The 72,089-nt window shown below is 35.0% G+C and overlaps 2 protein-coding genes across 2 annotated transcripts; both read left to right on the top strand.

Annotated features, from left to right (window-relative positions):
• Window positions 1-10,138: 10,138 nt before the first annotated feature.
• Window positions 10,139-33,141, top strand: LOC120171911 (probable acyl-activating enzyme 17, peroxisomal). The gene is made up of 14 exons (XM_039179517.1): window positions 10,139-10,522; window positions 11,151-11,280; window positions 11,394-11,659; window positions 12,522-12,726; window positions 23,496-23,536; window positions 23,642-23,767; window positions 29,518-29,591; window positions 30,334-30,554; window positions 30,744-30,838; window positions 31,024-31,240; window positions 31,356-31,481; window positions 31,869-31,967; window positions 32,673-32,885; window positions 32,954-33,141. The coding sequence occupies exons 1-14, from the start codon at window positions 10,269-10,271 to the stop codon at window positions 33,053-33,055; spliced, it is 2,169 nt and encodes a 722-aa protein (XP_039035448.1). The 5' UTR covers window positions 10,139-10,268; the 3' UTR covers window positions 33,056-33,141.
• A 1,691-nt stretch (window positions 33,142-34,832) lies between these two features.
• LOC120171801 (inner membrane protein PPF-1, chloroplastic-like) lies at window positions 34,833-36,274 on the top strand. Its single transcript, XM_039179449.1, has 7 exons — window positions 34,833-34,888; window positions 34,972-35,032; window positions 35,130-35,157; window positions 35,286-35,359; window positions 35,465-35,569; window positions 35,973-36,080; window positions 36,173-36,274. Exons 1-7 carry the CDS (start codon window positions 34,833-34,835, stop codon window positions 36,272-36,274), a joined length of 534 nt encoding a protein of 177 aa, XP_039035380.1.
• The last annotated feature ends 35,815 nt before the right edge of the window (window positions 36,275-72,089 follow it).

Below are 72,089 nucleotides of genomic sequence, written 5' to 3' on the forward strand. Positions count from 1 at the left end.
TTGAATTGGTAAAAGAATTTGAAGATGTCACTTTCAATTATCTCCCTCGAGAAGATAATAAAATGGCAGATGCTTTGGCCACACTTGCTACAATGTTCCAAGCAAATAGAAGAGCTGACATGATGCCAATTAAAATGCAAATGTATAACACCCCGGCACACTATTATGATATCGAAGAAGAGGTAGATGGTTGTCCATGGTATTATGACATTTTCCAATACATCAAGCATCAAACTTACCCACTACATGCGTCTGAGATCGATAAAAAGATAATAAGGAGAATGGCTATCGGGTATGTATTAGAGGGGGAAGTTCTGTACAGAAAGGGTAGTGATCAAATTTTGATGAGATGTGTAGATGCCCAAGAAGCAAGAAGTATACTTGAAGAGGTGCATAAAGGGATATGTGGAACGCATGCAAATAGGCTTTCTATGGCTAGGAAAATCATGAGATATGGATACTATTGGGCCACTATGCATTCCGACTATGTTGATTATGCAAGAAAATGTCACAAATGTCAAATCTATGGAGATAAGATTCATACATCTCCGTCATCTTTGCATGTGATGACTGCACCATGGTTGTTTTCTATGTGGGGCATGGATGTTATTGGGGCAATTACACCAAAGGATTCGAATGGACATCGTTTCATATTTGTCGCAATTGATTACTTTACTAAGTGGGTTGAGGCTACCTCGTATGCAAGTATCACGAGATCTACAGTTTGTAAATTCATAAAGAGAAAGATAATTTGCCAGTATGAGTTACCAGAAAGAATTGTCACAGATAATGCCACCAATTTGAATAATAAGATGATAGTAGAACTTTGTACTCAGTTCAAGATAAAACATTCTAATTTAGTGACCTACCGTCCAAAGATGAATGGAGCAGTGGAAGCAGCAAATAAAAATATTAAAAGGATCATCATAAAGACCACTGATACTTATAGAGATTGGCATGACAAATTACCTTTTGCCTTGTATGCATATCAAACTACAATGCGAACTTCGACAGGGGTAACGCCTTTCTCTTTAGTCTACGGGGTGGAGGCATTTTTGCCAGTGGAAGTAGAAATCCCATCATTTCGAATTTTGAAAGAGGTGAAGTTAGATGAAGCTGAATGGGTTCAAGCTCGGTTTGACCAGTTGAATCTCATTGAAGAAAAGAGATTAAAAGCTATTTGCCATGGTCAGATGTATCAGAAAAGGATGATGAGAGCTCATGATAAGAAATTTCATCCAAGAGAGTTTCGAGAGGGTGATCTAGTGCTAAAAAAGATCCTGCCAATTCATAAAGATTTCTGAGGGAAATGGATGCCTAATTGGGAAGGTCTATATGTTGTCAATAAGGCCTTCTCTGGGGGAGCATTGATCTTGGCAGAGATGGATGGAGAAAAATTGAGAAATCCAGTAAACTCATATTCTGTCAAGAAATACTTTGCTTGAAGGAAAAAGAAAAAAAAGATGAAAAATGAAAAAATGAAAAAAAATGAAAAAATGAAGAGAGAAAAAGGAGGGTTTGAGATGAAAATCCGCAAAGGACATCTTGAAACCAAATGAAGACTTTGAGTTGAAAACCTAAAAAGGCGGCTCAAAGGCATTTTAAGATTAGGCATCAGGCAGCTAAATCCTCTCGAGGATCTGATATTTTGAGAGAAGCTTCACATCTATAGACATTTTGGCAATCCTTAAAGTCTTCCAGACAGAAGCCCAACTCAATAGTTATATCAAGTGGATTGATTCAGGAACATTCGTGCTAATGATCCATAAGGACATTTGACTTATGGTTTTAAATTTCCATTATTTATGTGATTGCAATAACTTTGTAAATTCATTTCCTTGTCAGTGAATTCGAAGTTTGTTATTTCAAGTCCCAATTTTATTCATTCTTCTTATAAGTAGATTTACATGGCATTAAAAAAATAAAAGATATTTGGTATTACTATGAATTAATACTTCCATAGCAGAGATTCTAACTCTAATGATTGAAAAGATTAGGGTAAGACATGGCCAAAGAAAATGCATATGAGCTGAGAAAAAAAGCATATGGAAAACACTGATATTTTGGTATGATGAGCAGCTCAAAAGGAAGTAGAAAAGGATTTAGATGTGAACAAGAGAAATGAGAATTTGCATAAAATAGCCCAAGCAAAGTGTGGAGTGCAAACGAAAGGACAAATGACGCATTTAAAATGAAGATTTGCAGGATCACAAAGCTCATAATATTAAAATGACATCATGCATACATCAGTAGGCATCTATAAATAGGAGCATGCTCATTCATTCATATTTATTGAAATGCTTTGAATATTTTGACAGAAATTCAGAGAGAATCAATAACAATTAAGATTCACCGCATAATGAGGTGAACCAACATTTCCAATGGAGAGTTCATAATGAGAAGAACTCATCCGACAGAGGGAGAAAAAGTTCATAATGAGAAGAGCTTGTTCGACCTGTCACTCGATTCACGGCATTTCGAGTCAGTGACACCTTGCTTGAGGGATTGACATTTCCAAAGGAGGGTTCATAATGAGAAGAGCTCATCCGAAAGAGGGAGAAGAAGTTCATAATGAGAAGAGCTTGTTCGACCTATCACTCAATTCATAGTATTTCGAATCAGTGACACCCCGTTGGATGGACTAACATTTCCAGAAGAGTTTATAATGAGAATAACTCATCTTAAAGGAGAAAGTTCATAATGAGAAGAACATGTTCCTTTCAAGTCCATCACAGAAGGAGATAGATCAGTGTTTCCAATGGAGAGTTCATAATGAGAAGAACTCATTCGACAGAGGGAGAAGAAGTTCATAATGAGAAGAACTTGTTTAACCGTACATCAGTGTTTCCAATGGAAAGTTCATAATGAGAAGAACTCATCCAACGAAAGAAGAAGTTCATAATGAGAAGAACTTGTTCAACCTTGCATCAGTATTTCTAGTGAAGAGTTCATAATGAGAAGAACTCATCCACAAGAGAGAAGAAGTTCATAATGAGAAGAACTTGTTCAATCAAATAATGAAGGAAGACTAGACAAAAACTGGTTGTCTTTTTCATCTTTGCCCTATTCTTGTTAACACAAGAATGTGCAAAGAGGGGCAGCTGTAGACACCCATTTTTTATCCGGGCTTTATAAACATTATATTTATTATTATAATTATTTTGATTGTTATTAGTATTAATAATAATATTACATTATTGTGCAGGTTAAGCCCAATTACAAATCAAATACAAAACCAACACAGCAAACTGGATCAAGACCCAATAGTCCAATACAAGATCCAATAATTATAAGACTTGGACCCAGACTGGCCCATTATAGATTAGGGTTTTGAAACCCTAAAACTACAACATCCAGCCACCGCTGCCCTTGCAGTCGTTGGATCTACATTAGATCCAATGATCCTCAGCTAGTACATATTAGAGTTTTACCCTATAGTCATCCAGTGCCGCCGCCTGTGACCATTTCATGCCACCGTATGTTCCAGCCGGCCGCCGAACTTCCAGCTTCCACCTAGCCATCAAGTTTCGTCATTTCATATGTCAACATGCAACCAAAATAATAAAATCAGACCAAATAAATGTTGAATCCACTGAGCATATTATTTTATCAAGAGTTGATATCTACTCTACCACTAATCGAAAAAATCAGTGGAAATCGCACCAACAAAATCACTATAAATACATGCAGAGATTTGAGACAAAGGGAAGAAAAAACAAAAACAAGAAGCAAAGGAGAGAGGACTTACAGTGGAGGTTCAAAGACATCGGGAAGCTTTAAAGCCGGCCTTGGAAGCTCGAAAATTGTCGTGTTCTTCATTTCTTTCGAAGGTAATCCCTTATATCTACGGTTTTGGGTTAAGTTTTAGACTAAGGGGAGGCTAGATTCGTGATAAGGGTAAGGAAAGGAAATTTTTGGTGTCTTTTAAACTCCCTCCGATCGCCGGCGCCGCCGTGTGCCGCTGCAACTCCGCCATTCCCCGATGAGGGATTTGAGAGAGTTCTGTGAACTTTGTTTTATGAAATGAGAGCAAATGAGGGAAATGGGAAAACAAAACATGTTTTTGGGCTTAAATAATAAAAGCGAAACGACGTCGTTTTATCAAGGGTAAAGCTGTAATTTCGCAGATGGGATAATGACTTATAGGTCCCTGTTAGTTTGTAACATACCATTTTAAACATTCATTGAAGTTTTTTTTTTATATATTTTGATCACTTATATTTCAATATTTATATCTTAATCCTATTTTTATATGTTACGTATTTTTGTAAATATTTGACATTGGTCATTATATGTTTAATTATTATATTATATTCACTGATTTATATTGTCATAATATTTTCGGTCATGTTCAATTTAACCATTAAATTTTTAAATATCCTATTTCAATTATGCTATTGTTATTGGTTTTAGGTTTATTTATTTATAGAATTTTCATATTATTTGTTTTAATTTGACCATATTATATTATATTTTTTTTCTCAACATAATTGGTATATTTTTAATTGTTTAGAGTTTATTCTATAATTTTAGATAATTTATATTTTAATCTTAATTATATAGTTTTATTATATTTTAGAGTTAAATTGTGTTATTTTCATATTATGAAGCATATAAGTTATTAGATCGATTAAACACTTAATTTTTTTTATTTTTTTATTATTTAATTTATTTTTCTTATTATTTTATTTTATTTATGGTGCATTTCCTAATTTGAATTTATAAAAATTATATTTGACTCATTTAAATCTTGTTTTTGTTTGAAGAAGAATGAATACAAGAACCCATAGTTTTGTTAGGTGGGAAACCGTGGGATTTTAGAATTGGGAACATATCATGTGTTATGTGGATTCAATTAGTTTTGAACTCTTGGATTCTAGTACCTACATATCATACTGTTATAATTCAATGTTTCTTGGCCCCCAATGTCATGCTTGAATATTTAATGCTAAAGACTTTAGGATACAAGCATATTCGGCTTGGTATGTATTTTTTTTTAAACATCGTCCTCTATATTTTTAAAATGTTTATTTTTTTAGTCCTTTATTTGATATTTAAAAAGGATATTTTACATTTTTAGTATATAATTTTAAATAATTTATATCTTAATTATATAGTTTTAGAGTTTAGAATTGTATTATTTTCATATTATAAATTATGTAAATTATTAGTTTGATTATACATTTAATTTTTTTTAGATTTGTATTAATTAATTCATTCTACTTATTATTTTATTTCATTTTTAAAGTTTAAAATATTAATATTATAAATATTTTAATATTCAATATATTTTTATGTAAAAAATGATAGTTAATTTATATTTAATTTTATTTTTTTTTAAAAATCAATGAAGGTGAAATTTTCTTTTGCAAATAAGAAATAGATAAAATAGCTTTCTCGATAAAGGATTGTTAATATTGAGATTTCTTTTTAAATTAAAGAATTTTCTCTAATTAATTAATTAATTTGAAGCAAATTAATATTCAATAAACGGATCATATTGTAACTTGATATTTGATTTAGAATTTAACACCATTCACGAGAACGTGTAAGCGAAACAGTACTAATTTTGGGCGCTGTGGGGGTGCTAATCCTTCCCCACGCGTAACCGACTCCTGAACCCGCTTTAATCGAATTTCTGGTAACGCAGACTAATTTTGTCTTTAAAAAATGATTTTCATAAAATTGTTTTTTAAAAGACGTTTTTAGGTATTCGACCTATCTAACCCAAAGGTTGATGGTGACTCTATCCAAATTTAATTCCAAATCACCAGATTTTCAAATCAAAAGTCATAACTGTTTTTAAAACAACTAAACGATTGTCCTGCGAAAAAACGGTTACGGCAAAGGTAACTAGATGTTCTATTCCGATATTTTAAAATAAATAACTACTCTACTAGACAACCTAAAAAATTGAATATGCTTAAATTAAATCAAGAATAAATGGAAAAAGAAATATTCATTTATTTAAACTTGTCGAGACAATTCGTCTAATTTTTATTAGGGATTTGGTCCTTTTTAAATAATTGAATATCCCTTATCTTTTCTAATTAATTTTGTAATTTGGATTAATTAGCCTTTTTATCTTTGATCAAATCAAATTATTTAATCTCTAATTATGGGAATAAATTATTATATTCTTTTTATTTCAGTTGAAAAGAAAAATATTTGTCCTAAAGTATTTTAGGGATTATTTTCTATTCGATTAAAAATATTGGAATATTTTCTATTTCTTCTTAGAATTTTCCGATAAATAAAAATTGTATGGTTGAATTTGGAATAATAGAATCGTAACTTAAATTTATATTTGAATTCTTAGATTTCTACTATTAGAGACAATTTATAATCGATGGGTACCAATTTTGAGTGTTGTGGGGTGCTTATCATTCCCCACGCGTAATCGACCCAAACCTTTTTTATTTTATTTTATTAAAAAAATAAATTTCTGGTTACACTTAAACTTGTTTATCTTTTAAAATAATATTTTCTTAAAAACTCTTTTAAAATACAATTTTTAGGCATTCGATCTACCTAACCCAAGAGATCGATAGCAACTCTAAAACATTTCTTCACAAAATCAAATTTTTCACAAATAAGTAGAGACTCGTTCTGAGCTTAAGGGACGATTACGACATAAAGAAATAATAAATAAATTTGTTTGTGAACACAAATGAACTAAGCACACATTTATTCGTGTTCGTTCGTTTATTAAACGAACATAATTTTTATTTAATAAAAAAGCACAACGAATGTTAAATGAACGCTTCGAACAATTCATCAAATATTCTATTCATTTACACCTTTATTTTAGTCATATTATGCATTAATATATCAATAATTAATATTATGCATACATTTGTATAGCTTTACTTATATATTTTAATTTTAAATTATAACATCGTAATTTAAAATTTTGGCTCCGCCCTTGCTAGTACTGCTTATTTAGCTCGATTTATTGCCACATTCTCATGTATTCGAAAAAAAAATAAAACTACATAATATTTTTTGTAAAAATTAATAGAATGTGATAAAAACGAGAATAATCGATAACCTTAAAGATAAAATATTTTTTATAATTTAATAGTGAAAATAAAATACTCTAATAAATAGATTACGTAGTTTATTTTAAATTTAAGTTTTATATTTGATTTCAAGGCTCTTTTTTCATATTTCAAATTGGATTTTTATTTGTATAAACAAATTGAATTTTAAATCAATCAAGTTAGATAGGTTTTTTTGTTGTTGAAGAAAGTCTTTAAACTAACTTAGGGACTGTTTGTTTACTTTAGAATGATTAAGCGCTGAATGATTCAAATACTGAATGATTCAGAGGCTCTGTATGAATTAGCTCTGAATGTGACATGCTATTTGATAATGACTCTGAATCATTCAGAATGTACTTATGTGCTGAATCATTCAACATTGTTTTGTTGAAACAGTCAGCACTGAATCATTAAAAGGTGAGAAACAAACAGCGTGAATGCTGAACGGTTCAGCATTCAGCGCTGAATAGTTCCATTCAAAACCAAACAAACAGCCCCACAAGTGAAAGTCTTAGGCTTGAACCATCCTCATGGAAGCTTGGCAGGGCTGCCCCTGGAGGCTCCGATGAAACTTTTGTTTCAAAATCATCCATTTGCACCATCTTTACCAAAGCATCAACAACTTTTTTCGCTTCTCGTCGAATTTGCGAGAATGATACCATTCAATTTCTAAAACCAACCCTCTTATATGATGATGGACGGACGGTGATGCCACCCGTCCTACTTCTCGAGTACAGTTGAAAAGCCTCTGCACTGTCAGTTTCAAGTATTACCTATCTTACACCTATGCGCCAAGCATGCGATAGTCCTTCGAAAGTCCCCAAATTCAACTTCGATCACCGAGCAGATCCCCACTGCTTTAGAAAAATCCAGTATTCATTCTCCATTGCTTTGACAAACTTATTATAGTTATGTTATTCACACATAAATAAGCATCACTCTATGGACCTTGAGGCTTGATGGCGGTATGATGTTAAGGTCTATAATCCAAATAAAATAAATTTCAGTTTTATTTTAACTGATTATCCAATAAAACATTGATTTGCATAATGATTATACAATTTAAGATGGAATTACACCTACAGGTACGGGTGTTCATTAGCAGGTTAAAACCAATTAATTAAAAAAATATTTCGATTAATCGGTCAATTTAGACTTAATGATTTTTTCAAAATTCGATAATCGGTTAATTCGATTCGAACTTGATTAATTAACTGATTGTTTTTAAATATTGAATATATTATTTATATATTACTTAATTTCAAGAGTGTTTAAATTTCGATTTTAAACGAATCAACTGACTGAATTAGTGTAATTAACCAATCAAAATAATCAAATTAATTGAAAATATTAACTATTTAATATATAATATATATTATTTAAAATTTCAATTAATTAGGTTAACTGACCGAATTAACCAAACCTTGTTCGTTCGATTAATTTTTTTCTTGAAAAACGTTCAATTAACAATTAAAGGTAAAAACATTTTGGTTAATAGGCTAGTTCGATTCGACCAGTTAACCGAGCCGATCGATTGAACATCCTTACCTTCATGATGGAACGATTTTCAGCTATTTTTATTTCAAGCATAGATTAAAGGTGTGAAGATTGATTACTACCAACTAATCATAATATTTAGGCTTAAATGTACCATTTCCCCTATACTATACTATTTGTACCGAGTTGTTCGCTAAAGTATTTTTTTGGGACTTTTTGTCCCATAAAGTTTAAATCGTTATCTTACTTGCCCTAATTTGTTAATTCCGTTAAAAATATGTGGGTAAATTATATATTTAGTCACTCAACTATTTGTGCAGTTCTATTTTGGTCAATCAACTATTTTTGTTTTCAAAATCATCACTAAACTTAAATTTTTATTTTGTTTTGTCACCCAATTCGATTAGATTTATTTTTTAAATTTACAATATATAAGACTCAACACATAAATTTAATGTATAATAATAAATAATATTATAACATAAATAATAAACAACATATTTAGTTGTTAAAATTTCAATAAAAGAAATAAATGTTAAATTATCTATTTTGTAAATATGGCAAATTTTAAATTTGTATTTTAAATGAAATTTTAAAAAAATAGTGCTATTTATCGATCTCTAAGTCAAAACACTCATCTTCACTAAAGAACGTTCCATAAGGCATGCAAAGGAGGAAGAGTGTACCGATCCCACAAGGGAAAGAAATCAAAGACTCAAACAGCGTACTTCATCTGCTTCGATGATCGATGAGGTAGGAGGGTTGACCATGTTTTGAGCTGGGTCATATCTCTGGGTAAACAGAAATTTACACGTGTTAATTGAACACCAATGCTTTTATATACCTCGGAAAGAACCAAAAATAGATATCAAAGTTTCTGTTTTGAAATAGAAGAGATGTTTACTTTTGTTAGAAGAAATAGTTTTAATTTATTTTACTATTTCTTGGATCGGAAACAACTCATCCAAGCTTGCTGCAATGGCTCCTGCAAGTAGCGTTAAACCTTAAAAGCCAACGCCATGAAAGCAGGTCTTTTCTTTCTTTCTGTGTAATTTTAAAAACATTTAGAATTAGAAGCTAATTTTTAAGAATTTAATTTCTCTTGTTTCATGTTTTAACTTTTATTTATCAGTTGGATGATTGCTACTTGCTCGCTCTTTTCTCAACTTTCAGTGAAGAATTCAAAAAAAAAAATTATACACTGGATTAATGTAAACATAATAAAAAAATTATCTAAAAAATCATATATATGTTTTGATCACCTACCGTTAAAAAAAACAACAATAATGTTAACATGATTTTTTAATTACTTTTCAATCATGTCATTATTTTATGATGATATATCAATATCAACGCTATTTTTTTAAAGATCAGAGACCAATACATAACCAAAATGTAATATTATGTGTGATTTTTTTAAAAATTTAGGTACTAAAACAGATTAAAATTGATAATTTAGAAACTAAACACGTAATTTATCCTAAATTAAAATGATCGGATTAAATCCGTCATTTATTTATAGTTGAGGGATTAGTTGTAGAGTTGGACCAATATTAAAATAATAAAACAACAAAAGCGACAATTGTATACATTACGTAAGAAAAAAACTTTGAAAGCATAAATCTAATCAGCTTTCTTCACTGAAATCTCTCTCTCATCTCTGCTATGTTCCAGTCCAAACAAAACTAAACTTCATAAAAATAAAAAGAAAAGAAAAGAAAACAGAAAATGTTGTACAAATGTTTGGATTCCCTCTCCGTCAAAGATGTGGAAACGTCCGGGATATCGAATGAACTCGCCGAAGAAATTCACCAGAAGGTGTCGGAGATCGTTCGTAGTTACGGATCTAACTCGCCGGAGACTTGGAACCGAATTTCCAAACATGTCCTAACCCCTAATCTCCCTTTCTCTCTTCATCAATTGATGTATTATGGTTGTTACAAAGATTTCGGAGCTGACCCCCCTGCTTGGATTCCCGACCCGTAAGAATTTCCTTTTTTTTCCCATCTTTATAGAATTTATTATTTTACTTTGATCTTCAAGTTTTTTTTTCCTTTGAACTTATTTACAGATAAAGTGAAATTGAATTGACATGAACAAGGTATTTTTTTTTCAAATGTAGCGGTTATTTTGTTCGCTCGCAATCATCAAAATTAAGATTCCATTTTTTTTCTAACAATTTAGCTTAATTTATGCATGCAAACAATGAAAAGGCACAGATTTGATTGAATTAAAAAAACTCAATTACTTTTATTACCGCGAACTAAACTGAATGAGTAACTTGTACTCCGTTCTAATGGCAAAAATTTGAAATCCCTTGAGAAGAAAAAGAAAAGTATATTTTGCAATCGAAAATTGTACTTCTTGGATAGAATGCAGTGAAGAGAAGAATCGGACATTTATCTGTATAGTTAATAGATTTCTTTTTTTCTCTGTTGGCTACCCTAGAATAACTCTAACTAGTTGATGCTCTGATTCAAATAGTATTTTAGCTTGTCACATGGTTGAATCAAAAGGTATGACCCTAATATATGAAGATTTTCAATTGCGGAAGGTTGATGGATTAATACTGGTATTTTGTTTTTATTCTGTCAAATAATGTATGGATAGGGAGAGTGCATCATTAACAAATGTTGGGAGTCTATTGGCGAGGCATGGAAAAGAATTCTTTGGCTCCAAATACAGCGACCCTATTTCTAGTTTCTCTCATCTTCAGGAATTTTCGGTCTCAAACCCTGAGGTATGACTGTTATGATTCCAAGTTCACATTTTTTAAAAACATAATGATATTTGACGATTTTAATTTTGGGGTATTAATAAATAAATATTGTTTCCTATATCTTGATATGCCAGGTTTATTGGAAAGCTGTTCTGGATGAGATGTGCGTAGATTTTTCGGTTCCTCCTGATTGTATCTTACAGAGTCCATCTGAAGACAGCCACATATCAAATCCAGGAGGTAAATGGCTTCCTGGAGCTTTTGTGAACCCTGCGAAGAACTGCTTGGTTGTTAATAGCAAGAGAAATTTGAATGATACAGTAATAAGATGGCTTGATGAGGGAGATGATGATCGGCCTGTGAAAAGCATGATGCTTAAGGAATTGCAGACGGAGGTTTGGTATGTTGCTCTTCATCTCACAGATACTGTGTTTGTTTGTAGTTGCTTCTATTATTTATTATTATGTTTCCTTTGGTTTGCATAATTACAGTTAAGATAGTTTGTATTGGAATTTGGAATCTTCTCTCAAAATCTTAAAAGCACGATTCATCCAGACTAAATGACAGTGAAGTCGGAAGCGTAGAGTTAACTAAATTGTTTTACCGGATCCTTAGTTCCTTACATTCAGTGTTGAAGTTTGGAAAGCATAACATGAGATGTTAGCAAGTCCAAACAGCAATGGTATTGAGTAGTAATGTCTTCTATTAGTTCACAATAAGCCTCAATAAGATTAAACATCAGTAGTATTGTAATTTCTGTATTTTATTCTGTAGTGGCCAATTTGGAAAGTGTTGAAGTTTGGAAAGCATAACATGAGATGCTAGCAAGTCCAAACAGCAATGATATTGAGTAGTAATCTCTTCTATTAGTTCCCAATAAGCCTCAATAAGAGTAAGCATCAGTGGTATTGTAATTTCTGTGTTTTATGCTGTAGTGGCCAATTTTGTTCTTATAGTTGTCATGTAGTTTTGAAGGATTTTTAGCCAAACTGGTGTGCTCATTGTGCACATTACTGCTTCTGATTTTGAACATATATGTTGAAGTATGTCATAAATAGATGACATTTTAAAAATTTATATTATATTTTTGTCGGGTGATTTTACTTACTAGGGTGTGTGCGAATAGTCTTACATGTACTTTAGAATTTTTGAATGTGATTGATGGAGAGTTGTGACTTTGTAATGAAAAGTGTTGTTCTTATTACTTCTACCAACTTTTGATATCAAATTAACCAGCTGTACTTATTTGTTCTAATTTGTAGGTTAGTTGCACATGCACTTGATGCTCTGGGTTTGGACAGAGGATCTGCAATTGCAATTGATATGCCAATGAATGTCTACTCTGTGATTATCTATCTTGCAATTGTTCTATCAGGCTATGTAGTTGTATCCATTGCCGACAGTTTTGCTCCACCTGAAATATCAACAAGGCTTAAAATATCAGAAGCGAAAGCCATTTTTACTCAGGTTGTTTTCCTTTTTTCCTTTCAGCAGATTATGACATGTTTAATTATTGTATTTACAATCTCTTCTGAATATTTGCGACTTGTGTTTTTTCAGCTCATGCTCTTACCGTGCTTACATGACATTTGTTAATTTACATTGGTTCTGTGCAATGTAGGCTTCATATGTGCTTTTTTATTGGGATAGAACATTGTAAAAGTCACTTAGATGAAATTTACATAGAATGTTTCAGATCATAAATAGCATGATGAATAATGCCTCTGTGCTTTACATCATAATCCTTAACTAGATTTAGGGAAATACTTTCAGGCATCTGAAATGTGAGCGACATCCATTGATCTAATTAGACATTGCTTCAACTGTATGTGCTAGCTTCTGCTGCATGGGCATGCATTGCATACGGGTGGCACCTCATTGATGGTTCTTATGTGAATGTGACTAAGAGCTCAAATTCTAGGCATATTCTTAGGAACAATTTTTAATTAAATATCAATTTTTTTATGAGAAAATAACCTCAGTAACCAAAAATGCCTTATATTATACGATTTTAACCAATTTTTTTTGGATTTGTCAAAATGACCAACAAAATCGCAATGCGATCGATAATTCGCAACGCGATCTCCGGTATCGCAAATCAGTTTACAGATTCGCAACGCGATTCCGACTATCGCATTGCGATTTCTCAAATTCGCGTTGCGATTTTCCTAATTCGCGTTGCGATTTTCTTAATTCGCAACACGAATACGTAAATCGCAACGCGAATCTGTAAATCGCAACGAGATTCTGACTATCGCAATACTGAATTTCAAATTCGCAACTCGATTTCTGAATTCGCAGCATGTTTTAATTTCGCAACACAAATGTTTTGAGTATATAACTACGCAGCAGCAGCAACTCATAACCTAAATCCCTAAATCGCAACTCATTCCATCTCCATTTATCACTCTCTCCGGCGACATCCGTTTCTATATCCAACGACATCCTTCCTCATCCGGCAACAGGTTTTAGTTTCGCAGCTCGTTTGTTTAGTAAATTAATTTACAATAATGAAATCATCTAATGTTGATCATGTTTGGATAGATTTGTGTTTTGGAGGGTCATGGGAGAATGTTCATGGTGTTTTACAATATATGCCTTTACCCATGAATCTTCAACTAAAACTGTCATTAAAAAAGTTAACTTATGAAACTCTAATGTTACGTGTTGCAAATAAATTGAATTTAGAGCCCCTAAGTGGATTTAGGCTATCTTATCAGAGAAATGGTAAAGTTTATTTGTTAATCGACAATGAAGATGTTGAACGATTCATTGTTTACATTAGTGTTTCAAGTGATGATGTTACATTGTATGTTGTTGAACCTAGAAGTAGTGAAGTTGGGTCAGTAGCGGGTAGTAATTAACTAAGTTTTTCAACTCCAGTTTATGGTGCTCAAAATTTAATGGTTCCACCACAATTTCATCACCAAGCAAATATTGTTTCACCACATTTCCAATACCAAACACAATCTCAAAACCCACAACCTTTCCTTAATCCAAATCCCAATCAACTTTCAGCACCAAATTCCGGTTTTCGTATTGACCAGTTAGACGATGATGAGCCAACAGAAAAAATTGTGAGTACTAGTCAGTATTCGAAATTTGATCTTGGTCAATACCCGGACTTTGATCTTGGTCAATACCCGAATTTTGATGATGAAACAGCCGTTGCCGAGGAAGATGTTGATAATAATGAGGAGGAAGTTACGACTGTAAATGAACATGTTGAACATCCATTATGTAATTCATATAACACTGAAGAAGAAAAAGAAGAAGAAATCCCCAAAGAAAAGTCCCCGAAGAAAATGCCACGGGAGTATAACTGAAATATGCCAGAATTACTTCAGATACTGGAAGAAGAGTTGGTAAAGATAACAGTTGATTGTTACACAAAAATTATTCGTATCAAGAAAGATGATTGTTTTGATGCAAAGGAAGACTTGAAGATAGCTTTGTATACGAAATGTGTGGAAGATGGCTATCAACTAAAAGTTAACAAATCAAACAAGATTGTTTCGAAACAAGGTGTATGATTGACAAAAACTGTATGTGGCGTATGATTGCAAAGAGGTTAAAAGATTGCGAAATGTTTCAAGTTAGGACTTTTATTGATAAACATACATGTTCAAGGACCCAAGTTTTTCCTCACCATAGACAGGCAAACAAAAAGGTGTTGGGTGGTTTTCTGGTTGAGTTAATGTTTTTGAATGATAGGGTATATCGGGGACATGAAATTATGACTGACATGAATGCTCGGTTCAAGATTAGTATCTCATATTCTCAAGCTTGGAGAGCCAAATGTTATGCCTTGGAATTGTTGAGGGGGGCGCCAGAAGCATCGTTTGCCCAACTGCCGGCTTATTGCCACAATTTAAAGCTGAAAAATCCTGGGTCGGTAACTCATATCAAAACAGATAGAGATGGACGCTTTGAGTTGCTGTTTATCGTCATTGGTGCTGCGGTTAGTAAATCAATATAATTTTATTGACTCATATTTGTTAGTTACATGCATTTCACATTTAAATGATTATATTTCTTGTGTATATGATTTTGTAGATTCGTTCGCTTATTAATTGCATGCGCCCAGTTATTATAGTTGACGGAGCACATTTAAAAGGTCGATACCTTGGAGTAAACTTATTAGCAGTAGCCATGGATGCTAACAATGGGATACTGCCAATAGCTTACGGGGTTGACAAATCTGAAACCTCTGATTCATGGACATGGTTTATGGGGCATCTTAGGGATTGCATAGGTCCTATTAGCAATCTGACAATCATATCCGATAGGGCAAACTCAATTGACAACGCTGTTAGAAGATGTTTCCCAGATGCTTTTCATGGACTTTGTGGTGTTCATTTGTATAGAAATCTAAAATCAAGGTCTGCTGGTATAAAAAATAACAAATGGACATACTGGAAGGCTGTAAAAGCTTATCGGAAAGTGTATTTTAATAAGCATATAAACTGTTTAAGACGTGTTTTGCCTCAGTGTGCTCAAACACTAGATGTCGGGTTTGAAAGATGGTCAAGAGTACATCAACTTGGAGCAAGATATGGTTTCATGACGTCTAATAGTGCAGAATCAATCAACGCTCTAAGTCGTCATTCCCGGAAATTACCCATTACTATGTTAATGGAGTTTTTTCGAGCCTCTATTCAACAGTGGTACTACAAGAAAAGAAACCATGCATGTATTATTTCTTTAAATTCGTAACTTATCATATATTTTACTAAGTATTATTTATTTAAATTTATATGAATTGGAACATCGTGTTACACCATAGACAGAAAAAAAGATAACAAAACGTGTTGTGAAGTCAACGTCATGGAGAGTTGAACCATGTTCAAACACTTTGTTTAAAGTACTGGATAATAACTTAAATGGGCTTGTCGATCGAAATGCAAAGACGTGTAGTTGTATGAAATGATAAACATATGGTTATTCGTGTGGCCATGTTATAAAAGTTTCTCTTCATCTAAACCAAGATGATTCAAGCGCATACGCTATGGATTGCTATACTACAGAAGTATATCGACAGACTTATGGCGAGATTGTCTACCCTATTCCACATTCTTCTGAGTGGGACATACCAGATGACTTACAAACAGTTTTGCCACCAGCCATGGACAGAAGGCTACCTGGCCGACCAAAAAGTCACGATCGTATACCGTCTAAGGGTGAAGAGAAGAGATCGACATGTAGTCGGTGCAAGGAAAGTGGTCATACAAGGTTGACATGTGGATCATCAGTGCTAGGGGTGTGCAAATCCGGGTACCCGATTTCCGGGTACCCGGAACTTCCGGGTCGACGATTTCTCGGCCCGTGTCCCGACCCAGATGTTACGGGTACAGGGTAATCGGGTACCCGGATTTTGCAGGTACCTGGTAATCGGGTACCCGATACCCGGTTTTTAATTTTTTATTTTCAAATTATTAATTTAAAAAAATATATACACAAATTTAAATGTTTGAAACTTCGAATTACATACTCTAATATCTGAACATAAAATTTAAAAGTTCAGAATACAAAATATAATAATCCATAATATAAATAATTCATTATATTTTATATAATTATATATAAAAAATAAAAAAAATAAAAACTAACCAGGTACTCGGGTACCCGGAAAAACTAGATTTTGTGACCCGGGCCCAACCCGGAAAATGTCGGGCCGGGTACCCGACCCGGCCGGGTAATTTTTTTTAGAGAATTACCCGGTTTTTTTAGATCCGGGTTGGCGGGTCGGGTCAACCGGGTCGGGTAATTTTGCACACCCCTAACCAGTGCCATCACAATCATCTTTTCCTCTACCAAAATATGGATCATCATCAAAATCCCAATCACAACCGGCTTCACCTTATGGGACTGTTAACTTAGGTGATTTTTAAATGCAAACGTTGTATTATGTGTATATTATGTGTGAACTTTTAACATTTTCAGTTAGGCATGTATTAGTAACTTGAGTTTGAACATTGCTATGATAAGTTCAATTGTTATCACTTATTAGACATTCATTTGACTATCGCAACGCGGAAATCGCAACGCGAATATGACTATCGCAACACGGAAATGACTATCGCAATGCGGAATTGACTATCGCAACGCGGAAATGACTATCGCAACGAGAGAATCGCAATGCGGAAATGACTAATTTCGCGTTGCGATTTTCATTTTCGCATTGCGATTCACTCGTTGCGATTTTCATTTCGCATTGCGATTCTCTCGTTGCGATAGTCATTTCCGCGTTGCGATAGTCATTTCCGCGTTGCGATAGTCTGTTTTGCATTCAACATAATGCAGATTGAAATCAACAAATTAACTATTACATTTCAATCAATTAAACAAGCACAAATATTATGTACACATCAATTAAACAAATCAACATTTACAAATCATCTTTTACAAATCAATTAAACAATTAAAAAATAATAATGAAATCAACTTTTGCACCCATACATCCATTTCACGCAACTCACTTCAGGATTAACCTGCAGAAACCAAACATTGAATCAACAACACTTTCTACACATCTAAAACCTACAAACAGCAAATTATTGAATTCTAGCTACTTAACCAAACATTTTCAAACCAAAAAGAGTAAATATGTTTAACAAAACTTGCATTTGACTTACAAATTGTTTATGGACACTTTCATAACGCGGATGCAGGTAGACAGCGTCTCGCATATATCGCTCTAACCATAAAATGCCGAAACCACAAGCCTACTGCACCTCTATCTCTATCGGTGTGAGGTAGAAAATGTGTACTTCCTGTCGTCGAACGCTCTAAGCACATGCATACGAGAGGACCACAATCCCCTCTGGCTTCCTTCGTTTGTTGTGGCGCGGTCTCGTCTCTGATAACTGTAACATTGAACTTCTTTGGCTTTTTGTTTCCAGACTTAGTCCAATAATCAATTGCATCCAAGAATTTAGCCAAATGAGAGCTCCATCCCTTAATCATATCTCTCAAATCAGACAATGATATGTAATTTATCATGCTGTCATATACTATTGTCTTTAGGGATGGGAGCTGAAGCTCGACGAGAAATCAATGAGTACGGTCCAAAACAGGAATAAACACCTGCATCGAAATGTAATAATTCAAATCGCGCGCTTATTTATGAACACCTTTAAAATATTTAAACAAATATACTAACCTTATCGACCTCCCACCATGCAGGATAAAGTTTAGCTTGTCCATTAGCTAACACATATAATTCTTGTCGTTGATTCTTCAAGTGAACTACGTGAAAAGACATCGGCATAATTGTATATCGCGTTTTTTTTAATTTTTTCTTCAATTTCCTTACAATTAGAAGACGTGTCACCCATGCATCAATATATTGTTTTACAAAAAAAGACATATTAGTGAATTACATAAATTTTAAAAAAAATTAATCAAACTGAAATATAAGAAATATAAGACTTACCCCCCATCGAAATAGCTGTTGTCTTCAACCCCTAATAATACACCCCACCAAGACCGTTCAATCAACAAATGCATATCATCGTTGAGTTTGTATATGTCAGCGTAACACCCTTGGCTCCGCTCATGTAGATAAAAATCAACTGCGGTCTTAGCCCAAAGGGTATTATCCAGAATTGTTTCCGGTAGTTGTTTCCACTCCACTTCATCTGCCGGAATGGTACTGGCCGGTAACTTATACGAAAGCCAACAGTCATCCATCATGTCCGGCACGTGAGGATGCTTCTCAATAATTCGATATATTACGCCGTGTGAATCGGGCTCTAGAATGTTGGGAGAGACCTCTTCAACGATGACAGTGGCCTCTTGAACGGTGGGAGGGGACTCTTGAGGGATGATAGGGGCCTCTTGAACGATAGGGAAGGCTTCTTGAACGATGACAGGTGAGTCGGGCTTTTTCTTACGGATTCTTCGCACTATTGGGGTGAACGGAGATGTAATGGCACGTGCACGTCGTCTGATGCGTGAACTCCGTCTTGCAAGAAAAACCCGACGTAGAGCATCCACCTTAGCGGGCCGCTAAAAATAAATTAATACATAAATCAGTAAATAAACAGACATGATATTAAACAGTGAGAACAAAGACAAATATATTTCAAACTTGCACGGTATTCACCCAAGTCATTATTATATCATTGTTCACAAAATGCATCAAATAACATTCCAGAAGTAAGCACTTATATAAACATTTAAAAAGACAACATATAGGTTTAGTGCAGGTTCAATGACAACATAAAGAGTAGTAGTTTATTCTTGAAACTTAAATTTTCAACACTGTGAAGCTAGTATTTGTCTTTTGGTTGAAGTAATGCAATCCATTCAAGTTTCAATTTGCAGAAGAAGAATAGAATCTGAAACTTAAAATCACAACGCGAAAATGACTATCGCAATGCGAAAATGACTATCGCAATGCGAAAATGACTATCGCAACGGGAGAATCGCAATGCGAAATAAAAATCGCAACGCGATTATAGTTTCGCGTTGCGATTTTGGTTTCCCGTTGCGATTTTGTCGTTGCGATTTTCATTTCGGGTTGCGATTCTCTCGTTGCGATTTTCATTTCTCGTTGCGATTCATTTCGCGTTGCGATAGTCATTTTTCACGTTGCGATTTTAAGTTTCGTGTTGCGAAAGTAAACTATTTCTTCTTCTGCAAATTGAAACTTGAATGGATTGCATTACTTCAACCAAAAGACAAAACAAAGACAAATACTAACTTCAGAGTATTAAAGAATACACAGTTTAGCAGAATTGACAGCAATCGAACAAATTTACTTTCAACCAAAAGACAAAACAAAGACAAATACTAACTTCACAGTGTTAAAGAATACACAGTTTAGCAGAATTGACAGCAACCGAACAAATTTACTTTCAACCAAAAGACAAAACAAAGACAAATACTAACTTCATAGTGTTAAAGAATACACAGTTTAGCAGAATTGGCAGCAACCGAATAAATTTACTTCAACCAAAAGACAAAACAAAAGACATACTAACTTCACAGTGTTAAAGAATACACAATTTAGCAGAATTGGTAGCAACCGAATAAATTTACTAAGCAATCTAAGTGAAATGGTTAATCTAAGTGAAATTACGAGTAAATTTATCATCAAGTTAAATATGAAAAATCTTAAACTTACCTCGTTGCGTAGAGTATGAACCTCATTCTGCAACGATACTACCATCTCAAGTAGAGCGGCAACCTCACCACGTAAAGTAGACACCTCCACACGCCATGCACCATCGTTATCGCGTAGAGTACCGATCTCCTCACGCAAGGCGTTGACCGAATCACGTAACTCCCTTGACTCATCTCGTGGAGGTGGAGAACAGGGAGATAAAAGTCGTGGCATCTTTGCCGGTCGCCTATTATGAGGTGATGGTGGAGAAGAGGCTCGATGATGTGACGGGATAGGTGATGGCTCTCGAAGTGGAGGCTGCTTATCATTCGTGCCATCAAAAAAACGCTGACTAGCTTGCCTCCAATCAGTGGCAAGCTCAGCCTCCGTGGGTGTCAGTCTCTGTAATGGAGTGTTGGCCTCCTAAAAATATAAAAACTCAAATAAAGTTAAACGTCTACTATTAATAACTTGTTTATATATGATAGTATTTGTGTTAACTTACATTATTTATTGTCGCATATGGTATTAAGTGTTCCCAATCCAACAGACGTTTCCTCTTCAAGGAAATAGCCCTAAGAATATCATTTGAAGTTTTTAATGCATATGTCTGCATGCTGGGGAAAGCCTCGAATATCCAAATCTACAAACAATATAATAACAAACATTAGTAATTGTTAAATAATTAATTATAATTTTGAAAACATTATATAGAAATTCTTACCTTAAAGGCCCAAACAAAGCCTGACAAAGTGTATTTCGACCCATCGCCACGCATACTTTTGCGGTCATCAAAAGCAGACGACAACTTAGTCCAAGTAGCTTTCCATATATACGAACCCCACGGAAACAGATTCCATGCATTTAGGTCCTCTACCAATAATATTAGCTCCTGAGGAATAGGTTGTCTGGCCTCTCTGTCTAAAACGCCGGCATACAAAAGTACTAGAAGGCATACTCGGACAACATCGACGTTATTCATCCGTGTAAAACCATCTTTCTTATTAAACAATTTCTTCAGGTCGTCGACGTGTAAGTTCGGCTTCTCTATTGACTCATCAGGAAAAAACCGGGATAACTATGATGGGCGGGTGCTATGACGAGTGTACCGGCCTACATCATCGTGTTCGAATCGTAGACCAGTGATTAAGCAGAACTCCTTCCGCCCAAAACAAGTATACGCCGGTGGAAAATGAAACCATATCTCTTCCTCACCACGTTGTATACTGTCATGTAGATCGCTAGTCATGGTCTGAAGCCACAAATGGGTCAAATTAGCATCTCCACCCGGATGCTGTACTCTCATCCATGGCTCGAAGCAGGTTTCCTCAAACAATTTTCTTTGTGCAAGTGAAAGCTTCGAAGCAATTGTAGTAGTTAGGCTAACTTTATTCCTTAATGTCAATAAAGCCGAAAAAAATTTCTACAAAAACAATAAACATACCAAGTTAGATATACCAAAAACTACACTGTGAAGATATACAAAAAACAATAAACATAAAGAGTAGTAGTTTATTCTTGAAACTAAAATTTGCAACACTGTTTTGTCTTTTAGTTGAAATGAAAATCGCAACGAGAGAATGACTATCGCAAAGCGGAAATGACTATCGCAACGAGATAATCGCAACGCGAAATTAAAATCGCAACGAGAGAATCGCAACGTGCGATTTTCATTTCGCGTTGCGATTCTCTCGTTGCGATTTTCATTTCGCGTTGCGATTTTCATTTCTCTCGTTGCGATAGTCATTTTCTTGTTGCGATTTTCATTTTCATGTTGCGATTTTAAGTTTAGAAACTATTATTCTTCTGCAAATTAAAACTTTAATGGATTGCATTACTTCAACCAAAAGACAAAACAAATACAAATACTAACTTCATAGGGTTAAAGACTAAACAGTTTAGCAGTATTGACAACAATCGAATGAATTTAATAAGAAATCTAAGTGAAATGGTTAATCTATTATTGAAATTACCAGTAAACTTATCATCAATTTCAATATGAAAAACCTAAAATAATGCAAAAATTTTAAAATAAAAATAATTAAAAAAACTAACCCTCGGAGGTTGATTTTTTATTTCTGAATGATTGTGAGGGATTTCTGACCGTGAATGGTTGTGAGGGGGAGATGGGGACGGAAATCTTCGGAGATGGGGACGGATTTTGCCGTAGAGAGTGAGAGATGGAGATGGGACTGAGTTGTGATTTTAGGTTTTTAGGTTATGAGTTGCGATTACGGGATATACTGTGGACGGTTCAGTGTTCCGATAATTAATATTCGTGTTTAGAATTTGAAAATAAAATACGCGTAGCGATTGTAATGGCGCTTTAAATATCGCGTTGCGACTTACGGATACGCGTTGCGATTTTACGTATTGTCGTTGCGATTTAAGGATACGCATTGCGATTTACGTATTCTCATTGCGATTTACAGATACGCGTTGCGATTTACGTATTCTCGTTGCGATTTACGGATACGCGTTGCGATTTTACGTATTGTCGTTGCGATTTACGGATACGCGTTGCGATTTTACGGATACTTGTTGCGATAGTCAGAATCAAGTTGCGATTTATATGTTCGCGTTGCGATTTTCATATTCGCGTTGCGATTCTGGAAAATCGCAATGCGAATTTGTACTATCGCATTGCGATTCTTCATAATCGCGTTGCGATTCTGGGAATTGATTTGCAATTCTGGAGATCGCGTTGCGATTTTTATTTCGCATTGCGATTTTGTTAGTCATTTTGGCAAATTCAAAAAAAGTTGGTTAAAATCGTATATTATAAGACATTTTTGGTCACTGAGGCGATTTTCTCTTTTTTTTATTGGTATTGAGATGTTTGATCAACATGCTCAAGTATTTTAGTTAGCAGCTCTTTTCCCCTTTATTTTACTTTTTTTTGTTTGATCTATTGATAGTTCATCTTAGATGAGAGTATCATTATTGATGCTATATCTAGAACACTTTTCACAAACTTGTTTAATATTGTTACTTTGTGCCCCTTCCTTTAGTGAATCTCTTATCTCTGACTTACTCCTTAGTTTTTTGTTTTCTAATCTTTCCAGATCCTCAATTAAGTGCATGTACTTGGTCTTCTCAGTTTAATTCTTTGGTGGTTCTATTTCAGGATCTTATTATTCGTGGTGAAAAAAGACTACCTTTGTATAGGTGAAGTTCTTTAAACTTTGTGCTCAACCGTTTAAGGCAGTGTGTTCTCTATATTTATATTTCTAATAAAAAAAGTTATCTCACAATGTAGCTTCCATTTTGCAGTAGAGTTGTGGAGGCTCAGGCTCCAATGGCCATTGTTATCCCAGCCAGAAGCTCTAGTTTCAACATTAAGTTGCGTGATGGAGATATTTCATGGCCTGATTTTCTAGAAAGAGTTAAAAAATTCAAGTAAGCACTCTATTGCTTTTGGGTAATAGTCATTTGTATCCCTCTACCTTCATTTTTCTGGAAGAGAATCTATGGAAGTTTGTATAGCTTGCTTTGAAACCAAATCTGATCGATGTTCATGAGATATCTTTCATTTTCTCTATTACAGAAGTGATATGTTGTTTTTCTAATTGGAAAGAACCAAGACTTGTACTTTAATAATTGTGGATTTTTTAAGTATATTTACTTTAATAGTTACGTGTCGGAGAATATTCCTAGCTGGGATGAAATAAAAAGTTTGTTAGGCTTAGGTAGTTATGCAGTGTGCCTTCGTAGCAATTTTCAGATGCAATGGGCATATTTGGATGTTGATAATATTAAAACAATCTTCTTTAGTGAGAGGCAACTCTCTCTAGTAGCTTCTTGAAACTCCATATTCTATAGTTTGCAAATTATGGCATCTCAAACACTCAAAATAATGTCATTGGAAAAGGCAAACTTTAGATATTATAATAATCAGTATTTATTGAGACGAATTAGACCAAATTAACCAAATTCTCGTCCACTTTTCATATTGTTCTATTAAGTGGCTGTCATAATATAGATTCCTAAATTAGAAATATTATGTAGGATTTTGTGAATATTCTTTTAGTAGTTACAATGACTAACTTTAAGGGATTGTATCATTCCCTAGAATTAGTTACTTTCCTAGTTTAAGAGTTTCCTAAGTTAAGATAGCTTGTATATAAATATGTAACAAACCCTACAAAAAATATAAGAGTTTTACAGTGAATTACTTGACTTTTAACTTGGTATCAGAGCTGTTTTAAGCTCATTTTTGGGTCTTGTAAATCTCGGTTTAGCAACCTTTTCTTTTCCCTAAACCCTTCCCTTAAGTGTGTATTGTTAGCCCAATAAAAACATGGTTGAGGTGGTCGATACCAGCAGTTCTGAAACTGTTCAGGAAGGCACAATGAATGAAGGGAGTTATTCTAACCCGGTTGGTGATTTGCAAAATATACAAGCTGCCTATAAGTTGAATGGAGAAAACTACCTTAAATGGTCTTAGCTAGTTTGTACATTCCTAAAGGGTACAGGTAAGTTAAGCCATCTTCTTGGAACTTAACCTAAGGAGGGAGATCCTAGGTTTGATTCTTGGGATGAACAAGATTCATTAGTTATGTCCTGGTAATGGAATTCAATGTGCCAGAGATCAGTGATACTTGCATGTTTCTCAATACTGCCTAAGATATATGGGAGGCTGTAAAACAAACTTACTCAAAGGTTAAAGATGCTGCTCAGATTTATGAAATCAAGAGCAAGATTTCATCCACCAAGCAGGGAAGCAAATCAATCACAAAATACTTTAAACTACTGCAATATCTTTGGTAGGAGATGGATCACTTCCAGTTTATCCAAATGAGGTGTAGTGAAGATGTAGCAGTCTTAAAGAAGTTTGTTGAAAAAGATAGAATTTACGATTTTCTTGCTAGACTAAATACTGAATTCGATGCAGCGAGAGTTCAGATTCTTGGAAAGAAAGACCTGCCCTCACTAAATGAAGCTATTGCAATCATTCGTGCTGAGGAAGGAAGAGAAGGAGTAATGATTGAAAGCAACCAAGTGGAGAGTTCAGTCTTAGTCAGTAGAGCTGTAACCGAGAGGAAAATTGGTTTGCAACAACATATTACTAAAGAAAATAAACCATAAGAAGCAAAAACAGTGAATAGGGACTCTTTATGGTGTACTTACTGCAAGAAACCTCGCCACACAAAAGAGAAGTGTTGAAGATTTCATGGGAAACCACAAACAACAAATAGAAATTAAAAAAAAGGATCATCAAGGGGACAAGGAAGAACATAAACAACCAAACACTTGGTTGAGGACTCTAAAAAACAACCTGTTGAGTTTAACATAGAAGAAATAGAGAAACTAAAGAGTTTGCGAGGGTTACTAGAAAACACCCCTTTTACAGGTACATGTAGTATGGTTTTCTCAGGTATATCCTCTTCTCAGAACTCTAAGGCCTCGTTTTTACCTACCTAAAGCTCCTGGGTAATTGACTCAGGAGCTACAGACCATATGACCAATTTTTCACTAAGATTTATCACCTATACACCCAGTTCTAGCAACAAAAAAAATAACAATTGCATATGGTACAATGATAATAGTTACTGGCCAAGGAGATATTGTTATAAGCAAAACCCTTACATTAAAAAATGTCCTTCACGTACCAAAGCTATTTACTAATCTTCTATCTATCCAGAAAATTACCAAGGACATTAACTGCAGTGTTCTTTATCATTCCTCTTAATGCATTTTTTAGGAACAAGGAACGAAGAAGATGATTGGACATGCTAAGGAAGTAAATGGCCTATATTATTTTGAAGACCCTAGTGGACAAGTCAGTGCCCTGAACTCCCCACCTTTTTCACTTTTATTAGAATTCAAAAACAATAAGGACCAAATATGGCTTCATCATCTCCGCCTTGGTCACCCATCCTTTAAAGTTATAAAGCTTATGTTTCCCTCTTTGTTCAAATCCTTAAATATTGAAGAATTCCATTTTGACATGTGAACTTGCAAAACATAAAAGAACTTCTTTTCCAGTAAGTAATAAAAAAGCCTCTAATCCTTTTACCTTTATTCACAGTGATATTTGGGGACCATCCACTATTCCAAATATATATGGGGCCTGATGATTTGTCTCATTCATAGATAATTGTACCCGAGTGTCATGGATATTTCTTTTAAAACAGAAATCGGATGTAACCTCTACCTTTGAAACCTTTTATACGATGATTAAGAATCAATTTGGGACAAACATAAAAAGGTTTCGATCAGACAATGCTAAAGACTATTTCAACCAAGTCCTATCACCTTATTTCCTAGAGAAAGGCATCATACACGAGTCCTCTTGTGTGAATATGCCTCAACAGAATGGTGTGACAGAAAGAAAGAATGACCATATTCTTTCCAAAACAAATTTATTTCAAACAAATGTCCCTAAAAAGTATTGGGGGAAGCTGTGTTAACTGCCACCTATATGATAAATAGACTATCCACTAAAGTCCTTGAATCTGAAAGGCCTATTAAAATCCTAACCAATTTCTTTTCAAATTTCAGCCCCTCACTTAACCTTAAACCGAAAATATTTGGTTGTGTTTCCATTGTTCATATACACTCCCAAAATAGGGGCAAGCTTGATCCAAGAGCATTAAAAAATATATTTTTTTGGTTACTCTTCCACTCAAAAGGGGTATAAGTGCTATCATCCATCTACAGGGAAACACTTTGTTTCGACTGATGTTACTTTTGCAGAAAAGGAAAGCTATTTTACTCGCCCTTATCTTCAGGGGGAGATTTCATTCAGGGAAGATAAGGACAGGGATTATTTCCTACTTCAACCTTTCATTGACTTTCCTGCACCAGCCCAGCAACCTATTTCTGTCTATCTGCCTATCCAACCTGTCCAACAACTTGGTTTTGACCAAGAACCTGGTTTTGACTAGCCTACCACCTTACAATCTGATCCTAATACCCCCATAAAAAAACTCAAGACAGTACTCGTTCTCTGTTGGTTTACTCGAGGAAGAAGACACCAGTGCAAGTCCAATTATCTCCTTCCTCTCCTATACAAACCGAGGTAACTACCGGATCTATCTCTGATCCAAATGCCACTGAAAAATATGATTATGTTTCTGATCACAGGGATTTTGATTTTCCTATTGCAATTAGAATAGAAAAAAGAACTTGCACCACAAAAAACCCTCTTTACCTATTCATTTCCTACAAGAACCTATATTGCAACCACAAGGCCTTCATTATTAGCCTAAATACCATTAACATTCCTAAAAATATGTCCGAGGCATTAGAAAATGAGAATTGGAAGAATGCCATGCAAGCTGAGATGGAAACATTTGAGAAGAACAAAACATGGGACTTGGTGAAACTACTAGAAGGGAAGAAAACAGTGGGGTGTAGATGGGTGTTTACAGTAAAATACAAATTAGACAGTTCTTTAGAGAGGTACAAAGCAAGGTTAATGAATAAAGGGTACTCTCAAACTTATGGGATAGACTACCTCAAGACATTTGCTCCTGTTGCAAAGATGATCACTGTGAGAATTTTGTTGTCATTAGTTGCCAATCAAGGATGGAAATTACAGCAATATGACATTAAGAATGCATTTTTGCATGGGGATCTTTAAGAGGAAGTCTACATGGACATCCCACTTGGATTTGGTCCAAGTAGTGGGCAGGCTTTGTGTAGATTAAAGAATGCCTTGTACGGGCTAAAGCAGTTCCCGAGGGCCTGGTTTGGAAGATTTACCAAAGTGATGTTAAGACTGGGCTACAAACAAAGTTAAGGTGATTTATACTTTATTTGTGAAATATTCCTCTTCAGGGGAGCTACTGCTTTACTGGTTTATGTAGATTATATCATACTTACAAGTGATGATTTGAAAGGAATTGGTGACTTAAAGAAGTCTTTGGTGAAGAAATTCAAAGTTAAAGATCTTGGAAGACTAAAATACTTCCTTGGTATTGAAGTGACACATTCACAGTAAGGAATCTTCATATCCCAACAGAATACACCCTAGACTTGTTGACAGAAATTGGCAAACTAGGATGCAGGCCAGCAGAAACGCCAATAGAAGTTAAACACAAACTCAAAGATTCAATAGTGGATGCAATAGTTAATAAATGCTCATATAAGAGATTTGTGGGAAGACTGATTTACTTATCACACACCAGACCTGACATTGCTTATGCAGTTCGAGTTGTGAGCCAATTTATGCACAATCCTAAAGAATCACACCTAAGGGCAGTAACTCAAATCCTACCGTATTTGAAGGGTACACCAGGCAGAGGAATTTTGTTTAAAAAGGGAGAAAATTTGACTTTGAAAGCCTATATTGATGCATATTATGCAGGGTCCATGGTTGATAGAAGATCAACTTCAGGATATTGCACCTTTCTTGGAGGAAATTTAGTGACATGGAGAAGCAAAAAGCAGAATGTGGTGGCTAGATCCAGCACAGAAGCTGAGTTTAGAGCAATGGCACTTGGGATTTGTAAATTGTTGTGGCTTAAAATTATTTTGGAGGATTTAAAGATCAAATGGGAAGGACCAATGAAGTTGTACTGTGATAATAAATAAACAATCTATATTGCTCATAATCCAGTTCAACATGATAGGACAAAACATGTTCAAGTGGATAGACATTTCATAAAGGAAAAAGTTGACAGTGGACTAATTTGTACTCCCTCTGTGTCCACTGGAGATCAAGTTGCAGATGTACTAACCATGGGACTACCTGGGAAGTATTCTCAGAAGTTAGCAAGCAAGCTGAAGATGGAGGACATCCATTCCCCAGCTTGAGGGGGAGTGTCAGAAAATAGATTACAAAATTAGAAATATTATGTAGGATTTTGTGAATATTCTTTTACTAGTTACAGTCCCTAACTTTAAGGGATTGTATGCTTCCCTAGAATTAGTTACTTTCCTAGTTTAAGAGTTTCCTAAGTTAACATTATAGCTTGTATATAAATATGTAACAAACCCTATAGAAAATATAAGAGTTTTACATTGAATTATTCGACTTTTAACAGTGGTTGATATTATTGTAACATCTAACATGTAATTGTATTTATCGGAAAATCACTTGATTATTGATTTCTTCATTAATTGCACGTAAAAATATCTGCAAGACTTTAAGTTGTATCTTCCCTTTTTTTCTTGTTTGAATTTTTGATCTCAAATTTCAGGGGAGATGTGTTCAAGGCAGTGGAACAACCAATAGAGGCATTTACAAATATCCTTTTCTCATCTGGAACTACAGGTAACTTAAAAAAATCTTCTTATTTCTTTCAAACAAAATGGAATTTCATGAGAAGGGGTGGCCTGAAATCATGGTTATACTTATAGTGTAATTTTTACGTCTTAAACATAATAAAGCTTAATTCAGTTCAAGAAAAATTACCAAATGTTCGTCTTAGCATAGTGACATCAAATATTTGTCGATAGAATGTTTCCAGATGGGTCATGGTATGGAGAAAAATGGTGTCGTTATGTTTGGAGTAGTGTCCCAAATGTAAATTAATGGAAACTCTTGTGCTTGCTTGATGTATGTTCAATCAAGTGACCTCACCTGGCAATTTTATATGTGGGTATATACCAATAAAATTTAAGAGACCAATTTCCTACCTTTGATTGTAGGAGAAACGACAATAAGGAAAATACTTACCATTGTGTCTTCTGAGTTATTATCAGGCATGATAGTTTTGAGTATTACAACCTAGGTTTTTTCTTCCTTTGCTAGATTCCTGCACCAGTTACTTTTTTTCTGCATCCCACACCAAGTGATGACCAAATTTAGGGCTAGATATCGAGAAATGAGAGTAAGTTAATTTTAAAAGTTTAGTCGACCGTTAGTTATTCTACTGTCAAAGTTGTTAAACCAAAGAATAGTAGGATAGGGCCAAGAAGTTAAATTCACATTTTCGAGCTAAATTTCCATAATTCAAAGCAGGCTGAAGGAAAAAATGAAATTGATGGGCTAATTGAACCTATTTCTTGTGCAGGTGAGCCTAAGGCAATTCCATGGACTAATGGAACTCCTTTCAAAGCTGCTGCTGATGCATGGTGCCATATGGACATCCGCAGAGGTGATGTTGTTGCATGGCCTACAAACCTTGGATGGATGATGGGTCCTTGGTTAGTGTATGCTTCATTGTTAAATGGTGCTTCAATGGCACTATATAATGGATCTCCCCTTAGTTCTGGCTTTGCCAAGTTTGTACAGGTAGTAATTTATTGTAAATATTGTCAGAATGGTCTTTTTCACAGTTGTTTCACTAGAGAATGACAAACCTTGACTTGTATAGTCAGATTATAGAATCTTCACGCGCACACATATACCAATGGAGTGCGTATGAAGGAATTTATATAATTTTTGTCTTGAACTTTACTTATTTTCACTAAACTTGCCTAGGATGCAAAAGTAACAATGCTTGGTGTCGTCCCTACCATTGTTCGCACTTGGAAAAGTACAAACTGTATTGCTGGAAGTGATTGGTCGTCCATCCGGTAAGTTTTCATATTTACTCAAGCTTGTTTGTCTTCATATGATCAAATCACTAGCGACAATGTAAGCATTCACTTTCTGAAACTGGCAGTTGCTCCGGGTTTTTATTAGAAAGTTGACTTGCTTCAGGTTTTTATCCAATATTGATTTTTCCTGGCTATGTCTGCTGTTTTTCTGAAACTTGCAGTTGCTTCAGCTCCACTGGTGAAGCTTCTAATGCAGATGAATACCTATGGTTGATGGGAAGAGCTTACTACAAACCGGTCATTGAATATTGTGGTGGGACTGAAATTGGTGGTGGTTTTGTTTCTGGATCATTTCTACAGCCCCAATCATTAGCTGCTTTCAGTACACCTGTTATGGGTTGCCGCTTATTTATTCTCGGTGACGATGGCCATCCTATTGTAAGCGCCAATCCAACTGTCGTTACTGAAGTATTTTGATGGGGGAAGTATACGTGTTTAAGTACAAATGTAAAATAAAATGCAACTAATTTCTTGAACTTTGTTTAATTTTAAGCCTGAGGATGCTCCGGGGATGGGAGAACTGGCCCTTGGCCCTCTTATGTTCGGTTCTTCAAGCATGCTGCTAAATGCCTGTCACTACGATGTTTACTTTAAAGGAATGGCTACATGGAATGGACTGGTGAAGAATTTGTTGTTCTAAACAAATTTTTAATTTTACTTTGGGTGCATTATCATCTGTATGATCTGTAGTTCTAATGCAGTCTTAATGGTGGAAGATTATTTGAAATGCTCGACCCAGTGCAATGCGAAAATGCGCTGATTGTACATGTACTTCATAGTTAATGGATTTAGGAAATGTATAGGGTAAAGCCAATCTATGTTTGGAGGATTATACCCCACATATTTAACCCTGAATGTGACATACACATGTGGAATACGAACGCCAAAGGAAAAAAAAAATGAAGTGTTCGGATACTATATGAACGAACTATCATTACCTTAAATGCCTTAGTTTTAGTGTATTTTCGTTCAAGTAAAACCTTTGTGTCTGAATTTACCTTTGCAGGTTCTCCGAAAGCATGGGGATGTCTTTGAGCGCACCTCTAGAGGATACTATCGCGCACACGGTCGGGCTGATGATACAATGAACATCGGGGGTATCAAGGTATTTGTTTGAACATATGGAATATATAACCTTGTGGTTTGAGGTTTAAGTATTCCAACTATATAAAGATCCCCATTAGGCATATTTTGAGAGCTGCTAATTGGGAATCATTAGGCATATTTTGAGAGCTGCTAATTGGGAATCGGATAAATTAACTAAAGAAAGAATAGGTTGATTAATAGATTGTGTGTTTAGGTTGTTACGTTTCTGAGTTGGTTGTATTAGTGTAGTTAGTTTGGTGTTTTAAGTGTTATGTTGTAACAGAAGTTTGTTAGGATCTGGCTTTGTATTATTCTTATATTAATAAATTATTAGGCACTCTTTTCCTCCTTCCAATATCCTTCACATTACTGTTGTAACATGGAGGTTATGAAGGGGGGTTTTAATGAGACCTACTCTATTTCTATCGAAAAAAAGATCCCCATTGTTTTTCACCTAGTAACCATCTACATAATTAATCAAAAAAAGTAACCATCTACATAGTTCACATTTCCAAACATATAGGGATTTGGCCGTCACTCGCGCATGCCTCCAAATCTCAGTTATCACGTCATTGTGGGCTGAGATTTTGTTGTTGCATTGCACCCCTTATGAAGCATTGTCATGTTTCGGGTGGCCGGAGCTCATTCTCACAGTTGTCTTTCTAGAGAAAAGTCTTACCAGTCTTTGCAATCTTGATGCTCAACTGGATAATCGGTTGAACAGGTCAGTTCAGTTGAGATCGAACGCATCTGCAATGCAGCCGATAGCAGTGTACTTGAGACAGCCGCCATTGGGGTGCCGCCAGCAGGTGGCGGCCCGGAGCAACTGGTACTTGTGGTAGTGTTCAAGGATCCCCAGAACTCAAAAACAGACTTGGATCAATTGAGAATATCTTTTAATTCAGCAGTCCAAAAGAATCTCAATCCATTGTTCAAGGTAAGTTGCTGATGTCTTTTTTTTAATATATATTTCATTGTTAATCTTACAAAAGTAATAATATGTAGGTTTCTCGTGTTGTGACGGTCTCATCTCTTCCAAGAACAGCTAGTAATAAGCTGATGAGAAGGGTTTTGAGGAAGCAGTTGGACCATAATTCTAGAATATAATTGCACAACATATACATGAAGAGATTCCATGTAAAATTATAAAACCTTAAAACTAGTTTATTGCACTTTCTTAAACTTTTATACTATTAATACTTGCATGAATTAAGTGATCTAAGTGAGAAAGAAATTGTTGATATTTTTTGAAGTCTTGAGATCGAGCATTAGGAATATTAGGACGTGGACGTTCAATGTCAAATGATTGAGAATTATCTTTAAATATATATTATCTTGTATTTTTCCATATTAATTAGAAAAATACTATTAATACTTTGTTGTGAATGGAAAGGTCTGACATTTTAAAAACAATGAGATTTTGCAACGTATAAAACGAGCAGTTTCTTAAATTCAATAATAAACTTTACTCTCAATATACCAAAATTCTTTAAATATGTTACAGATTTTTAATTAGATTTTAATATGTTACAGATTTTTAATTGTCTTTAAATATATTATTAGGATATTTTTTAAGGGTGCAATTGAACATCAACGACAATTAAAATTGATTAATGTAGTTACATGCATAATTCTCTTATTTTTCAAGCTTTACAAGAGTCAAAAAATGTGTATTTAAGTATTTTAATTAATCTTAATTTGGTGAGATTAGTTAATTATAATGGTTAATTAAATATACTAAATATAAGTAAAGATATATTTAAGTTCAATTATCATTTAAATCTTTTTAAAGGGAAAGACAACAATTAAAATAATTATACATGAGCTTGAATCAAATTATCTCTGAGATTAAAGGGATAATTGTTATTTTTAAATGTATCGGATTCAAGTGCTAACAACTTCCCTATATTAATAAAAAAAATAATTACACATTAACTAAAAATAATAACTTTAATATTTTTCCCCAACGATGCCATCTCCATTGTCGTTCATATAATGCGAATAAGAAAAAAATGTCAAATTCCAACTAGTAGTTCTCTTGCAATACATCTCGACTCAACAATTGATTCTTGGCTTCGAATTGGTGAGTTATACCACTACATAAAACAAGTATATAGCGGCGTTTGTCGCGGCGTTTTTTAAGTAAACGCCACTAAATTTGTACATATTGTGGCGTTTATATATAAAACGACACTAAATGGTAACATTAACGTCGTTTTTAAACAAACACCTCTAAAACTCATACTTTAGCGGCGTTTATTTGACAAACGCTGCTAAAGATAAGTACTTTAGTGACGTTTGTAAACAAATACCACCATAAATCATTCTTTAGTTGCGTTTTTAAACAAACGCCGCAATAGGATACATATATCGTGACGGTTTTAGCGGTGTAGACAGACAACGCTAAAACCTAGCACTTTAGTGGCACTTTAAGCAAAAACGCCTGCTAAATACTTGTACTTAGGGGCATTTGTATACAAACGTCGGGATAGACTCGTACTTTAGTGGCATTTATATACAAACACCGTTAAAGACTCATACTTTAGTGACATTTTATGAATAAACGCCGCAATTTATCAGTACATTAGTGGAGTTTGTATTTACAAATGCCGCAAGTTTACAGTTTCTAGGTCTCGCCCCTTTAACCCTTTTTCATTTTCCCCCTTCACCTATTTTTTCATTCCTGCCGTTTACCCAAACTCATCTGCCGCTTCTTCGACGATCTCACTTTTTCTGCGCCTCTCTTGTCGTCCTCCCGTTTCGCCTAACGAATCGGAACACTCCCGTTTCGCCTCTTTTGTCCTCCTCTTGGTGGCTCTCTTGTCCTGTCTTCTCGTCTATGCAGCCGTTTCTACACTATTGAATCCCACCATAAATTCTGATGATGCCAGCTTCGAGTCTAAAGAAGGGAATCTTTAGATTAATCACTATTGAAACCAGGTAATACTGAAGTTTGAATTTGATTACTTCCTTTTTGGTTGATTGGAAAGGTTAATTTTTTCCACTCATTTGGTTCTATTTAGGAGAGAATACAACTCAAAACTTCTCGCTTGTATAGGCAGGCTGGCGTTAATCCTTTGGCAGGTATCCTTTTGATTAATCACTTGAAATTATTTTTTTTCATATTTAATTAAATTTAGCTTCTTTTGAAAGCTGTTTTTCCCCTTTGTTGGTATCTTAGCTAATAAAAACTGGTGGTAGAGATGATTGTATGGCAATTGACTTGAACTTAAATGTTAGCATTGCTAATTATTTTATAAAAGAGAGTGAATAATGAATTTACGATGCAATGGTTCATAGGAAAATGCTCATCAGTATCTAAAAACTGTCTTTGCAGGTTGCTTGCCTACTTTAGCCACTATTCCAGTCTGGATAGGCTTGTATCAAGCTCTTTCAAATGTGGCAAATGAGGTAATAAAGTGGTTGACGTAACATTCCGATTTCTGAGTGATGTTGGAGAACTCTTTCACATGTTGAATAACTTTCATTACTGATTGTGAAATTTTTTACTCAAAGGGATTGTTGATTGAAGTTTTCTTTTGGATCCCTTCTTTGGGTGGGCCAACTACAATTGCTGCTCGACAAAGTGGATCTGGGATTTCTTGGCTTATTCCATTTTTGGTAATAAACTTACTCCCAAACTTAGAAGGTCAACAATTCTCTATTTTATTTTTATATATATTTTTAATGCTACAGAGGTGTTAGAGAGCTGATTGTTGTTACTTATTTAATTATTTTAATCTCTTTGGAATTCCTTATTTTACCTTTATAATTACCCTAAGAATTCGTAGCATATTTACCTTTGGTTTCCATGAATGAAAAAAAATGTGACTATAAATTTATAATAACTACTAAATTTGTGTGAAGCTAGGCATAACCGCATTTTACTGCTGAGATTAGATTAAGAATAGAAAATTAAAATTTTGAGATGTAGCTTCTGTGACCAGGCGCAGAAACCACGTTCCTCCTTTGGTTCATACATCTAATTTTGTTGTCTAACATATGAGGGACAATGATCATGTAGGATGGCCATCCACAATTGGGTTGGCATGACACTGCTGCATACCTTGTTTTACCCGTGCTTCTTGTTGTCAGTCAATATGTTTCAATGGAGCTGATGAAGCCTCCCCAGGTAAGAAGAACGAGCTTCATTACTACCATTTCTTTCCTATTTGACATATTAATTTGGTTAGAAGTTTAAACCTCTCAAATTTTTTTGGACAGACGGATCCAGCCCAAAAGAACACACTTCTTGTTCTCAAGTTTCTTCCGCTTATGATTGGTTACTTTTCGTTATCTGTTCCGTCAGGTTTATCAATTTACTAGTTGGTCTCTTTTAGCACTTTTACTGAAACAAATAGACTTGTCAATATTCACTTTTCTGATTGTGTCACTAACATACAATGCATGCAGTGGTCTTGTATGCAATACGAGGGATGCAAGGATTGGTAAAGTCACTACTCATTTACTTAATAGTGCTTGTCAAAATAGTATCTTAGCATTCCGAAGTTACTTAATAATGCTGCCTGATATTACTTAACTGCTCTATTTTATTCGGACATGGTTCATTTCCATATTAACATTCTACTATTAATGTGTAATATCTTCATTTGGTCTTCATATCACCTAATTCACCATGGAAATGGTAACAATTTTATGATTACAATTTGATGAAAGTTCATATCTAATGAATCAAATAAGGTTTTAGTTGATTGACATTTTATGGAAAAATAGTGGCTGCAATTGAGGATTTAGCTCCTGGTAATGTCAGCTTGTAGTGGAGTGTAGAGAATTTCACGTAAATCACTGTAGTTTGGTGTGCCTCTAGGGGTGTTATCTATTAAACTTTTGAAACTTATATTGCCGAACTTTAATTCTACATTAGTTTTGAACAATATAACTCAACATCGAGTTGTACTTCTAGTTACTTTTGGGTACATATGGGTTGGAACTACTATTGGCTGGTTGATAAGTAGATTTTGGTTTAATCAGTCTGATTATCAATGATTCAATGTTGACTTCAAGGGACTTTGCATGAGTTATTTGCCGATTATTTTTCGCTAGAAATTAAAACATATTTGATATGAAGAGACATGTTTTCAAGTTCGGTTAGAATGTTTAGTATTTTCTCAGTTCTTTACCACTGATTCCATTGTACTGTGTGTGTATATATATTTCTGATTGTACATGAAATTGGATTATGGTATCAGATGTTAGGAGCCAAATTCGAAGTTGCAAAATTTGATGGTCAGGGTAACTTAAGATTATGGCAAACAAGGGTGAATGACCTGTTGGCGTAGCAAGGGATCCTAAAGGCTTTGCGACCTACAAAGCCGACATCGATGAAGGAGGAAGATTGGGAAGAATTGCAGCAGCGAGCGGCAGGAACCATACGATTATGTTTGGCGGACAAGGTCATGTATCACGTCATGCATCTTTCGTCTCCAGATGAAATTTGGAAGAAGTTGGAAAGTCAGTTTATGTCCAAATCCTTAACGACTAAACTGTATCTAAAGTAGTGGCTGTATGGGCTGAAGATGCAGGATGATCATGATTTGGCGCAACACGTGAATGTCTTCAATCAAATTGTTTCTGATTTGGCTTTGTTTGATGTGAAAATTGAGGATGAAGACAAAGCGATGATTCTGTTGTGTTCGTTGCCTCCCTCTTACGAACACATGGTGACTACTCTTATATATGGGAAAGAGACTATCAAAGTTGAGGAGATTACTGCAGCCTTGTTGGCTCACAACCAGCGGAAGCAGAATGCAGGGGAAAGCTCTCAAGTTGATAGCTTATATGTCAAGGGTAATCGAGACCGTGGATGGAAGCCAGAGAAGGCAGGGTCTGAGAAGCGGAATTTCATGTCCAAATTTAGGGATAAGAAGACAATTCACTGTTACAAGTGCAAGGAGGCGGGACATATGAAGCGAGACTGTCCGAAGTTGAAAAAGAAGACTGATGAGAAGCGTGATAACTCATCCAAGTCTATGAATGTGGTCGAGGATGACAATTCTGATTGCAGTGAGGGTGATATGCTCTCTATTTCAACGACTCAATTGACGGATGCTTGGATTCTTGATTCTGGATGTTCTTATCACATCTCGCCAAATAGGGAATGGTTTTCGACATACAGGTCGGTTAATTCTGGTTCTGTCTATTTGGGTGATGATCGATGTTGCAATATTGTTGGTATTGGTGATGTCAAAATTAAGATGTATGATGGTTCTGTTCGGATGTTGTGTGGTGTTTGGCATATCCCATATTTGAAGAAAAATTTGATTTCTCTGGACACTTTGCACAAGAATGGTTTTATCCCTAAGGCTGATGAGGATAGGGAAACCATTCGGATTGTTAAAGGAGCTTTGACTGTGATGAAAGGAAAGATGACTGTAGGGAATATTTATAGATTGTTAGGGAGTACTAGGTGGAGTTCATTCCGTTGAGTCCTGTAATGATACTACCAAACTGTGACATATGAGTCTTGCTCATCTTAGTGAACGTGGTATGGCTAAATTACATAAAAGAAATCTGTTGCATGATGTTAAAAGCTGTAAGTTCGATTTTAGCAAGTATTGTGTTCTTGGTATACAGACTAAAGTTCGTTTCAAGACTGGGAAGCACAGAACTGAAGGGATTCTTGATTATGTGCATTGTTATGTATGAGAGCCTTATACGACATCATCTTTGGGTGGATCTAGGTATTATGTTACTTTTATTGACGATTTTTCATGGAAAGTTTGGGTGCATTTTTTGAAACAGAAGTCTGACGTTTTTGAGAAGTTCAAGTTGTGGAAAGCTGAGGTAGAAAACCAAACAGGAATAAAAATCAAGTGTTTACGGTCTGACAATGGTACGGAATACACAGATTCATAGTTTCTAAACTTCTGTAAGGAGCATTGGATTAAGAGGCATTTTACAGTGCGCAAGACACCACAACAAAATGGTGTTGCAGAAGGGATGAACAGGTCGTTGAATGAAAGAGCCAGATGTTTGTGGTTGAATGCGGGGCTTCCCAAACACTTATGGGCTGAGACTGTTAACATGGCGTGTTATCTTATCAATAGATCGCCAAGGGCATCATTGGTTGGGAAAGTTGCAGAAGAGGTATGGATTGGTTATAATGTTACTTTTGATCACTTACGAATTTTTGGTTGTCCTGCTTATGTGCATGTACCTGCTGATAAGAGATCCAAACTTGATGCAAAATCGAAGGAGTGCATTTTTCTGGGTTACAAGAAAGGTGTCAAAGGATTCAAGTTATGGGATCCAGTTTTGAAGAAAGACACGACAGTGGTGGATTTCGAGCAGTTTCCAGTTGAGAAAATAGAAACTTCTCAACCGACTTCTTGTGGCTCCACTACGGTTGATTTGCATGATTATAGTCTCACAAGATATAGGGTGAGATGGTCGAATATAAAGCCTCCGAATAGATTGGGCTTTGAAGACTTGGTCTCTTTTGCACTTACTGTTAGCAGTAATGATTCAATTACTTTTCATGATGCTGTTACTAGTCAGGAAAATGACAAGTGGATGACTGCCATGTTTGAGGAGATGGAGTCTTTGAATCACAATCGTACATGGGAGTTAGTTCGCCTTCCTGAGGGTAAGAAGTCGATTGGTTGCAAATGGGTGTATAAGAAGAAACCAGCAGTAACAGAAAAAGAGGGGGGAGATGTTCAAGGCTCGTTTGGTAGCAAAGGGTTTTTCACAGCAGAAAGGAGTTGATTATGATGAAATTTTTTCTCTTGTGGTTAGGCACACTTCAATCCGAGCAGTACTTGCATTGGTGGCTAGTTGGGATTTGCATTTAGAGTAGATGGATGTTAAAACTGCTTTTTTGCATGGTGATTTAGAGGAGCAAATCTACTTGCATTAGTTTGAATGTTTCACTCAACCTGTAAATGAACATTTAGTTTGCAGATTGAAGAAATATTTTTATAGGTTGAAACAGTCTCTGAGATAATGGTACAAGTGGTTTGGCTCCTATATGATCAAGATTGGCTACAAGCGATGTGAGTATGATTTTTGTGTCTATGTTAAGAGCCTTGATGATGGTTCTTTTATTTTTCTGTTACTGTACGTTAATGATATATTAATTGTTGCGAAGAACATGGATGTTGTTATCGTTTTGAAAACTTTATTGAGTCAAGAATTTGATATGAAAGATTTTGGTGCTGCAAAGAAAATTCTTGGAATGGAAATTTGCAGGGACATATACTCAAGGAAATTGTGGCTATCTCAACGAGGTTATGTTGAGAAAATTCTAGAAAGGTTTGCAATGAACAGCGCAAAACCAATGAGCACTCCATTGGTGAATCACTTTAAGCTCTCATCAGAACAATGGCCTAAGACAGATAAGGAAGATGAAGATATGACAAAGGTTCCGTATTCTAATGCTGTTGGCTGCTTGATGTATGCAATGATATGTACTTGTCCTGATTTAGCTCATACAGTTAGTCAAGTTTGTAAGTACATGTCTAAACCTGATAAGAAACATTGGGAAGCAATCAAGTGTATCTTTAGGTACTTAAAGGGTACTGTGGGACATGGAATTGTTTTTGGTAGTCAGCAGGATAATCCTTTGGTTGTAGGATATGTGGATTCAGACTATGTGGGTGACTTGGATAATAGAAGATCTACGATAGGGTATGCCTTTACTCTTGGCGGAGGGTCTATTTGTTGGAAGTCTACTGTTCAATCTGTTGTGGCATTATCTACAACTGAAGCTGAATACATGGCAGCGATTGAAGCTGCAAAAGTAGCTTTATGGCTTACTGGTTTAGTGAAGGAGTTGGGTGTTCAACAAGGTGAAGTTCAGTTGCTTTGTGACAATTAAAGTACTATTCACTTGGCTAAGAATCAAGCATATCGTGCTAGAACCAAGCATATTGATGAAAGGTTTCACAAGATCATAGAGTTGGTTGCATCTGGAGAGATTTTGTTTCAGAAGGTACATACTGATGAGAATGCCGCTGATATGTTAACCAAGCCAGTTATGATAGACAAGTTCATGCATTGCTTGGACTTGTTGAATGTTTCAAGTTGTTAAAGAAGTAAGGTAACCCAACCCACATTGAATGTTTCCTAAGGGGCATGATATTCGCCAAGGTTGAGATTTGTTAGGTATGACTCATAAATATACCAGTAAAGGAAAGTGTCGTAGAGGGGGTTACAATTATGTGGGTGCGGGGTGCGGCCCCGCGTTATGGTGCAGGGTTATTTTTGTAAATTTGTACCAGGGTTTATTTATTATAAAAGGAGATGTAACCTAAACCTATGAGACATTGAATTTAATAAAATTCTAGCACCGCCTAAGGCATCAAGGACGTAAGCACATTGTTGAACCTCGTTAAAATTCTTGTGTTCTTTTTGTTTTCTTTACCCAATTATTCAACAGATTATCATATATTCCTGACCAAACATAATTATGTTAGTAGGTTTCATCATTCCTGCATGGATATGACCATTGAAGAAGTAAAAAGATTGGATCAATTTTTATGTTCCAATTGTACTTCGAATGTGAAGACTTTCAAAATCAATTTCAAGCTATGATGCATATGATACGATAAAATCAACCCTAGAGTCCACCATCTTAGGTGTTATTATCGTTTATTCTAGTTAACAATGTTGAACTACATTATATTCTACATTGATGTAAACTTAGATTTATTATTATGTATTTCAAGTTTCTTGTTATGGATTTCAAGTTTGTTTTATGGATGTCAAGTTTATTGGATAATGCTATAGGTTAAAATTTTAAATTTGGGTAACAAAAGAGTAGAAAACATTTGAAAAATTAGTTTTAACTCGTAGCGTTTGTATAAAAAAGCCACTAAATATATAGTTTTAAAAAAACAAAGGTTTTTAGCGGTGCTTAAAAACACCGCTATATGACTGAAAAACGTCGCTAAAAACCTATTTTGTTGTAGTGTACATTCGAAAGCACAATCATCCATTAGTCGTCGATGATATCTATCCTCTCTTCTCTTCTCTTTTTCTTACTTCTTTTTTAACATTTATCTTTGTTATCGCAAAAGAAAACTCCAATAAAAACTACAAATAAAATCGCAAAGATAAAAGCAACATCATAAGAGAATTTACAACAACCACTTCAAATCCTTCTTATGTAGCAGAACAAAGTATGAGCCTTGCTGATGTTACATCTAAGGTTGTATGGGGAAAGACTGCTCTACACGAAATGTAAGTTTCTTTGCCTGAAGCGCCTAAAGTTTGGTGTGATAACACCAATGCGATTGCTATGGTTGCCAACCCTATTTTACATGCAAAGAGAAAACATATATTACACTTTGTGAGAAAAGGTTGCAGCACATGAAGTCCAAGTCAACTATGTTCCAACTAATAGCCAAGTTGCAAATATTTTAATAAAACCTCTTCCCTTGACCAAGTTCAAATTGTTTAGGAGCAAGCTGTGTGTTTTTTAATTTAATGAAGTTTGCAAGAAGTAGGGTGAATGTTAAAACTATATTTGGTTAGGCAGTTAGATACATGTGGTTAGGCAGTTACTTGGTTATGTTGTTGCAACAGCTCATTGTTGGTTAAGTGAGCTCATGTTTATCTCTTTAAATAGCTACCATTTTTTGTATATGATTTATTGCTTGAAATACAAAAGTTGATGCTTATTTCAGTATACTTTCTTTCTGTTTAACAGCCACTACATCACCCCAGAAACAAGGTGCATTTAAATCGTTGAGCAATTCAATAAGTAATAATTTCAACGTTTTCCCAATAACAACATATTAAAGCTTTGTAATGCTTCAATGGCTAGATCTCAGGTTAAACCATTTTATGACATTCTCTCAACTGAGGGGAACAAGTGTTATGATCCCGCTAAAAATCCTCTATAGACACTATCCTCAGGCCTTATAATCCTCGGAGGACCCTAATGTATCTTTGAACCTCCTATACCTTAAAACTCTAAAAAGAATAGAGAAGACCTTTTTGAAAGAATGATCGCGAATACCTAACAACTTTTGGGAAGATACAACTAGCTGATATGACTTATGAGAGGTCGACTGTATCCACTTAATTTGGTAGTCTACGGGTAGCCATAACAACCTTACGACTGTCACACGTACTAATGAGCTCCTATAAAATCTCTTGAGCATAACTAAGAGACGAGCTGTGATCTCAATGAAATCATCTCACATTAACTCTTATATGCTCCACCTCCTTATAAATAGAGCGCTTCGACATAGACCAACGATCAATCTACTACTAGATGTGGTTTTTCGTTCAAACCAGAATATTTGAACCACCAATAGTGGTCACAATTCATTTATTCCATAAAAGTTATTAAAATTATAAAGAATAAAAAAATATTAAATATTTAAAATAAAATATTTAAAATATTCAACAAAATGTTCAAATTTTTAAAATTGTAAAAATAAATATTATGATCTGGTTGTGGTTATTAGAAATGTTTCTAATCAATTAATTCATGGTAGGGTAAGGGTTCATACCTCCCCTTAATGGTTGTTCTTTACTGCAATTTATGCAAATCCTAATGCCTCAAATCGTAAATATATTTGGGATGCCATTCAAAAGTTTGATCCAGGCTCTGGTTTTCCATGGCACTTGGGCGGTGACTTTAACATAATCTTGAAGTCGAATGAACGTAAAGATGGATCACAGACTGGTGGAGGAGAGAGTCGTTTGTTCAACGAATTTATTTTCGATTCTGGTCCGATTGAAGCTCCTTTTTCTGGGTTGAATTTTACTTGGTGCAGGGGTACTTTGTATCAACACCTATATCGATCTTATTTAATAAAGAGTGGATGCCATACTTTCCGAACACACATGTAACTCATCTTGATAGATTGAGATCCTATCATTTCCCTTTACTTGTCAATGTAAAGTCACATGATAACAATCTCATCAATAGACCTTTCGAATTCCTAACAGTGTAGCATGACCATCCAAACTTTGTTGAGTTGTTATCAGAATATATCACATAACTTAAAGACCTTTACATCGCAGGTTACAAGCTAGAATTATAACGTGTTTGGTCATATTGCTCGCCAGAAAAAGGAGTTGTTGAAACGCATACGGGGAATTGATAGTTCTTTTGACAGATCTCACTCGGATTTTCTTGTGGATCTCCTGAGTAAGCTGAAATCTGAGTTAGTAGATATCTTAAGCCAATAAGAAAGTACGTGATGTTGGATTAAAATCCATAATCATAGACACATTTTTAATGTTGTTATCATAAAATATATGACATAAATTAAATGATCAATTATGTTATAAAGTGTTAAGATATTAGAAGTGTCATGGAAATAAAAGTGTAGATATTTGATAAGTGTTGAATAATGCATGTTTTTATTATTATTTACTCCTCATTTGTCACTTGGATATTACTAATTTGTTTCCTTTTTGGTTTATTTTGGACAAACGCTTCATTGGATTAATTAGCCCAAAAACAACATATTTCGACAGTCTAGACAACATTATTAATGAGCGTTTTAAATTGTCTCTTTTTAATTACTGATTCTCCTATTTTATGAACTTATCACTGCTGATTTTAATTGTATTTCATTTTTTATGTACAATGACTTGTTTACTGGAATTGACAGAAAAAGGATAAAATCTGCATTTTTTATTTCCTGGTCGCGGCTGGAGACATAGGCACGACGTGACAGTTTTCAAAAGGAGGAAGATACTAGAAGCTACCTAGTCAGCATAATCTGGAGAGATATTTTGAGAATTCAATTTTTAGTTTGAATTTTGAAACATTTATAATTTAGGATTATCTTTGTTTTGAATTCTTTTTTATTTTTAGGATTTAAAAGCCTATAAATACCCTCCTTCGGGTAAGGCTTAAGATATCTTTGGTGTTGAATTTTATTTTATTACTTTGTTTTCAATTTTATAAAATTTCCTTTTTATTTTTATTTCTGTTTTTACTTTAAGTTTTTTTCCACAAAACATGCTAAGTATGGTTTCCACCATGTTTAGCTAATTTCTTTATTAGTCGAGAGCTAACGATGATTCAATTCCATACGTGATAATTTAAAAGCACTAAAATGCCTTGGGTTTCATTCTCGATTTTCTATATTAAAAAAGGCAATCGACTGTATTTTAAAATTAAAATGATTTCAAATAAAAAAATCAACGTTGGTTTGGATGTTGTTTTAATTTATAATTGGGAGGAAAGATCGGTTTGTGGCATTTTCGACTCACTGTGAACAGACTTAGTGGCAATTTGCTAAAGGAAATCGAGATTGGACTCGATTCTTGACGAGACAACATTGTAACACCCAATTCCCGTATACTTTTCCATACACGAGTCATAGATGTCACATAACTTTTAAAACTTTCCGCTTTTGAAAAACCAGTAAAATTTTGTTTCCAATCATAAAACATTTTAATTTAATAAAAATAAATCGTTCATTAACTTATAATATGTAAACAAATCTTAAAGTTTGAACATATTTAATTTTACATCATCATAAGTGAAATACTTTTCAGAGCATTATCATAAATCTATTACATGCCAGCTAACAACATCAAAAGTAGACATAGTTGTCGTACAGTTACTGATGAGGCAACCCTTGATTGGCGATGTCAGGTGAACCTATGCGTGAAATCAACACACGCTAAGTATTTACTTAGTGTGTCAATACTAATAATGAGGTGAAATCAATACATAAGTATATCATAGTTATCAAAATACGATCATTCATAAACTGTAACCCCCTCAGGCCGATGCATGAAGCTCGATCTAATATGGGGTGTTACATTAGGGCCACCGGAGTGACTCACCGTAAAAATCCAGGAAAAATTAAATTTTTTGTTAAAAATGTAAAATCATAAAAATAATTTTTAAATACAAAAGTAAAATTTTCTAATATTTAGAAAATAAAATAAATTTCAGATTTGTATGTAAAACAAGATACAATCTACATGCTCCCTAATCACATGAACCATACTCCGCAAGCAACGCCAGCGGAACTCCTTATTGAAGTCGATAGTTGCACTGGTTTGGTTCTTTCAACCTGAAATAGCGAGCTTTGGGAAGCTCAGTAATACAATAATACCAATTGATGCTACATGACATGCAGATAAATGGAAAGCCATAAAATTTCCTTATTAACTCAGACTTATACATGTTTCTAGAATGATCTGCAATACCACTGATATTTCTTCGAGTAAAAGGCATGAAGATTAAAGTTTAGAGGAAGCATTCAGAGATCTAGGTTCAGGAAATTAGAATAATTTGTCTATTGTGTTCCAACCTAAACAAGTGAAAAAATATAAATCTTTTAAAACAGTAATTGTTTAAAACATATTTTCAAAACCATAGTGGAACCTTTCAACCAAACACCATTATGCAGTTCCCCAGAACTGCATCCATAAGGGCTTACCCTAAGCACATAGCAAAGGGAGCCAACCTAAGGGAATACCTTGGGCCCGAAAGCCTACCCAAGGTTCACCTTAGATCCGTAAGGATTTACTAGCTGGATCAGGGATGAACCTCCATACTCTAGAATTCTACCCATATAAAATCCAGAAAAAATCATTTTTAACAGTAAATCGTAATATCTTGATCGTGATCTAGTAAAATATCATAAACGTGACAATGAAACAAACCATATAACTGATCTCCACCTGTACACCATATGTAGTCCCATTATTAACCCAAGGGAGTGCCTTGGGGCATGAGAGCCTACCCAAGATAGTTTCTCGGGGCTTCAGAGCCTACCCAAGTGGTGTGGGCTCATCTACACTCTTCAATGGAAGTGAATAGATAGCCTTATTGTTGTCCCGATCAAGGAATGACAAGTAGAAATTCCCTTGAATTATAAGTATAGCTGCAACAAAAGATAATAAAGATATGAAATTAATAATGATATAAGAAAGGATAAGTAAAATAAGTAATGGAATAAGAGAGATGAAAAGAGTTGGTTGCGGAATTATAAATGAAGATGTTGATGGAAGATGGTTGATGGTATTGATATTGTATGGAAGATGGTGATGATGGTGTATCTCAAACACGCCAAAGAAGAAGCTATGCTAGAGAGCACAACCCCAGTCTTCACGAACTTACTTGAGGGGTGGTAATGGTGTCTTCAACCCAGTAGATACAAAATCTAGGAATCAAGGTGAAGGGATGACGCCACAAGTATAAGAAAAATACTTGCTTAATCGATAAAGTTCTCAAAGAACTTTGAAGAGAGATTTAACTCACAAAGGTTGTTTATATTAAGAAATAAGACGAGTACAAATGAAAGCAATCCTCTCAATTTATAGGAAATCAGAGGGCTTGGCTGAATAGTCATATAATGATTCAACAAGTACATGATTCTTAATGAAAGTACATAATGCTTTAAATGAATGGATGAGTCCCTTGGCTTGGTGATGGTTCGACTATCTCTTCAAAGGGGTCATGATGTTTCGGCTAGGATGAAGATACATCTCCCTTGGTCGAATGGTAACATGCTTGTTCATCTTGGTGCCAAAGTTATCTTCATGTGCAAGGCATGTCAGTGGTGGCCGAATAGGTATGGTGCTTGTCTAATGTCTCTTCATGATTTAGGCCTCCAATGGATGTAATCTCTTCACCAACGTTCACCTTGATGAAAGGGCATCTTCATGGATAGCATCATTCATGAAAGGTCACAATTATTGGAAGGTAACCTTTCATGTTTGAGCTAGTTCTAGGGAAAATGAGATAGAGGTGAGTTGGCCATATGTGAGTTGTAACATGATGAACATTATGACAACTCCTTGTGGAAAGGTACCTCTTGAGTTGGCAACTATTCACGAAAAGGTACAATTTCACAAAATTTGGCTTAGGACATATTTGAAGTATCCTAAGTATTGATGATGATGGTTCAGCTCCCTAGCTGAATTGAAGTCATCTTGTAGCTGAAATCTTCAGCTTGATCTAGCTATGAGCTCACGGGTCTCTGGTTAACTTTTCACCAAATGTTTCTTATGCTCCCCTAAATGTCCCAATATAAGTTTCCTTGCTATTGCTTTTACCATTTAGCTCTAAGATATCTCCCAAGTTGTGTCCGAATGTACCTACACGTAAAACATAAGGAATAAGTTAAGTACATGAACTATATTAATGTGTATATGATAAAAATGTGTACTATAGTGTATAATAATAACTTATGCCTCACTTAGTAACGAATAAGTTATTATCATTATAACTATAGATGTAGTATATATATATATATGAATATAAATATAGCTATGTTATAGCAAACGAAATAGGCATCATTATGTATGAAAATAGAAAGTTTCTCCCCTTGAAAGGTTGGAAATACAAAGTTAAACATGATGCTGAATTGGATCACATCATCCTCCCATTCTTTTAATCGATTTGTCCTCATATCGAAATATGTTCTTTTCCTAGTGTCCTTCCATCGAATAGATTCATCAGGTACCTTTATGAAAAGGTTCATGTCCTTTGAATAAATTCTTTGAAGGTCTTTGATCTGAAAAGAAAGAAAACTTTCATAAGTAAAAATTTGATTAAACATAATTAGAGAAAAAATGTACTCCCTGTTAGATGGATGTTCAAAGTTCATGTCTGTTGAAGACATTTTGCTTTGAACGTTTATGTCCCTTAACATCACAAAAATCATGTTCCTTGGTTCTTCAATAGATGTATTCATTGAATCATGAAAGGTTATGACTCTTGGAATGGAAATGTCCTTAGAATCCTCATAAGTCACGTCTTTTGGATGAAGAATTATCTCCCTTTGCTTCTTATTAGAAGCATCTCTTGGCTCTTTGAAGGTCACGTCCCTTAGCCTTCCAATCATTGTTTGGTGTCGGTTTTCATTTCCTCATGGCTTGAACACTTTGCTTCATCTTCATTTGATCAATTTGGACTTGTTTAGGCGTCAAATGTGTAAGAATAATCTTCTTCCCTCCATGGTTGAATGAGTATTGATTGGTAAAACAATCATGGACAGTCCTTTTATCATATTGCCATGGTCTTCCAAGAAGTAAATGGGTAGCATGCATAGAAACGACATCACACATAACCTCGCCCTTGAATTTTCCAATTGAAAAAGGAACCATCACCTGTTTATTGACATTAAGTTCTCCTCGTCCATTGAGCCATTATAATTTATAGGGACTTGGATGCTTCAAGGTTTTTAATCCCTTCTTTTCCACCATAATTGAACTTGCTACTTTGGTACAACTCCCACCGACTATGATCATGAAAAATACCTTTTTATTCACATGACATCGTGTATGAATGATGTTTTCTCATTGTACATTGTCCTCTGCCACTTGTATACTCAAGCTTTTTTTAACTACTAGAGCTTCTCCTTCCACGGGAGCCCCAATTTCTGCTTCTTCCTCAACTTCGGTTGGTGCTTCTTCTTCTTCTTCATGGTCAGATTCAATGTCACCATTTCCAAGTAGAAGCATGGTGTTTCGGTTGGGATCATTTTCTTTACTAGGAGTAGGAGTAGATTTCTTCAAGTTGTTTGGACTCCATCTTGAAGGTGTAGGTATGTCATTGCGAGATATAGATCATCTCTATATTTTCCTTTCTATCTTCATTTCCATTTTTATCATTTCATCTATCTCAATGTAATGGTATAACTCCAAGGTGTTGGCAATTTCTGCATTGATTCTGGAAAGAAATCTCGCCATGGTTGCTTCACGATCCTCCTCAATATTGACTCAGATTATTTCCACTTCCATCTTCTTATAGTAATCCTCCACACTCTGTTGGCCTTGTTTAAGATTTTGCAGTTTTTATAACAAGTCCCGGTGATAATGAACAAGAATGAAACGTTTATGCATGATACCTTTCATTTCAAGCCATGTTGAGACTGGTCTTTCTCCATTCCCCCTTCTAGTAAGAGTAAGTTGACCCCACCATATTAAAGCATAATCTACGAACTCCATGGCTGCCAATCTCATTTTCTTTAGTTTGGAATAGTTGTGGCAACTGAAAACATGTTCCACCTTGCTTTCCCATTCAAGATATGCTTCAGGATCAGGTTTCCCTTGGAATTGAGGAATCTTGATTTTGATGTTTCTCATATAATCATCAACATTGGCACATCTAGGTCCTTGTACCATTTTTGGATCTTCTCCATCATAATTGTATAGGACATCGTCTTCTTGAAGAGGTTGTTGTCTGCGAGGGGTATAATTGGTTTGAGCTTGTGGTGGATCTCGACATTGGTCTATCTTATCATGAAGATCATCAAACGCTTCACGAAACATTCTCATCATTTCTCCAATCAATGCTTGCATTTGCAAGTTTGGTTAATCTGTATTTCCTTTAGGAATTTGAGACAAGATTAGTAAACAAAACAAAATAAAGTAAACCTTACCAGCATACTCGCAAAGCCTCACAAGCTTCACTCCAAATAAAAGATACGATCACTCTATTCAATGCTCGTGTTTACTCTCGGGAATATGATTTGGCTTTTAACAATTCCCCTTCTGATCTCACTCACTCAATATGTCTTTTTCCATTCTAACAATTCCCCTTCTGATCTCACTCTCTCAATATGCCTTTTTCCACTCTATCTCTCTTGTTAGGTCCTTTGAAGAACTAACTCAAGATTAAAACAAGTTATTTCTCTTCTTGTGTGCGTCGACTGCAAAATAGGTTAGGGTAGAAAGGAAAAGAAGAAATGGAAAAGGTAGAAGAAAGTATTCAAGGAAATGAAAAGAAAGAAAATATTGAAGACGAGGAAAATGAGAGTAAATAAAGGAAGATGTGACTTACAACCCAAGAGACAACACTTATTGCACCCTTTCACAAGACACATTAAGGTTATCTTCTCTAGTGTAGATTTGTCTCCTTGATTAACTTGTAATGGTAGAGCACTTTTCCTTGTCTTTGCTTTTCTTTTTTGTTTGGAAATTCCTTTTCTTCCATTTCATTTTCCTTTTGTTTTTGTACTCCTTTGTTTGTTGTAGGAGTCTTGATTTCCTTTTTGAACTTCTTTTCTTTTTTGCTTTTGTTGTTGCACGCCAATGACATTTTTTTGTCAATCCAACTATGTTCTGAATATTGCTTGATGTAGGCTCATCTACACTCTTCAATGGAAGTGAATAGATAGCCTTATTGTTGTCCCGATCTAGGAATGACAATTAATAATTCCATTGAATTATAAGTATGGCTGTAATAAAAGATAATAAAGAGATGAAATTAGTAATGATATAAGAGAGGATAAGTAATATAAGTAATGGAATAATATAGATGAAAAGAGTTGGCCGCATAATTATAAATGAAGATGTTGGTGGTCTTGATGGAAGATGGTTGATGGTGTTGATATTGTATGGAAGATGGTGATGATGGTGTATCTCAAACATGCCAAAGAAGAAGCTATGTCAGAGAACACAACCCTGATCTTCACAAACTTGCTTGAGGGGTGGTAATGGTGTCTTCAACCCACTAGATGCAAAATCTAGGAATTTAGGAATCAAGGTGAAGGAATGACGCCACAAGTATAAGAAATATACTTGCTTAATCGATAAAGTTCTCAAAGAACTTTGAAGAGAAGTTTAACTCACAAAGGTTGTTTATATTAAGGAAAGAGATGAGTATAATGAAAGCAAGCCTCTCAATTTATAGGAAATCAGAGGGCTTGGCCGAATAGTCATCTAATGATTGGACAAGTACATGATTCTTAATGAAAGTACATAATGCTTTAAATGAATGAATGAGTCCCTTGGCTTGGTGATGGTTCGACTATCTCTTCAAAGGGGTCATGTTGTTTCGACTAGGATGAAAATACATCTCCCTTGGCCGAATGGTAACATGCTTGTTCATCTTAGTGCCAAAGTTGTCTTCATTTGCAAGGCATGTGTGTGGTGGCCGAATAGGCATGGTGCTTATCTCATGTCTCTTCATGATTTAGGCCTCCAATGGATGTAATCTATTCACCAATGTGCACCTTGATGAAAGGGCATCTTCATGGGCAACATCATTCATGAAAGGTCACAATTGTTAGAAGGTATCCTTTCATGTTTGAGCTAGTTCTAGGGAGAATGAACTGGAGGTGAGCTGGCCATAGGTGAGTTGTAACATGAATAACATTGTTGCAGCTCTTTGTGGAAAGGTACCTATTGAGTTGGCAACTATTCGCGAAAAGGTACGATTTCACAAAATTTGGCTTATGACATATTTGATGTGTCCTAAGTAGTGATGATGATGGTGCAGCTCCCTAGCTGAATTGAAGTCATCTTGTAGCTGAAATCTTCTGCTCGATCCAGCTATGAGCTCACAGGTCTCTGGAAAACTTTTCACCAAATGTACCTTATGCTCCCCTAAACATCCCCATGTAAGTTTCCTTGATGTTGCTTTTGCTTTCAATATTTAGCTCCTATATAGTTCCCAAGTTATGGCCGAATGTACCTACACTTAAAACATAAGGAATAAGTTAAGTACATGAACTATATTAATGTGTTTATGATAAAAATGTGTACTATAGTATATAATAATAACTTATGCCTCACTTAGTAATGAATAAGTTATTATCATTATAACTATAGATGTAGTATATATATATGAATATAACTATGTTATAGAAAACGAAACAGGCATCATTATGTATGAAAATAGAAAGTTTCTCCCCTTGAAAGGTTGGAAATGCAAAGTTAAACATGATGCTGAATTGGATAACATCATCCTCCCCTTATTTTAATCGATTTGTCCTCAAATCAAAAGATATGCTTTTCCTAGTGTCATTCCATCCAATAGATTCATCAGGTACCTTTATGAAAAGGTCCATGTCCTTTGAATGAATTCTTTGAAGGTCCTTGATCTGAAAAGAAAGAAAACTTTTATAAGTAAAAATTTGATTAAATATAATTAAAGAAAAGATGTACTCTCTGTCAGATGGATGTTCAAAGTTCATGTCTGTTGAGTACATTTTGCTTTGAACGTTTATGTCCCTTAACATCACAAAACTCATGTTCCTTGGATCTCCAACATATGTATTCATTGAATCATGAAAAGTTACGACTCTTGGAATGGAAATGACTTTAGAATCCTTATAAGTCACGTTCTTTGGATGAAGAATTGTCTCCTTTTGTTTCTCATTAGACGCATATCTTGGCTCTTGGAAGGTCATGTCCCTTAGCCTTCCAATTTGACAAGTTATGTCGCTTGGAATATCCTGCAAATCAAAGAAAATTTTTTGTATTTCAAGGTTAGAAAAATCTTCTTCAATCTTGCGTATTGACAATATAAATTTATATAACAACCACTTAGATGTATAAACACTTGTTTTCTGACTAGTTTCCTCCTTGTTTGATGTTTGTTTTTCTTTCCTCATGCCCTCAACACTTTTCTTCCTCTTGATTTGATCAATTTGGACTTGTTTAGGCGTCAAAGGTGTAAGAATAATCTTCTTCCCTCTATGGTTTAACAAGTATTGATTGGTAAAACAATCATGGATAGTCCTTTTATCATATTGCCATGGTCTTCCTAGAAGTAAATGGTTAGCATGCATAAGAACGACATTAGACATAACCTCATCCTTGTATTTTCCAATTGAAAAAGGAACCATCAACTATTTATTGATGTTAAGTTCTCCTCGTTCATTGAGGAATTGTAGTTTATAGGGACTTGGATGATTCAAAGTTTTTAATCAAAATTTTTCCACCATGATTGAACTTGCTACGCTGGTACAACTCCCACCGACTATGATCATTAAACATACCTTTTTATTCACATGACATCATGTATGAAAGATATTTTCTCGTTGTGCATTGTCCTCTGTCACTTGTGTACCCAGGCTTTGTTTAACCACTAGAGCTTCTCCTTCCATGGGAGCCCCAATTTCTGCTTCTTCATCAACTTCGGTTGGTTCTTCTTCTTCTTCTTCATGGTCAGATTCAATGTCACCATTTCCAACTAGAAGCATGATGTTTCGGTTGGGACATTATGTAGAAACATGCCCCCTCCCAAGACATTTAAAGCACCGAATGTCTATTGATCGTTCAGGAGTTTCTTTTCCTCGATGGTCCTTGTTCAATGGTGTAGCATTGGATGATTCAACCTTTTCTTTACTAGGAGTAGGAGTAGATTTCTTCAATTTGTTTGGACTCCATCTTGAAGGTGTAGGTATAACATTGCGAGATGTAGATCTTCTTCGTATTTGCCTTTCCATCTTCATTTCCATTTGCACCATTTCATGTATATCAATGTAATGGTATAACTCCAAGGTGTTAGCAATTTCTAGATTGAGTCTGACAAGAAATCTCGCCATGGTTGCTTCACGATCCTCTTCAATATTGTCTCAGATCATTGCCACTTCAATCTCCCTATAGTAATCCTCCACACTCCGTTGGCCTTGTTTAAGATTTTGCAATTTTTGAAACAAGCACCGGTGATAATAAATAGGAATGAAACGTTTACGCATGATACCATTCATTTCAAGCCATGTTGAGATTGGTCTTTCTCCATTCCTCTTTCTAGTAAGAGTAAGTTGATCCCACCATACTAAAGCATAATCTATGAACTCCATGGTTGCCAATCTCACTTTCTTTAGTTTGGAATAGTTGTGGCAACTGAAAACATGTTCCTCCTTGCTTTCCCATTCAAGATATGCTTCAGGATCAGTTTTCACTTGGAATTGAGGAATCTTGATTTTGATGTTGCTCATATTATTATCAACATTGGTACGTCTAGGTCCTTGTAACATTGATGGTTCTTCTCCATCATAATTGTCTAGGATATCGTCTTCTTGAAGAGGTTGTTGTCTTCGAGGGGTATTATTGGTTCGATCTTGTGGTGGATCTCGATGTTGGTCTATCTTATCATGAAGAGCATCAAACGCTTCACAAAACATTCTCATCATTTCTCCAATTAATGCTTGCATTTGCAAGTTTGGTTAATCTGCTTTTCCTCTAGGACTTTGAGACATGGTTAGTAAACAAAATAAAATAAAGTAAACCTTACCAGCACACTCACAAAGCCTCATAAGCTTCACTCCAAAGAAAAGATAAGATCACTCCACTCAACACTCGTGTTTACTCTGGGGAATATGATTTGGCTTTTAACAATTCCCCTTCTGATCTCACTCACTCAATATGCCTTTTTCCACTCTATCTCTCTTGTTAGGTCCTTTGGAGAACTAATTGAAGATTAAAACAAGTTATTTCTCTTCTTGTGTGCGTCAACTGCAAAATAGGTTAAGGTAGAAAGAAAATAAGAAATGGAAAAGGTAGAAGAAATGATTCAAGGAAATGAAAAGAAAGAAAAGGTTGAAAATAAGGAAAATGAAAGTAAAGAAAGGAAGATGTGACTTATAACCCAAGAAACAACACTTACTACACCCTTTCACAAGACACAATAAGGCTATTTTCTCTAGTGTAGATTTGCCTCATTGTTTGACTTGTAATGGTAGAGCACTTTTCCTTGGCTTTGCTTTTCTTTTTGTTTGGAAATTCTTTTTCTTCCCTTTTCATTTTTGTTTTTGTTTTTGTACTCCTTTGTTTGTTGTAGGAGTCTTGATTTCCTTTTTGAACTTCTTTTCTTTTTCCTTTTGTTGTTGCATGCCAATAACACTTTTGTTGTCAATCCAACTATGCTATGAATACCGCTTGATGTAGGATCATTTACACTCTTCAATGGAAGTGAATAGATAGCCTTATTGTTATCCTGATATGGGAATGACAAGTAGTAATGCCCTTGAATTATAAGTATGGCTACAACAAAAGATAATAAAGAGACGGAATTAGTAATGATATAAGAAAGGATAAGTAATATAAGTAATGGAATAAGAGAGATGAAAAGAGTTTGCTGTAAAATTATAAATAAAGATGTTGGTGGTCCTGAAGGCCGATGGTGTTAATATTGTATAGAAGATGGTGATGATGGTGTATCTCAAACACGCCAAAGAAGAAGCTATGCTAGAGAGCACAATCCTGGTCTTCACAAACTTGCTTGAGGAATGGTAATGATGTCTTCAACCCACTAGATATAAAATCTAGGAATTTAGGAATCAAGGTGAAGGAATAACGCCACAAGTATAAGAAATATACTTGCTTAATCGATAAAGTTCTCAAAGACCTTTTGAGAGATATTTAACTCATAAAGGTTGTTTATATTAAGAAATGAGATGAGTACAAATAAAAGCAAGCCTCTCAATTTATAGGAAAAGAGAGGGCTTGGCTGAATAGTCATATAATGATTTGGCAAGTACATGATTCTTAATGAAAGTACATAATGCTTTAAATGAATGGATGAGTCCCTTGGCTTGGTGATGGTTCAACTATCTCTTCAAAGGGGTCATGATGTTTCATCTAGGATGACGATACATCTCCCTTGGCGGAATGGTAACATGCTTGTTCATCTTGGCGCAAAAGTTATCTTCATGTGCAAGGCATGTGGGTGGTGGCAAAATAGGCATTGTGCTTGTCATGTCTCTTCATGATTTAGGCCTCCAATGGATGTAATCTCTTCACCAAAATGCACCTTGATGAAAGGGCATCTTCATGGGCAACATCATTCATGAAAGGTCACAATTGTTGGAAGGTAACCTTTCATGTTTGAGCTAGTTATAGGGTGAATGAGCTGGAGGTGAGCTGCCCATAGGTGAGTTTAACATGATGAACATTATGGTAGCTCCTTGTGGAAAGGTACCTCTTGAGTTGGCAACTATTCTAAAAAATGTACGATTTCCCAAAATTTGCCTTAGGACATATTTGAAGTATCCTAAGTAGTGATGATGATGGTGCAGCTCCCTAGCTGAATTGAAGTCATCTTGTAGCTGAAATCTTCAGCTTGATCTAGCTATGAGCTCACGGGTCTCTGGTTAACTTTTCACCAAATGTTCTTTATGCTCCCCTAAACGTTCGCATATAAGTTTCCTTGCTGTTGCTTTCACCATTTAGCTCCAAGATAGCTCCCAAGTTGTGTCCGAATGTACCTACACGTAAAACATAAGGAATAAGTTAAGTACATGAACTATATTAATGTGTATATGATAAAAATGTGTACTATAATGTATAATAATAACTTATGCCTCACTTAGTAATGAATAAGTTATTATCTTTATAACTATAGATGTAGTAGTAGTAGTAGTAGTATATATATATATATATATATAGTTCTATTATAGTAAATGAAATAGGCATCATTATGTATGAAAATAAAAAGTTTCTCCCCTTGAAAGGTTGGAAATGCGAAGTTAAACATGATGCTAAATTGGATCACATCACCAAGGGTCACCTTAGGTCCGTAAGGATTTACCAGCTCAGATATAAGCCTTTGATGAGTGTTATAAATCGATAATATTTTCTTGTTAATTATTCAATCTTATGGATTTATTGCTGCTGATTTGGTTGTGTTATGCTTATTTTCGTGCATGATGTTACTTTCCAGAATTAGTAGTAAAACAAGTGCATTCTGTATTTTTTTTATTATTTGGTCGTGGCTGGAGACATGGGCACGATTCTGGGCATGACACGGTTTAACGTGGCAGTTTTTAGAAGGTCCAATCAATAACAGTTTTCTAGAAGATTTAGTCAGCACCTTCTGGAAGGTGTACGGGCAGAGATATCTTATGAGTCTTATTTTTAAATTTTAAAGTTTGAATTTAGAAAATATTTGGAATTATCTTTAGGATTATTTTCATTTTAATTTCTATGTTTATCTCTAGGTTTTTAGAGGCTATAAATAACCTTTTAGGGTAAGCCTAAACACACAACTCAAAATTTATTCTTATTTTCCTTTGTAGTTTTATAAAAAGTTCTCTCTTTTATTTTACAAGTTTTCTCTTTTATTTTTCAAGTTTTCATATTTCTCTTATTTTAAGTTTTGGTTTTAAAAATGCTAAGTATGACTTTTGTCATGCTTAGCTAATTTTCTCATAAGCCGAGAGCTTAAGATATGACTCAATTCCAATGTTAGAATTGAAAAACACTTTAATAACTTCGGGATAACTCTCTCAATCTCTGCGCTTATTTTTTCAAAATCAAAACAGTTTTCAAAATCAAAAATTGAGTTTGGTCAAGTTGTTGTTGCGATTAAATGTATAGGAATAAGGATTGACTTATTCAAAGAACATTCAACTTCATGGGAACACACTTGGCGAGATAGCCTTACCAAGAGGGAATTGAGATCGGAATTAGTAGTTATTGAAACAACAATCCGAGTCGGTCTTCACGAACTTAAACGGTTATTGATTTACAAAAATTGATGCTGATCAGATCAATTTTTGAAGCCGGAATCAAAGATTGCCTTGGGTATTCAGTATACAAAATAGAGTCACGAGAATTTCCCTTGTAGACAAAGTAACCGACGTATATCCCGAAGGGAAAATCTAATTTGATGATCCGAAGGTAATTGAGTCAAAGCGATGCTTGAGGCTGTTTTACCATATTAATTTTCAACCATCAATTTTTATTTTCTTTATTTTTCTTTAAATCACTTTTTATTATTTAATCTCTTTTTACCAAAACCTCAATATTATTCTTCCAGTACCGATACCTTTACCAGATTTTACATATTTCACTTCAATTTTTACCATATTTCTGCCTAAATCTCTTACTTTTATCCCCAACCATATCATTAAACTCATCATTTCTTAATCCAACTAACTTACATCCATAAGTCTTCTTATAACATCTAAAATCTCCAAAGAACACTCAAAACTAAGAATCACACCAATTTTTCAAACATGTTTTTAATCACTTTTAAGGCTCCAAATCTCTTATTTACTTCTTTAGAAAGTCAAATATACTTTTAAACTTCAATAAAGAACAATATTTCATCATATCACTCAAAAACCCATTTTCTTAAATCTCAAATAAATCCTTTATCTCTTAGTTTTAATCCTCCTTGAAGTTTCCTTAAGTCTCTATATCACTTAAGGTTTCAAAACCAACCCAAAAAACGAAAGAAAAAACCAACATTGAAGAATCCTTACCATAACTACGGAGGGTAGGGGATAACGGGGAAGAAAAAGGAGAGTAGAGAACCCAAATTTTTTTCCGGCTTTTAACCCTTAATAGTATCCTTAGTAATTTAATATTAAATTCATTCCTTCTAAAAGACCAAAATGCCCCTCTATTTTTCTATCCTTATTAATAAGTCTCAAACACAATTTCCTAAATCTTTCCTTATGCTTTTCAATTTACTCAATTAAACCCACCAAAATTTTAAATCCTTTCACTATGGTCATCGACTTGATATTTGGGGTATTACAAATCTCCCCTTTAAGAAAATTTGTCCTTGAATTTTAAGACATACCTGATACAAAGAGGTGTAGAAGCTGTTTTCTCATGTCCTCCTCTCTTTCCCATGTAGGTTCCTCGACTTTATGATTTTGCCAAAGTACTTTAACGAGAGAAATCTGCTTTCTATGCAGTTCCTTGTTTTCTCGTGCCAAGACCCGCACTGGTTCTTCCTCATAAGTCAAATCTATTTGTATCTCTATATCCTCTGGTGTGATAATATACAATGGATCTGATCGGTACTTCCTGAGCATCGACACATGAAAACCATTGTGGATCTTGTCCATATCGGGAGGAAAAGCTAATTGATAAGATACTGGGCCGACCATTTTTAAAATCTTATAAGGTCCAATAAATCTCGGACTCATCTTTCTTTTACACCCGAACCATAATACCTTCTTCCAAGGTTATACTTTCAGAAATACCTTATGTCCCACTTGATATTCAATCTCTTTTCTCTTTAGATCAACATAAGATTTTTTTCGGTCAGAGGCTATCTTAAGATTATCCTGGATAACTTTCACTTTATCTTTTATTTCTTTCATTAAATCTGGTCCAACAAGATCTTGATCTTTTAGTTCAGACCAATTTAATGGTGTTCAACACTTTCTCCCATACAAGGCTTCATACGGAGCCATCTTAATACTTGATTGTTAATTGTTATTATAAGCAAATTTCGCTAAAGGCAAGTGTCTTTCCCATGATCCTTTGAATTCTATCACACATGCCCTCAGCATATCCTCCAATACCTGAATAGTTCATTCTGACTGCCCATCTGTCTGTGGATAAAAAGTCATACTAAAACTCAATTGAGTACCCAATGTCTCGTGCAAGGACTTTCAGAATATTAAAGTAAATCTTGGGTCTCGGTCAGATATTATCGATACAGGTACTCCATGTAGCCAAACTATCTCTTTTATATACAACTCCGCATACTTATCCATAGAGTAATCTACTTGAACTGGAATAAAATGAGCCGTCTTGGTCAATCTGTCCACAATTACCCATATTGAGTTTTTTTATTGGGTGCCAAAGGTAGCCCTGAAAGAAAATCCATTGTAACTCATTCCCACTTCCACTCGAGAATGGATATCAGTTGTAGCACTCTGGAAGGCACTTGATGTTCATCTTTCACTTGCTGACATGTCAGGCATCTTGCAACAAACTCTAATATAATTCTTTTCATGCCAGATCACTAATAGCAACTCTTTATATCCTGATACATCTTATTATCGTCTGCTTGCATAGTCAAAGGACTGTAATGTCCCTCGGAAAGAATATCTTTCTTTAATTCTTCATTATCTGGAATGTAAAGTGTTCCACTATAATATAAACATCCATCAGTCCTAATTTCAAAGTCATTGGCCTCACATTTTTCTATTTGTACAATTCTTACCAAACATTTTCCATCTTGTCCTTGATCTCTTTTATATGATCCAATAGCATCGACTTAAACTTAAGCTCAGCAATCAAGGAGTCATCTTCCTTTAAAGACATACGTGTATCTAAAGCTCGTAAAGCCATAAAAGTCTTTCGACTAAGTGCATCAGCTACCACAAATTGATCCAAGTAGAGTTGGAATACTCGGTTCATCAAATCCATAAATGTCGCAGGTGTATTAGTCAATCCAAATGGCATCACCACAAATTCGTAATGTCCATACCGAAAGGTTTTCTTTGAAATATCCTTTTCTTTAATCTTTAATTGGTGGTAACATGACCGAAGGTCTATCTAAGAGAACACTTCTGCGCCTTTCAGTTGATCGAATAGATCATCAATCCTTGGAAGAGGGTACTTATTCTTTATTGTTACCTTATTTAACTATCAATAATCTATGTATAATTCAATAAATCTATCATTCTTTTTTCACAAAAAGCACAGGTGCACCCCATGGAGAAACACTAGGTATGATAAATCCCTTATCGAGTTACTCCTGTAATTGGGCATTTAATTCTCTTAACATAGTTGGAGCCATTCGATACGGAGCCATAGAAACAAGTTCAGTACCCGGGTAAACTTCAGTTTGGAAACTCCCGAATTGTTGGAAACTCTCAGTAATTCTTTTAGAAAAATATTTGGAAACTCCCGAACTGTTGGGATATCACCTAATCTCACTTCTGATATTTGAGTGTCTATCACATTAGCCAGAAAAGATATACACCCTTTCGACATCGTTTTCTTTGCAGTTATTGCTGATATCACGCTGGTGGGTGATTTCGCTTTTCACCAATTACTATGACTTATGAACCTTCCGCATCCTTAAAAAATAATCGCTTCTTGTGACAATCAACCCATCCATGATGTGGAGACAACCAATCCATGCCCAAAATAATTTCATATTCATCGAAAGGCAATTCCATCATGTTTTTCGGAAACACAACCCCTTTAATCTTTATCGGACATTTTCTACATACCCTAGTTACCCTTGCACTACGACCCATAGTGTGTTGAACCAGGATCAATCTAAAGAAATACATGTCCATAAAAAATATGGAATGTACCTGTTAAAATCTCTGGGTCATCTCGATCCTCATCAGTTTTAATATTATAAATTCGGGCCACTCCTCGAGTCTCTTATCGCAGGTTATACTAAGATTGTCCGTCAGATCTTCCTCTTCCTCTACTTCTATTAGATGCTGCTATTGATCTCTCAGTTTGCACTGATCTATCTCTGGATCTCTTTTGACAATTTTGAGCATAGTGACCAGTTTCACCATAATTAAAAAAAGCAACATTGAGTAATCTACACACTGCACGATGAATTTTTCCCCATGTCTGACATGGAGTAGTTCTTTATCCATATGCTCTAATAGAGCTAGCAACCAAACACGGTGATTGCTTATTCTTCTGTGAAACTGCAACAGAACCATCTCTACTATTATATCAAGAACTCGAACCCTTGCCTCTCTTAGCATGAGGGGAAGTTGAAGACATTCCAACTCTTTTTCCCGTTTGCATACTCTGCTGCTAGAGTCTCTTCTTGAGCTCTTTCAATGTCCTTAGCTCAGTTTATAACTTCTTGCAAGCTAGGCAAGTTTAAAGCCAACATCATCTCTTTTAACTTTGACCTTAATCCCTCGATGAACAAATTACGCCGGGCTTTATCATTGGGAACCACCATAGTAGCAAAACGACTCAGCTTGTTATACTCAGCCTCGTACTCATTTATTCCTCGATCGCCTTGTTTCAAATTAAGAAACTTCAACAATATTGCCTACATAAACTGCCCCTGATGTACTTGTTCTTATACTCATCTTGAAAGAATTGCTAAGTCACTTGCTCAGGTGGTACATACATTGTAGTGTTTATCCACCACAATTGAGCTGATCCTCGAAGTAAAGAGACAACACCACCCAGTTTTTCAAAATCTGAGTATTGAAGACTTTCCAACATCACCATAACGTCGTTTAACTATAAATCAACATCCATTGGACCTTCATCCTCTTCTCCTCGGAACTCAGTCGCTCCCAAACTTCTTAACTCTTTTGGGATTAACATACGCACTGCTGGAGGAATAGAGGGAGGCAGAGGAGGTTGAAATCGAGTTAGGATGGCATTGAGATCCTACATAAAAGCTCCAAACTCTGGCACTGTCATACACTGATGTGCCGGTGCACTAGCGCTTTTGGACAGGATCGGATGCTCACTATTAGCTTTATAGCTCTATCTACCTGACCCTTCTTTAATTTCTTGACCAGTCGCTCTCCGTGAATTTGTAGAATACGACATCTACTAGAACATACATAATGATAACACTTAAGTTAGTAAGGACTGACATCAATCATATTCTAATTACTCCATATCAGTAACCTTGACATCTTAGTGGCATGTAAACTCTTTTTATAGTAAAAAACACCCGGTTTCAGTCGATAATCGGCTAAACCTGTACCTCTGATACCAATAGATATAACACCCAATTCCCGTATATTTTTTCGTACACGGGTCATATATGTCACATAACTTTTAAAACTTTCCGTTTTTGAAAAACCAGTAAAATTTGTTTCCAATCATTAAACATTTTAATTTCATAAAAATAAATTGTTCATTAACTTATAATATGTAAACAAATCTTAAAGTTGAAACATATTTAATTTTACATCATCATAAGTCAAATACATTTTAGAGAATTACCATAAATCTATTACATACCAACTAACAACATCAAAAGAAGACATAGTTGTTGTACAGTTACCGATGAGGAGACCCTTGATTGGCGATGTAGATGCACTCCTTACTCTGCTTGCTAAAACCTACGCATGAAATCAACACACGCTAAGTATTTGCTTAGTGAGACAATACTAATAATGAGATGAAATCAATATATAAGTATATCATAGTTATAAAAATACAAATTTATTTATTCCAACTCATTATAAGTTCCGTGGGGTGTACACATAGTGCCGATATGATCATTCATAAACTCATTATGAATTCCATGGGTTGCACACTTAGTGCCGATATGGTCATTTATAAACTTATTATGAATTTTGTGGGTTGCACACTTAGTGCCGATACGGTCACTCATAAACTTATTATGAATTTTTTGGGTTGCAGACTTAGTGCTGATACAGTCGTTCATAAACTTATTATGAATTCTGTGGGTTACACAGTTAGTGCCGATACGGTCGTTCATAAACGTATTATGAATTCCGTGGGTTTCACACTTAGTTCCAATACATAAAAAATGCAACATATGCATTAACCAACATGCAGTTATAACTCTCAATGTACATAATAAATGCACTCACCTGATTTGCCTCACTATTATGCACCGGTGTAGTCTGACTACTCTGCGACTTTATCATTGCCTTTCTGTTTGCTTAAATCAGGAGCTTGATTTTGATCTACAGAAGCACTCATAGTCACACATACAAATATTATATTAGTATACTTACTAACATTTATCTAAATTACTAATACTCAAAGGTACTTTTAAATTTTGAATTCTATTAAAATTCATCCTAATTTAAAAATTCTGACTGAATAATATTGGTACCCCTCCTATGGTATCGATACCCCTCCTATGGTATCGATACTTCCCTACTATGGTATCGTTACTCCTTTCAGTATCGATACCATTTTTTCATTTTGAAATCCATAGTATCGATACCTTCCTCTTAGTATCGATACTACTTGCATAAATACCGATATTGTTCATCATGTTCATCCTCTTTCCTCAAATTTAAACCTATAGTATCGGTAATGTTCTTCCAGTATTGATACCTTTACCCAGGTTTTACATATTTCACTTCGATTTTTACTACATTTTGGCTTAAATCTCTTCATTTTATCCCCAACCATACCATTAAACTCATCATTACTTAATCCAACTAACTTACATCCATAAGTCTTCTTATAACATCTAAAATGTCCAAAGAACACTCAAAACTAAGAATCATACCAATTTTTCAAACATGTTTTTAATCACTTCTAAGGCTCCAAATCTCTTCTTATTTACATCTTTGGCAAGTCAAATATACTTTTAAACTTCAATAAAGAACCATATTTCATCATATCACTCAAAAATCCATTTTCTTAAATCTCAAATAAAACCTTCATCTCTTAGTTTTAATCCTCCTTGAACTTTTCTTAAGTCTCTATATCACTTAAGGTTTCAAAACCAACCCAAAAACGAAAGGAAAAACCAACAATGAAGAATCCTTACCTTAGCTTTGGAGGGCACAAGACAACGGGGAAGAAAAAGGAGAATAGAGAACCCAATTTTTTTTCTAGCTTTTCCCCTTTTTAACACTTAATAATATCCTTACAAATTGAATATTAAATTCATTCATTCTAAAAGACCAAAATGCCCCTCCCTTTTTACGTCCTTATTAATAGTCCAAGTAAGGCCTTTCTTGTTCTTAATTATATTTGTTCTAACGATAATAACTATAGTTAGCCCATTCAAGAATCGACTTTCGGAGAGTACTTGGGAAGATCAATTACTAGAGAGAAAGGCAAGTTACAATGGGTTGGGCCTTGTAGACTGTAACCGACATGAATCCCAGAGAAAAAATCTATTTCGATGATCAAACGGAATTGAAACAAAACTAGCTTGAGGCAATTTTCTCATTATTGATTTAAATATCTATTTATACTTTCCTTTATGTTTAATCTTTATTTTCTATCATTCTTCATCTCTCAATTGCGAAACCCCCATTTTCTAATTTATTTTCTCGCAGTTTTCTCGACTAAAATCGATGCTAAATCGCATCAGGAATTTCTATGTCCTTGTGGATCAACCCTCTTTCACTATACTATATTTATTATTTATTTTATTTGATAATATGTTTTATTTTATTTTGATAAGTAAAATGACGCTTTTCAAAGCTAGTGTCGTTGCCGGGGACTTGGATAAATTACTGATATATTTTTTGTTTTGATTTTATGACCAGGGGAAATCTGGGAGATTTAGTAGAATTTGACCTAAAGATCGAAGAGAAAGCTCGTAGAACTCACGGGAAAATGCTTCGACGATAGAAACAACAAAGAGAACAAAGCAAGTAACAATCAAATCTGGAATCCACTTCCGAAACACCATCCTACGAAGAATCAGTACCTGATGCCACTCCAATTGCACCAGTCGTAGACACCAAACCTGAACCAGAACCGATGGCACATCAAACGATTAGAGAGCTAGTTGCAACTCCCGCTATACAACAGCTGCCTATCATGATTTTCCTAATGAAAATGTGCATAAACATCTCAATGAATTTTACATGGTTTGCAATAGTATGAAGCCTCAGGGAGTTTCCGAATATCAAATCAAACTAAGAGCATTTCATTTTTCCTTAGACAGATCGGGCTAAGGAATGGTTATTTTATTTACGACCTAATTCCATTACTACCTGGGATGATTTATCACGTGTTTTTCTTGATAGATTTTTCCTAGCGTCAAAAGCAAGCTAGCTAAGAAAAAACATTTTGGGATTTCGACAAGACGAATGAGGGACCCTTTACGACTATTGGGAGAGGTTCAAAAAGTTATACGCCAGTTTTTCGCAGCATGGTTTATCTAAACAGACACTCCTTCAATATCATTATGAAGGAATTCTTTTGGTGGAGAAGAAAATTGTAAATGCCGCTAGCGGTGGCGCTCTCGTCAACATGACATCGGATGCGACAAGAAATTTAATCTCCACAATGGTGGCTAATTCACAGTAATTCAAATCATAGAGTGAACCCAGTCGATGAGTTCACAAAGTAAGTGCAATTTCACTTGAGAACAAAATAGATAAATTAACTAACATAGTTAATTCACTTATTTCAGGAAGAATTGGAGTCACAAAAGTTTGTAGAGTTTGTACGAAGCTGGATCATCTGACAGATTACTGCCCAATGTTACAAGATGAATCTGATGGACTAGTTAAAGTCGTAGGAAACTTTATGGGACCTCCCCATACTTATAACCCATATGGCAACACTTTTAATATGGGATGGAGAGACCATATGAACCTGAGTTACAGAAACCATCAAAGAATTAACCCAAATTATCAACCGAGACCTCCTCATTTCCCAACCCAAACGCCATAAAAATCCTCCCTTGAAATAATTGTATAAAAATTGGCCTTATCCCAAGAAAATTTCTAAACTCAAAATCAATCTCACTTTTAAGAACTCAATAAGCAAATAAGCTAATTGGCTAAAAAAATGGTTGTTTGGAAACTCAATGTCGATTTCCTTCACAAAATGAAACAAATCCCAGGGATAATGTCAGCACAATAACTCTTTAAAACGAGCCTAAGATCCCAGAGGGTAAAGCCGCATCACTAAAAAAGAAAAAAGATGCCGAGATGCCACCTCACTCTATCTCAGGTAATCACGATTCCTCCTCTTCTTTACCTTCCTCTTACAAAGTTTCACATCCTTTTTCTTCAAGATTAATGAAGCGGGACAAGAAAGTTGAAGAGAAGGAGATCCTAGATATATTCAGGAAAGTGGAAATAAATATTCTGCTTCTTGAAGTAATTCGAAAAATACCCAAGTATGCCAAATATCTCAAGGATCTTTGCTCGAATCAAAGGCGATTAACTGGGAATCAAAAAGTGAACCTTGGTGAAAACATTTCCGCTATCTTTCAGACAAGGCTTCTACCAAAATACAAGGATCAATGCATGTTCTTCATACCTTGCAAACCTTGGTGAACCTTGGTGAAAACATTTCCGCTATCTTTCAGAGAAGGCTTGCACCAAAATACAAGGATCAATGCATGTTCTTCATACCTTGCAAACCCGACAATGTCAAAATCAAGAAAGACATGTGTGACTTAGGAGCACCCATCAACATAATGTTGTTTTTCGTCTACGAGAAAATTTCCAACGAACTATTGAAAGAAACAAGGTTCACGGTTCAACTCACCAATCAATCATTCATTTACATCATTGGAGTATTAGAAAATGTTTTGGTGAAGGTAAATGATTTAATATTTCCTGTTGATTTTTATATAATTGACATGAAAAATGATCGTAGTAATACTAGATCCGAAATTCTTCTCGGGTGACTTTTCTTAAGCACAACGCACATGAAGATCAATGTCCAAAGTGACATTTTGACTATGGAATTTGACGGAGAAGTCATCAAATTTGATGCATACAAGGCTATGAAATACCCATATAATGTGGTGAACTTGAGTTTTGTTGAATATTATCGATCTATTAGTTGATGAATTTTGGAAACTAATTTGCTATTTGATTTTTTAGGGACTTTGAGAAAGAGGAATTCGATGATAGGGAGTTTGAAGAAATTTCTTCAATCATTTCTTCTTCTATTTATAATTTTTGTTTAATTCCATCTAAGTCTAAAACTCTTCCAAAAATTTTGCAGGCACCTAAGTTGGAGTTGAAGTAATTGTTGACGCATCTTAAGTATACATTTATAGGCAAAAATGGTACCTTCCCAACCATCATTTCAAGCTAACTTTCAAAGGATAAAGAAAACGACTAAGTTGCTATTTTACGCACAAATAAAGAGGCAATAAGATGGACTATAGTTGTTAAGGGCCTAAGTCCATCCATGTGTATGCATAAAATCAAGATGGAGGAAGGCGCTAAACCAACAAGAGAAGGACAACGCCAGCTGAACCCACCAATGATGGAGTTGTAAAACACGAGATTCAAAAGCTCCTTGACTCCAATATTATTTACCCAATTTCTGATAGTAATTGGGTAAGTCTGATTCACGTTGTTCCGAAGATGACCGATGTTATGGTGGTTAAAAATTCAGAGGGAGAGATGGTTTTGACACGAATACAAAATGATTGGAGAATTTGTATAGACTACAGGAAGCTTAATTATCTAACCCAAAAATACCATTTCCCCTTAACTTTTATTGATCAAATGGTTTAAATATTAGTAGGGAAATCTCATTAGTGATGCCTTGACCATTTTTCAGGATTTTTTCAGATTCCAGTGGCACCCGAGGACAAAGAGTAGACGATATTTACTTACCCATTTGGAACTTTCGCCTACTCTAGAATGTCGTTTAGACTCTACAAAGCTCCTACAACATTTCAATGGTGTACGCTAAGTATTTTTTTTGATCATATCGACAGAGGTATTGAAATGTTTATGGATGAATTTATTTTCTACGTTAACTCTTTTAACTAATGTCTTTCTAATTTTACTTATGTGCTTAAGCGTTGCTTTGATTTTAATTTAGTTCTTAACTATTAAAAATGCAATTTCATGGTAAGTAAAGGGTTAATTCTTGGGCATGTTGTTTCATCTAAGGGAATTGTGGTAGACAAGGCGAAAATTGTTGTAATTCACTCACTTCCATACCCCACTTCAGTGAGGGAAATTTGATTTTTTTCTTGGCCATGCAGGTTTCTATCGAAGATTCAGTAAAGTTTTTTCTAAAGAGGCACAACCATTAAGTAGATTGTTGTAAAAATATGTTACCTTTGAATTTGATCAAAATTATAAAAATTCTTTCAACATCTTGAAAAAAAAACTATACGCTAATTGTTCAACCACAAAACTGGGATTTTTCTTTCAAATTAATGTGCGATGCTTCAGATTTAAGTGTTGGAGCTGTTCTCGGCCGAAGAATTGGAAAAAAAACCTCGCATCATCGCTTACGCATCAAGAACTCTAGATTCAACCCAACGTAATTATCAACTATGAAAAAAGAATTATTTGTTGTTATTTTTGCATTAAAGAAATTTCGATCTTATTTACTCGGAACTAAAATTAACGTTTTATTTGATCATGCAGATCTGAAGTGTATTTGATGAATATGAAGGAAACGAAGCCAAGATTGATTTGTTAGATTCTTCTGCTTCAGCAGATCTGAAGTGTATTTGATGAATATGAAGGAAACGAAGCCAAGATTGATTTGTTAGATTCTTCTGCTTCAGGAATTTGATCTCGAAATTAAAGACAAAAAAAGGAGCGAGAACTTGGTTGCTGACCATCTGAGCTGATTGTCGATCACATAAATTGAACCGTCCATCTGAGAACAATTCTTGGATGAAAGCTTGATGATGGCACACGCTCCACTCCCTTGGTTCATCGATATGGTGAATTTCTTGGCCACGGGTAAATTTCCTATTGACATACTGAAATCTGAAATGACCCTTATCTCTAGAATCATTGTTCAGATCAAAATTTACAACGATACGTATTCAAAAGTGAGGTAAAACAGATTCTCTCTTTTTTTCATTCATATTCATGTGATCATTTTGGACTTAAGCGAACCGAACCCAAAATTCTTGAGTGCAGATTTTTTTGGCCTAACTTATTTCGTGATGTTTATGTCTTTTGTAAAACTTGTTAAAAATGTCAATGTGTGAAAAATTTAAGCTAAAGAAATGAAATACCTTTTAATCCTATCCATATATGCGAGAGTTTCGATGTTTAGGAAATCAACTACGTGAATCATTTCACCTCTACTTTTGGGAACTTATATATATCATTCTTGCAGTCGACTATGTCTATAAATGGGTAAAAGCAAAGGCTACAAAAAAATGATGCTAAAACGACTACTAATTTTCTTCGTGATTTCAATTTTTCTAGGTTCAACACTCCAAGAGAAATCATGTGCGATAGGTTAACTCATTTCATCAACCGAATCATTAAAGCTCTAATGAAAAAGTATGGCATGACTTAACGGATTGCTACGGCCTATCATCTGCAAAACGAACAAACAAGCTGTGGATTCAAACCGAGAAATTAGGACAATCCTTGAAAAAATTGTCAAACCAAATAGGAAGGATTGGAGTTTGAAGCTAGTTGATGCTTTATGGGCATACCGTAGGCTTATAAAGGCCCCATCGAAATGTTTCCATATCATTTTGTTTTCAAAAAGCCTTGCCATTTACGATCAAATTAGAGCAATGCAATATGGAAATGGATGTAGTTGGCGAGACTAGGAAATTACATATCCAAGAACTCGTGGAAATCGGTAAAAATGCCTATGATAGCGCAAAAACCTTTAAAGAAAAAACAAAAGAGTTTCATGACCGAAGAATTTCATTTAAAACTTTTTCTATCGGATAAAGAGTTCTTTTGTTTAATTCTAAGTATAAAATTTTTGTAGGAAAACTTTGATTGAAGTGGCTCAGACCCTTGATAGTAATCAATGTTTTTCCTCAAGGAGCAATAGATGTAGAAGATGGTTCTGGTGCTCGATTTAAAGTAAATGGACAATGGCTTAAAACTTTTTATGAGAATGCACCACTCAGATTAATTGAAAATTTTATTTGGATGAACCGAGAGCTTAAAGAAAGGTCGTCGAGCTTAAAGAAAGGTCGTCAAGCTTAAATGATGTTAAACAAAGAGCTTGTGGGAGGCTATCCATTGTTTATTTCGTTTCTTTAATTTTCTTGCAGTTTAAATTTTAATATTTGATTTTATTTCTTGTTTAGCTTATATTAATTTTTGTTTTAATTTTTAGGTACCCGGTGCATTTTGTCGAACTTAAAATGGATTTGAAGGATAGTTTTTCAACTAAAGAAAGCTATTTATCGAAGCACCCATCGGGAAGAAGCCAAAAAATTTTCCTCTCTTGGTCAAGCTGCATCGTTTCATTAAAACGGTGCACGTTAGAAGGTAGTTTTGGCGCAACGTACGTTAGCTTTCCCATCAAATTTTGCTTCATAAATTGCCATCCAATTTTTAATTTCCTACCTCCTTTTTCTAAATATTTGACCGGACGCCCTAAATCCCCAAATCTTTATCCCTTATTTTAATTTTTAAACCATCCCAAATCCCTAATAGATGCCTTTAAACTTTCTTATTTTATTCTACCCTCTATTTTCTTCTTCTTTAATCCTAGCCTCCTTAGCAGATTTCCTTCACCTTCACAACTGTGCGCCACCACCGCCCATTCCTTGTGCCACCACCCGATTATCAATAATGTTCAAAACCCGAAATCAAGGTAACAATGGCCCTTCAATTTCGCCCACTGTGCTCGACGAATGACGTTGTTTCATCGCTCTGGCAGCCATCGTTGAAGTGCCAAGTGACTCCGACATGAATCCACTGCCTCCTCTACGTCGTGGACAACAGTAACAGGCCCATACACCTCTACACATGGCGATCAAACCGACCCATGCATCACCTTCTTTGATCAACCATCGGTCGTAATACCCCGACATTACCGGATCGAGTCATGTCCACCATCCGTCACCACCACGATCACCTTCTCCATTTTCTTATTTCATGCCAACAGTGGCTTCTTCATCTTCTTCTCGGCCACGCCACTCCTTATCTCACCTGAGGCACTCGGCTATCCCTTCATTTCTGATGTACTCCGTCGAGGACAATAATAATCTAGAGGTAAATTCTAGTCCTGTTTTAATTCATCCCTTGCTAATGTACCATCATTCGTTTGGTTTTACAGAGGACTTTTCGGTCTAGCATTTTTTGGGACAACCCGATGTTGAACCTTCATATCAATATCACCCCAGTAAGCATTCATCTCCTTTCCGTGCATC

Source organism: Hibiscus syriacus, unplaced genomic scaffold, assembly GCF_006381635.1.
Source record: "Hibiscus syriacus cultivar Baekdansim isolate YM2019G1 unplaced genomic scaffold, ASM638163v2 tig00111837_pilon, whole genome shotgun sequence".
In the NCBI taxonomy this organism is placed as follows: domain Eukaryota; kingdom Viridiplantae; phylum Streptophyta; class Magnoliopsida; order Malvales; family Malvaceae; genus Hibiscus; species Hibiscus syriacus.

What these genes read in the sequence shown, in the direction of transcription:
- LOC120171911 (XM_039179517.1), top strand. Translation starts at nt 10,269, where the DNA reads ATGTTGTACAAATGTTTGGATTCCCTCTCCGTCAAAGATGTGGAAACG. An exon ending in GTGACGATGGCCATCCTATT is followed by an intron (nt 31,241 to 31,355) that starts GTAAGCGCCAAT and finishes TTTAATTTTAAG; the next exon opens with CCTGAGGATGCTCCGGGGAT. An exon ending in ATCTCAATCCATTGTTCAAG is followed by an intron (nt 32,886 to 32,953) that starts GTAAGTTGCTGA and finishes AATAATATGTAG; the next exon opens with GTTTCTCGTGTTGTGACGGT.
- LOC120171801 (XM_039179449.1), top strand. Translation starts at nt 34,833, where the DNA reads ATGCCAGCTTCGAGTCTAAAGAAGGGAATCTTTAGATTAATCACTATT. An exon ending in TTAATCACTATTGAAACCAG is followed by an intron (nt 34,889 to 34,971) that starts GTAATACTGAAG and finishes GGTTCTATTTAG; the next exon opens with GAGAGAATACAACTCAAAAC. An exon ending in AGCTGATGAAGCCTCCCCAG is followed by an intron (nt 36,081 to 36,172) that starts GTAAGAAGAACG and finishes TTTTTTGGACAG; the next exon opens with ACGGATCCAGCCCAAAAGAA.